The sequence below is a fragment of the Euphorbia lathyris genome, chromosome 2, assembly GCF_963576675.1.
Source record: "Euphorbia lathyris chromosome 2, ddEupLath1.1, whole genome shotgun sequence".
NCBI classification, from domain to species: Eukaryota; Viridiplantae; Streptophyta; class Magnoliopsida; order Malpighiales; family Euphorbiaceae; genus Euphorbia; species Euphorbia lathyris.
The window spans coordinates 3,970,677-4,042,128 of NC_088911.1; the positions used below are offsets into that span (position 1 = coordinate 3,970,677).

Consider the following 71,452-nt stretch of genomic DNA (forward strand, 5'->3'; position numbering starts at 1 on the left):
TTTGGTCAAAGTTTGATACCTTCTTTAGCCTGGATACTCTTCTTAGAATTAGGGGAGTGAAGATTAGTAATCAAGAGGAAGACAAGGATAGGCATTGATGGGCCCTGACTAACAATAGAGCTTATTCCTGCAAATCGGCCTTTGATGCTTTTACCCTCAACAGGTCTGATCCTCTCTCTGATACTTGGAAAGCCATTTGGGCCCTTAGAATTCCTTACCGAATTAGGAGTTTCCTATGGCTGGGAGTTAAGGATAGGTTGCTTACTATTTCGGATAGGTATAGACGACTTGGTGGATTCTAAAGCTTGCAGTAGATGCAGAGGCCATGAGGAAACTTTGTGCCATGCTCTTAGAGACTGCTCTAAGAGTAAAGAGGTGTGGAAGAAAATTCTCCCAGACCACATCCTCTCTTCCTTCCTTGCCCACTCTGAGTATGACTGGTTCTCTGATGGTGTGAGTGGGAATTTACTGGCTTACATGGAGCATGGTGACATTTTCTTTGCTATCATCTGTCACCAAATTTGGAAGTGGAGAAATGAAGAGATTTTTGGGGATAAAACTGTTTTTATTTCTAACTTAGTTGAGTTCTTCTCGAAAAAACTCTCTATTATTACTGAGAGTTTCAAAGGGGATTCCCTTGCCAGATCTACCCAGAAAATAAATGTCCACCTCGTTGGATGGAGCAGGCCGAGAGATGGGGTGGTGAAGCTGAATACGGATGGTTCCTGCCTTAAAAATGGGAAGATTGCCGCCGGAGGTGTTCTTAGAGATGCGGGGGGCGCCTGGCTGTCTGGGTTCACCCAGAATCTAGGGTTGGGCTCTTCCTTTTCTGCGGAGCTTTGGGGTATTCTCTCTAGTATCAAGCTTGCCAAGAGTCTGGGTGTTAAGAGGTTATCTGTGGAGTCTGATAATATGGAGGCCATCAAAATGATTTCTGATGATCATGCTTGTCACGTCCGTGACTGAATTTCTAGAATTTATATTTTAATATTAGTATATATTATAATGATTGAGTGTGTGAAGTTAATTTGGTGCTATGGGAAAAGTTTGGAGTTAATTTGATGGTTTTATGTATAAATTAAAAGTTAGGATAATTTTTAAAAGATTATAGAAAGATGGAGGACCAAACTGGATATTTTATATATTTAAGATAAATGATCTCAAATGTTCCAGCGGATCACCATCATCCTTTATTTTCTTTCTTTATCTTTTTCTTCTGCTTTCATCTTTATCAGTTTTTCATCGTTCTTCGATCGTTTCTCCATCGTTTTTTTTATTTACGGAGATTTGACCGTCCGAATCACTCGAAATTTCAAACATAGCATCCTTATGTATAGATCTAAGTCCTAATCGAAGAGTTTTTGAGTTTCGACGGTGTTTGGAGGGAAACGTCTTAGACAGAATTTAGCGGTGAATCGATCGGGTGTATTTTGTTCAATTAGTGACCAAGGTAAGTAACTATCAACTATATTTTGCGTTATATATATATAGATATATATATAATCAAAGAATTTTCAGAAATTGATATTTTAGGGTTATGCAGGAATTTTGTAAAATTGGGGTTTTTTTATGATTTTGCTTTTTATTGTGAAATTATGGTTCAAATGAAGCTATTGACTATGCTTTTATGTGAATTTCAGATTTTACTTGATTATGTTGATTTAAGGCTTAATTTGATTGATTTACTTTGGAATTATTATTGATTAAGGATTGATATTTTGAATAACTGTTTTACAAAAGGGCTAATTGAAGCCAAATGATTTATGGTTATGAAATAGTTTGGAAGTGTGAAAGGAAATTTGAGCACGTTATGATTTTATGATTTTATATCCATGGAGAGTTATCCGGATCGGTGGTTTTATATTTGAAGACCATGTTCAGTGAGGAACATGGCCTGTGTACACAGTCTGAAGACCTATTGGGTATGGCAGCGAAGTGTTGGGTAAGACCATATGTGATAGGCAATGTTAAGAGACGTCTCGACTATATATGTGGTTATAGATTGATACTTAAGGGGAGAAACTCGAGGATGGATACAATGTTTTAAGTTCATTTGGATTATGTTTTCGGTTATGATTGATTTTGATATAAGGTTTTACGTTTGATTGATTACGAGTTGGTTTGATAAAACATTTATTTGATTACAAGTTGGTTTGATAAAAGATTTATTTGATTATGAAATGGTTTGATGAAACGTTAAGTTTTGAGTATATTTGAGAAGGTTTTGATTAAATCCTTTTATAAAGGTATATATGTAGCTATGTTAAGTAAAGTTGGTTTTTATAGCTAATAGTTTCTTACTGAGATTTTTGTCTCACGTTTTTAAATGTTTTAATGTTTTTAGGTGGGAAAGTACATGATATAGAGAAGGTTACCGACCGTTTAGGCGGGGTTTGGAAGTTGGCTGCTTATTGTGAGAATTATGGTTAGAACTTTCAAGTATTGATTGGAGACTCCTAAGTATTGATTATGATCTTTCAATTTCACGTCCGATGCCGATTGAGGTCGTTTAGGGTCTGGTGTGACAATGCTATTTGTCTTAATAGTCGCAACCTTATCAAAGCTATTAAAAGGCTTTGCTCTTCCATTGAGTTCTTGAAGTTCAACCACATTTTTAGAGAGCAAAACCGGGTTGCAGATCGCTTGGCGGCGGCTGGACATGAGGGGATGTTAGGCGTTACTACCCTTTCTGACCCTCCTATCTTTCTTTCTTCTCTTCTTTTAGAGGATAGGATTGGGGTTAGCTTTCCTAGGCTGATCCCAGGTTAGGTGTTCTTTGTTTGTTTGTTTTTTCCTTTCCTGTTTCTACCAAAAAAAAGATTCCTAACATATTTTAAAAATTAATTGGGATTTTAACTTTCTAAAATCATCAATTAGATACTTAATTTATACCTTAAAAGTCAGTTAGATTTTTAACATTCTAAAATTGTCAATTAGGTCCTAAATTTATATTGAACTGTCATTGAATTGAAATAAAAATTTAATTTGTATTTTTTTTGTTATATATTATTGGGTAGGCCGTTCCTATTGGAGTCCCGAGCTATCATCTCCCTCATATTTTTGATCCTATATATCTTCATTCAAGGACGAATAGCAGTGACTTTAGGCAATCAGATAATCGTCCAAAAAATATATGACTTTTTGAGATTTGATGCAATGAAGGTTGAAAAAGAAGATTCGGAAGAAGAGTTGAAAGAATGGTATGGAGAGGATGCAGACGCCCATGAAGAGGATGCTTCCAAGGAAGAATCATAAAAAACATTATTCGTAGTTTTTATCATTAACTTTAAACAAATAATCAAAGAAACACACAAAATTGGACCATGTCTTTATCTTTAAATTTCTCATCAATTAAATAGCTTGTACCGTTTTCTTTATATATGAATTGTTGGGCTTTTCTGACCCATGAGGAGCCCAATTAGGGTTAGGCCCATGCTTTAACCCTAGGAGTATATAGGGTAAGTTTAAGATAGTTTTTTAAACCTAATTTTCGGCCACCACAAAGAAAGGAGAAAGAGAAAACCTATTCTTCTTCCATTCCGCCCAGCCACACAAAATTGCCCATAGCCGGAGATTGAACCGTTGGATCGCCGTGAAATTTGGACAGGAGCTTCCTAACACCTGTGCGCTTGTTTTCACCGGAGAGATCGTCATTCGGAGGCTTGTAAGACCAGTTCGTACCAGGGGCAGATTGAGACAGATTTGTGACATCTTTGAGGTTCTTCTTTTCTTTTTGTGTTGTGATTGATTCCATACTTCTTGAGGGAAAATTCCAAGATCGTATGTTGATTGTGTATGCCTCTAGTGTTATCTAGGGATGAACTTGTGTATTGCCCATTATTAATTGATATAGTGGAAGGTTTAAGCGGACTACGGTCCCCTTGGTTTTTACTCCTTGCATTGAGGGGGTTTTCCACGTAAAAATCGTGCTTGTTCATTGTGTATGTGTGGCTGCCATTTTGCTTCGTTGTGTTTAGTTGTTGCTCTACTAATTAGTTTCCTCATAGATTCATTCAAGTCGGGAAAGGATTAATAACGAAGGTTAATTCTGCATTATTGTTGTTACCGTTGTTGGTCCGTTTTTCCCATCAGATTGGTATCAGAGCTTGGCTATTGTTGTTGTTGGATTTGTTTGAATGATGGAGGCTAATACAAGTAGAATGGTGAATTTAAATGGTTCAAATTACCATGTCTGGAAAGGGAAAATGGAGGACCTTCTTTATGTGAAGGATTATTATCTGCCAGTGTTCAGTAAAGATAGGCCTGAGGGTAAGTCAGAGTCTGAGTGGACTATTTTGCATCGTCAGGTCTGTGGTTATATCAGACAATGGGTGGATGATAATGTTTTGAATCATATTAGTGGAGAAGCAAATGCACAAGAGTTGTGGAACAAGCTTGAGCAGTTGTATGCTCGAAAGACAGGGAATAACAAGTTGTTCTTGATAAAGCAGATGATGAATTTGAAGTACCGAGATGGGGCTCCTTTGTCAGATCACTTGAATGCCTTTCAGGGAATCATAAATCAGCTTTCTGGAATAGGGATCAAGTTTGAAGAGGAGGTACAGGCTTTATGGCTCCTTGGTACATTACCGGACTCTTGGGAGACGTTTAGAACGTCATTGTCTAACTCTGCACCAGATGGGATTATTTCCATGGAATTGGCTAAGGGAAACATGTTGAACGAAGAGATTAGAAGAAAGTCACAAGGTTCCTCTTCACAATCAGATGTCTTAGTCACAGAGAGGCAGGGGAGAAGTCAGAGCAGAGGTCCGAGTAACAGAGGGAAACATCGCAGCAGTTCCAGGCGTAAGTTTGCCAATGTTGAGTGCTACCATTGTGGCAAGAAAGGGCATACCAAAAGGTACTGCAGACAGCTGAAGAAAGACAACAAGAAGGGTGCTGAAAACAATCAGAAGAAAGATGACAGTGGTAAAGAGAAAGCCGAGGTAAATGCTACTACTGATAATTTCCTGATTTATGGTGATTGTGATGTTATTAATGTTGCCTATGATGATTCGAGTTGGGTTGTTAATAGTGGTGTTGCATGTCATGTTACATCACGTAAAGAGTTTTACTCATCCTACACACCAGGTGATCATGGTGATGTTCATATGGGTAATAATGGAAAATCAAAGGTTGTTGGTATTGGAGAAGTCTGTTTGAAGTTTGACACTGGAATGGAGGTGGTTTTACACAATGTGAAACATGTTCCAGATATGAGAATGAATTTGATTTCTACAGGCTTGCTTGATGATGATGGTTACCACAACAGCTTTGGTAATGGTCAATGGAAGCTCACTCGAGGTTCTTTAGTTGTGGCAAGAGGAAGTAAGCACTCTAAATTGTACATGGCACTTCCAAAGATCTCCAAGAGCATTGTTAATTCGGTGGAGAATTATGATGTCGTTGACTTGTGGCATAAAAGACTTGTCCATATGAGTGAAAAGGGCATGTCTATTTCTTCAAAGAAGAAGAAGCTATCTGGGTTGGAGAATATACAATTGAAGAAATGTTCTGACTGCTTGGCTGGTAAACAGACCCGAGTTTCATTTAAGAGTCATCCTCCTCACAGGAAGGAGAAGATACTTGATCTGGTTCATTCCGATGTGTGTGGTCCTATGTCAACTAGGACAATTGGTGGTTCCCTCTATTTTGTTACATTCATCGATGATTATTCAAGGAAGATGTGGGTGTACACCTTGAAGACAAAAGATCAAGTGTTAGATGCTTTCAAGCAGTTTCAAGCATTAGTTGAGAGACAGACTGGGAAGAAGCTCAAGTGTATCCGTTCAGATAATGGAGGTGAGTATATAGGCCCCTTTGATGCTTATTGTAGAGAGCAGGGTATTCGGCACCAAAAGACTCCTCCAAAGACTCCACAGTTGAATGGCTTAGCAGAACGGACCAATAGGACTCTAGTTGAGAGAGTCAGATGCATTTTGTCTCATGCAGGGTTGCCTAGATCATTTTGGGGTGAAGCTTTGAGCACTGTGGTACATGTACTAAATCTTACACCTAGTGTTCCTTTGCAATTTGATGTTCCTGACAGGGTATGGAGCGGCAAAGATGTTTCTTATGATCATTTACGTGTCTTTGGATGCAAGGCTTTTGTGCATATTCCCAAAGATGAGAGATCTAAGCTTGATGTGAAGACTAGGCAGTGTGTGTTCATTGGCTATGGACAAGATGAGTTGGGTTACAAGTTGTATGATCTAATTCAGAAGAAAATTGTGAGAAGCCGAGATGTTATCTTTGTGGAAGATCAGACTTTGAAAGATGTTGAGAAGGCAGAGTCAGTTCCTCAGCATATTGATGATCTTCTTGATAGGGTTGAGACAGCTCCCCAGCAGACAGATGGCCTTATTGACTTGGATCCAGTTCCTCCTCGACATGTTGATGTAGGAGATGGTGTTCAGAATGATGACCAACAAGGTATTGATGATGTTGATGCTCCACAACAAGAAGAGATGGATGAGATTATCCATGAGGAGTTACCAGTACCAGATGTTCCACCATTTGTTCCACTTAGGCGGTCTATCAGAGATCGTCATCCTTCCACCAAGTATCCTGTAGATGAGTATGTGTTGTTGACTGATGGGGGAGAACCTGAGAGTTATGCAGAAGCTATGGAAGATGAGCACAAGAAAGAGTGGGTTGATGCCATGCAAGATGAGATGAAGTCCTTGTATGAGAATAATACTTTTGAGTTGGTGAAGTTGCCTAAGGGCAAGAAAGCTTTGAAGAACGGGTGGGTGTTCAGAAAGAAACAAGAAGAGAACTCTTCACAGCCACGGTACAAAGCTAGATTGGTGGTCAAGGGATTCAGTCAAAAGAAAGGTATTGACTTTGATAAGATATTTTCTCCAGTTGTGAAAATGGCATCTATCAGAGTTGTTCTCGGTTTAGCAGCTAGTCTTGATTTGGAGGTTGAGCAGATGGATGCCAAGACTGCATTTCTCCATGGTGACTTAGATAAGGAGATTTACATAGAGCAGCCTGAAGGGTTTCAGGTGAAAGGAAAAGAGGGGTATGTGTGTAGACTTTAGAAAAGTCTATATGGTTTGAAGCAAGCACCAAGGCAGTGGTACAGGAAGTTTGAGTCAGTTATGGGGGAGCAAGGCTACCAAAAGACTGCTTCAGATCACTGTGTTTTTGTTCAGAGGTTTGGCCCTGATGACTTTGTTATTTTGTTGTTTTATGTTGATGACATGTTAATTGTTGGCAAGAATGCTGGAAGAATTGCCCAGTTGAAGAAAGAGTTGAGCAAGTATTTTGCTATGAAAGACTTGGGGCCAGCAAAACAGATTCTTGGCATTAAGATTACCCGAGATAGAGCTGCCAAGAAATTGCACATGTCACATGAGAAGTACATTGAAAAGGTGCTTTGCAGATTCAATATGGATAAAGCTAAAGTGGTTAGTTCTCCTCTTACTACCAACTTTAAGCTCACTGGAAAAGATTGCCCTTCTACGGAGAAAGAGAAGGAAGAGATGGATAGAGTTCCATATGCCTCAGCAGTAGGAAGTTTGATGTATGCTATGGTGTGTACACGGCCTGATATAGCTCATGCAGTAGGTGTTGTTAGCCGTTATATGTCAAATCCGGGTAGGATGCATTAGGAAGCAGTTAAGTGGATATTCAGATATCTACGGGGTACTTCCAAATTGGGTCTTACATTTGGAAATGGGAAGCCATTGCTTGTTGGGTACACGGATTCTGATATGGCAAGAGATAAGGATAACCTGAGACCTACTTCTGGTTATTTGATGACTTTTGCAGGGGGAGCTGTGTCATGGCAATCAAGATTGCAGAAATGTGTTGCACTTTCTACAACAGAGGCAGAGTATATAGCAGCAACGGAAGCAGGTAAGGAGATTTTGTGGTTGAAAAGGTTTGTGCAAGAGCTTAGCTTTAAACAACAGCGGTATGTGATTCTTTGTGATAGTCAAAGCGCGATTCATCTTGCTAGAAACTCTACTTACCATGCTCAAACAAAACATATTGATGTGAGGTATCATTGGATTAGAGATGCTCTTGAAGAAGGGATGTTTGAACTCGATAAAGTTCATACCGATGATAATGGTTCCGATATGTTGACAAAGGCTTTAGCAAGGGAGAAGCTAAAGGTGTGTTGCTCTATCGCCGGGATGGCGGATTCCTCCTCATAGTCAGAAAGGGGGAGATTTGTTGGGATTTTCTGACCCATGAGGAGCCCAATTAGGGTTAGGCCCATGCTTTAACCCTAGGAGTATATAGGGTAAGTTTAAGATAGTTTTTTAAACCTAATTTTCGGCCACCACAAAGAAAGGAGAAAGAGAAAACCTATTCTTCTTCCATTCCGCCCAGCCACACGAAATTGCCCATAGCCGGAGATTGAACCGTTGGATCGCCGTGAAATTTGGACAGGAGCTTCCTAACACCTGTGCGCTTGTTTTCACCGGAGAGATCGTCATTCGGAGGCTTGTAAGACCAGTTCGTACCAGAGGCAGATTGAGACAGATTTGTGACTTCTTTGAGGTTCTTCTTTTCTTTTTGTGTTGTGATTGATTCCATACTTCTTGAGGGAAAATTCCAAGATCGTATGTTGATTGTGTATGCCTCTAGTGTTATCTAGGGATGAACTTGTGTATTGCCCATTATTAATTGATATAGTGGAAGGTTTAAGCGGACTACGGTCCCCTTGGTTTTTATTCCTTGCATTGAGGGGGTTTTCCACGTAAAAATCGTGCTTGTTCATTGTGTATGTGTGGCTGCCATTTTGCTTCGTTGTGTTTGGTTGTTGCTCTACTAATTAGTTTCCTCATAGATTCATTCAAGTCAGGAAAGGATTAATAACGAAGGTTAATTCCGCATTATTGTTGTTACCGTTGTTGGTCCGTTTTTCCCATCAGATTGGTATCAGAGCTTGGCTATTGTTGTTGTTGGATTTGTTTGAATGATGGAGGCTAATACAAGTAGAATGGTGAATTTAAATGGTTCAAATTACCATGTCTGGAAAGGGAAAATGGAGGACCTTCTTTATGTGAAGGATTATTATCTGCCAGTGTTCAGTAAAGATAAGCCTGAGGGTAAGTCAGAGTCTGAGTGGACTATTTTGCATCGTCGGGTCTGTGGTTATATCAGACAATGGGTGGATGATAATGTTTTGAATCATATTAGTGGAGAAGCAAATGCACAAGAGTTGTGGAACAAGCTTGAGCAGTTGTATGCTCGAAAGACATGGAATAACAAGTTGTTCTTGATAAAGCAGATGATGAATTTGAAGTACCGAGATGGGGCTCCTTTTTCAGATCACTTGAATGCCTTTCAGGGAATCATAAATCAACTTTCTGGAATGGGGATCAAGTTTGAAGAGGAGGTACAGGCTTTATGGCTCCTTGGTACATTACCGGACTCTTGGGAGACGTTTAGAACGTCATTGTCTAACTCTGCACCAGATGGGATTATTTCCATGGAATTGGCTAAGGGAAACATGTTGAACGAAGAGATTAGAAGAAAGTCACAAGGTTCCTCTTCACAATCAGATGTCTTAGTCACAGAGAGGCAAGGGAGAAGTCAGAGCAGAGTTCCGAGTAACAGAGGGAAACATCGCAGCAGTTCCAGGCGTAAGTTTGCCAATGTTGAGTGCTACCATTGTGGCAAGAAAGGGCATACCAAAAGGTACTGCAGACAGCTGAAGAAAGACAACAAGAAGGGTGCTGAAAACAATCAGAAGAAAGATGACAGTGGTAAAGAGAAAGCTGAGGTAAATGCTACTACTGATAATTTCCTGATTTATGGTGATTGTGATGTTATTAATGTTGCCTATGATGATTCGAGTTGGGTTGTTGATAGTGGTGTTGCATGTCATGTTACATCACGTAAAGATTTTTACTCATCCTACACACCAGGTGATCATGGTGATGTTCATATGGGTAATAATGGAAAATCAAAGGTTGTTGGTATTGGAGAGGTCTGTTTGAAGTTTGACACTAGAATGGAGGTGGTTTTACACAATGTGAAACATGTTCCAGATATGAGAATGAATTTGATTTCTACAGGCTTGCTTGATGATGATGGTTACCACAACAGCTTTGGTAATGGTCAATGGAAGCTCACTCGAGGTTCTTTAGTTGTGGCAAGAGGAAGTAAGCACTCTAAATTGTACATGGCACTTCCAAAGATCTCTAAGAGCATTGTTAATTCGGTGGAGAATTATGATGTGGTTGACTTGTGGCATAAAAGACTTGTCCATATGAGTGAAAAGGGCATGTCTATTTTGTCAAAGAAGAAGAAGCTATCTTGGTTGGAGAATATACCATTGATATCTAGGGATGAACTTGTGTATTGCCCATTATTAATTGATATAGTGGAAGGTTTAAGCGGACTACGGTCCCCTTGGTTTTTACTCCTTGCATTGAGGGGGTTTTCCACGTAAAAATCGTGCTTGTTCATTGTGTATGTGTGGCTGCCATTTTGCTTCGTTGTGTTTGGTTGTTGCTCTACTAATTAGTTTCCTCATAGATTCATTCAAGTCGGGAGGATTAATAACGAAGGTTAATTCCGCATTATTGTTGTTACCGTTGTTGGTCCATTTTTCCCATCATGAATCTCGTGAATGCTATATTTTTTAAAAACGAATAAGACTAACTATTAGAAAATGCATAAGCAAATCCATGATTTAGAATATTTTCTCAGGAGGCGATTATGTTTTTAATTACAATTATATGTTATATCTTAAAAAAAAGTACAATTATATGTTTTGTCCCTTTTTATCATAATTTCTTTAAATTGTGGAGTTTGTAAACAACGGGGAATACATGATCGGTCGGTTAGGTGGCCGATTTTACACGTAAGTTAACACTAACCATTGAAAAGTTCGTTAATATCATGTTAGAGGGTCATATAATATGTTTATAACAATTTAGGAGCTTCGGATTAATATTTGCAAGTAAAAATTATAATTTTATCATCTTTATTAATAAAGTGACTTAAAAACACGAGAGAATATAACAATAATTTTCAATATTCGTGTCATTTCGTGTCGTTTTCGGGTTCACATGTCAACTCTAACCCAACTCAAAAATTTACGTGTCAGTTTCGTGTCAACCCAAAAATGACACATTACCTACTAACCTAAACCCAAACACTAAAACTGAGTGTCGATTTCGTGTCTTATAATAGGGTCGTGTGTACTTTTGTCACATCTAATTTAGAGTGAGAGTGAAAGAGAGAGAAAGAACATGGAGATGTGAGAAATGTGAGAAAGAAGAGAGACGTGAGAGGAGAAAATGGTGAGTTTGAATTTTGATTTGTTTTGGGGTTTGTTAATGATAATTAGATAATAATGAGTTAGTTTATAAAATAAATAAATATAAAAATCAAAATAACTTTTTGCTCTTTGACTTTAGCTGTCATTTGATTTTTTTTTTTTAACACCATTGCTAATAGAATAAACCACAAGGTACCTGTTTATTAACTTTTAAACGACATAGTTTATGTTTAAAAATGGCTTAAACCATATGGTTTGTTTTTGTACTTTTTTCTAAAATTAATTAGTAATAGAAGGGTAAACTTGTCATTTTATATGAAATTTATGGGGATAGTTATTTTTGTCAAAACTTAGAGAGTTTAAAGTATGCTACGAAAAAATAGAGGGACTCACCAGTATAATATACATTCTTAATAAAAAATATTGTTATATAAATTGAATTAAAATATAGAGATATTTTATTTCTTATTCTGCATCAATTGTATATCCATTGGTTATAAAAAAAATCATATTTTTAAATTCGGTGAAATAATTGATTTTTTTTGTCAAACTCATACAAAATACAATATATTTTTTTCAATTTTTTTCCATGTGTAATCATATATTTGTGATCTGTTACTAATTAGTGATAAAATGATATACATATGAAGTGTATATGACAAAAGATTCATAATCAAGAAGACAGTTTGATAAATTATTTCTCAAATTGACCCAACTTGTCAATATTAGAAGTAAAACTGCTATTCACTGCCAACATTAAGAATAAAATTACATAATTTTAAACGTTAAGGATAAAATTTCTCCTAACTACAAACGTGAACCCTTCTAAACTTGCTTAGAATTACATTATTTAACTCCTTAAATCTATGTAGCGGAACATTATCACTTTAAGCTAAGCTAATTTAGGCGCCCAATTTACAAACATTTAAACTTTTAAATTTCACAAACCTCGACTCTGTTAGCAGATCTACCAAATCAAGAAAATTAAAGTCCGAAAAATTAGGAAATTAGAGCTTATTTACATGAATGCAATTATGGAAATTTCATATGCTTTCCTTTATAATCAGAGTCCATAAAGCTTTGATTTACACTATAAGCAAGAACAAAACTCCATTGAAGACATACACCTAAGGTATGATAATTTCAAAACTCTTCTTCTGTTCATAATCAATTAATCCATATCTATTTCGAAATTATACAGCAGATCATGTATTTTTCTATAATTTTGAAACTCTTCTTCTATTTATAATCAATTAATCGATATTTATTTTGACTTTTTGTAGATGGTTCACAGTAACAAAATGAAATTGATAGAGAAAGAGAGTTTTCGAATCCTCTCTTATCAGACAAGAAAGAAAAACTTGGTCAAGAAAGTTTCAGAGTTGTCTATTCTATGTGATGTTGAAGCTTTGTTGATAACATATGGACCGAAATTCATAAATCAACCAATCATGTTAGATTCAATGTGGCCGGAAAATCCAAATCATGTCAGATTTCTCATCAACAAGTGCAAGATGAGTAGATCTGTGAAGTTAAGACCTCAATATACCGTTTGTGATTATTTCTCGGAGAAGAACAAAAAGCTTGGGAAGGAAGTTTCAAATTTGAGGAAGAAGATTTGTGATGTTAAGTACCCTTCTTAGGATGGTTGTCTGAATAATTTTTCAGTGGATCAATTAAAATTAGTTGCTTCTCGTTTGGATTATAAAATTGAAGATGCGGATAAAAAGATGAAAATCTTGAAACAAAATCAAATTATGAACAATTTGATGCTAAATATGTTTGAGAATAGCTTGTCTTACTGTTTGGATTCGATTGCAACGAATTGGGATAATTTTGTGGTTCCTGATCGGATGACTTCCAATTTGGTGTTTCCTAATCAGGTGAGTTCCAATTTGGTATTTCAATATTTAAACGTCTTTATTTATTTTCAATAATTAGTTTCGATTTAATTTTCTATTAGGAAAAACCAACTGTTTCATAATATAAAATACTGAAAATTAATAAGTGTTATAAAAATAAAATTTAAAGGATTAAAATATAATTAGATCCCTAACATATTTTAAAAATGAATTAGGATTTTAACTAAAATCATTACTTCAAAAAAAAAAAAAAACTTTCTAAAATCATCAATTAGATACTTCATTTATACCTTAAAAGTCAATTAGATTTTTAACCTTCTAAAATAGTCAATTAGGTCCTAAATTTATATTGCACTCTCAATTGGATCCCTCATTGAATTAAAATAAAAATTTAATTTGTGTATTTTTTGTTATATATTATTGGGTAGACCGTTCCTATTAGAGTCTCGAGCTATCATCTCCCTCATATTTTTGATCCTGCATATCTTCATTCAATGATGAATAGTATTGGCTCTAGGCAATCAGATAATCACTTAAACACACATGGTTTTCTCATATCTGATTCAACGGAGTTTGAAAAGGAAGACTCACAAGAATGTCTTGGAGAGGATGCGGACACTGAGGCAGAGGATATTTCGGAGGGAGAAGCATAAGGATTTATTTATTTTTATTCAATTTAACTTAAATTTATTGCTATCCATTGATGAATTAATTATTTTCGACAAATATTTTTTATATGTTAATTTAAAACTGATTTGAATTCATAGATTATGATTAAAAATAACTTAATTTACATTTCATAGATTATGATTATGATTTATTATTATTTTTTTGAAAGAATAATTATGATTTATTATTGCACTTATTTAACTTTTTATTCCATTATTGATTCTTACTTAGTTTTGCATTGCTGATTTTTATAATATATAGTTATAATTAACTTTGAGACTTTAGTTTATGAACCAAATGGACCATTATGCCTTTATTATATTAGATCCTACCATGAATATTTAAATCTTTTTTTTTTTTTTTTGTAACAATTACAGCATTTTTATCAAAGAAATTAGGATAAATAATTTATTAGTCCCACATTTTTACGTAATATATAAGGTCTCTATTTTTTATCAATGTTAATCATTTGGTCCTTTTGTTTCATTTTTTTAGATTTTTAATCGCAAATATCTTAGTTTGCAGGATAGCCATAGTACTATACAAAATGACCATGTTATTCTGTTATTTTCTGTTTGTCTGTTTGTGTCAAATATATCGGTTAAAAATCTAAAAATAAATAGATAGGAGACACATATAAATTATATTTTTATATATGGATTAAAAAATAAAAATAAAAAATAAAATACATGTCATTAAAGTCAATCCAATCAAATTTATTCTAACATTTTCAATTTCTCCCGCTAACAAAACTTAAGTAAGGCCAAGTGTAACCCTCTTTGAAGCACTAATTTTTCTTATTCAATTAAAGAATGTCATGCCAATGGACTATTGTTTATCAATTATTATATAACATTTTTTCATTACCAATTATGGATATATCAATAATAAATCGCCTAAACAACATAATTAACTTGGTTTTTGTCCAGAGAGTTTTATGTTTGGATTTTAGAGTTTAAAGAAAAAAATTATCTCCTTCTGGAGTGTTCCTAGTCTGTTTCTTTTGAACAGTTACCGATCATCTTCTTGATTTACCGTCGGTCCGCCGATCATTACTCTATCCCATCCAATTTGCTTTTTTCTTGGCTTTCTAGGGGAAGGATATGTCGTCGGGGTGCCGGTGAACGTTACCCCTGATCCTTTAGCCCGTCTTTACTTTTATCTCTTCCTTCGGTCCTTCTCCGTTTTCGATCGCTCCCACATCTTGGCGAATGAATAACAAGGGTAAGGGATTGGCGGCAGCCTACGCAAAGCTCTGCCTCTCCGGGGATGATTCCGACGGATTGGTCTTGGGGGATTCTTCGTTACAATCGACCGAGCAACAACACCTATTCATTATTGGGCAATTTCTCACTGCTAAACCTACACACTTCGAATCAATGAAGAATACACTCGCGGCCATATGGAGACCTATCAAGGGGGTTACGGTAACTAATACGGAAGCTGAAGGAAGGTATCTCTTCCAATTTTACCATCTGATGGATATGGCTAGGGTTTTGAATGATGGACCCTGGACATTCAACCAAAATCTTTTGATTGTGCGACAATTACATGCCTCGGAACAGGTAAATTTGATTGATATCTTTGATCTTATAATTTGGGTGCAAGTGTCGGATCTCCCTATTGGTTTCCAAACTGAAGCCGTATGTCATGCCATTGGGGACTGTATTGGCCATTATATTGAATCAGATATCAGGAATTTTACGGGAGAAAGACGTAGCTTCTTGCGGATTAAGGTTACGATGGATGTTAGAAAGCCGCTTCGTAAGGGTCAGAAACTCAAACGCAACGGAGGGGAATGGTTTTGGGTGGCTTTTAGGTATGAAAGACTACCTCAGTTTTGTTTCTTTTGTGGGATAATTGGACATGCTGATAAATACTGTATTCATCTCTTTGATAATCCTAAGGCAACTGAGGTGAGACAATATGATAGAAGTTTAAGGGCTGTTAATAGACGTGCTGATATACAGATTGGAAGGGAATGGTTGCGGGATTTGTCAGGAGAAGGCAATCAGATTGAGAACATGGTAACTATGCAAGGAGGTTGTGATGGGCAGGAGTTAGATGCTATGCAACAGGAAGATGAAGATACTCTGGTTGTGGTACCTAAAAGACAACGTACAGGAACAGGCTTTACAATGGCTGAAACACAGTTGGAAAAGGGAGATGCAGCGGGACCTGGGAACCAGGCCCACGAGGGGTCATGAGTATCTTAAGCTGGAACTGCCGGGGGCTGGCCAACCCTCGGACAGTTAGGGCCCTTCGGGACTTGGTTAGGGTCCATAGGCTGGTGTTTCTTTTTCTCATTGAAACTATGGCACTTGAAGATAAAGTGGTGGCTATTGGTAAGAGTTTGGGGTTTGATGGTAATATTGTAGTGGATAGACAGGGACATGGTGGTGGATTAGCTTTGCTGTGGAGGAATTTTGCTTCCGTTTCGTTACTGACTGTGTCAAATAACTTCATTGATGTCAAGGTTACAATTAATCACCTTGAACCTTGGCGATTGACTGGATTCTATGGCTTCCCAGAAAGGAGTCGGAGACGGGAATCTTGGGATATGCTTCGGTCCTTATGCAGGAGGTCAAACTTAGCTTGGTGTTGCATTGGTGATTTCAATGATTTGTTGAGCCAAGTGGAGAAGAGGGGAGGTAGCTATCACCCCAATTGGCTAATCCAGGGTTTCCAAGCGACCCTTAACGATTGCAACTTGACTAGCCTGCATATGCGAGGACACAGATTTACTTGGGAGGTCAGTCGGGGCTCTCAACTCTGGATTGAAGAGTGTTTAGACCGGGCAGTGGTTAACACCAGGTGGAAAGAACTCTTTCACAATGCGGTTCTTAGTAATTTGACTACTGCTCATTCGGATCATTCCGCATTGCTTCTCGAGTTTAAAGCTTGGATTAAGTGCGCTAATGTCAAACGATTCCGGTTTGAAAATTACTGGTTGCTGGAGGAGGGTTGTAGTGAAGTGGTTCGGAACGCTTGGTCTGGTAATGAGGCAGATTGTTTATCTGCTAAAATATCTAGATGCACGGGTGCATTGAAACAATGGAGTGGGAAATTGGAATCCAATTTCACTAGGATCTTAGCTGGATTACGTGGAGAAATGAACCGACTGAGGAGCTTAACTGATGGGTATAGCGTTGATTTGTTCAAAACAGTCACGACTAAATACAACAGTATTCTTTAGAAGCAGGCTGAGTTTTGGAGCCAACGTGCAAAATTGTTCTGGATGAGGGATGGTGACTCAAACAGTAAGTACTTTCATGTCCATGCATCTACGAGGAAACGCAATAATTCAATTATGGCCTTAAAGGATTCTGATGGACAGTGGAAGGGTTGGGGAGATGGACTGGAAGAATTATTGGAAGGGTATTTTAAGGATATATTCACGAGCTCCGGTAGTGTGGCGGATTCAGTATTGGCTCAGGTTAAAAATCGAATTTCTGAGGAATGTCTAGAGGTTCTATCGGTACCATTTGACAAGGCTGATGTTAAAGAGGTTTGCTTTGCTATGCACCCTGACAAGAGCCCGGGCCGGATGGTCTTAACCCAGCATTTTATCAGCACTTCTGGAGCATTGTGGGTTCAGACGTCACTATATCTTGTCTTAATATTCTGAATTCATCTGTTATCCCGACCAATTTAAATGATACCCATATTGTTCTAATCCTGAAGAAAAAAGACGTTGAGGCTGTTACTGATCTAAGGCCGATTTCGCTTTGTAACGTGCTGTTCAAAATTGTGTCGAAGATGCTAGCGCATCGCCTAAAACGGGTCCTTCCAACGATAATCTCGGAATCCCAAAGTGCTTTTCTACCAGGGCGACTAATCGCCGACAACATTATTATTGCGTACGAAGCGATCCACAAGTTGAAAGGTCTGCGTAAAGGGAAACACGGTTTAGCGGCTCTTAAGTTGGATATGAGTAAAGCATATGACAGGATCGAATTGGGTTTTCTTCGCTCCATGCTTCAGGTCTTGGGTTTCCCTGGGAAGTGGGTGGAATGGATTATGATGGGTGTAACTACTGTCAAATATACTATTACTCATGGTAATAGGGAGATTGGCCTGATTACTCCAACCCGTGGACTCAGACAGGGCGATCCTTTATCTCCTTTTCTCTTCCTTATTGTGGCTGAAGGCCTATTGGCTTTACTTGATGTTGAAGAGAATGTCGGTCGCTTGCACGGGTGTATGATTGCACGATCAGCTCCCCGGGTCTCCCACTTATTTTTTGCCGACGACTGTATGATGTTTTTTAGAGCTAATATTGCTGAAGCGGAAACTGTGCAAGAGTGTCTTAAGACCTATGAATTGGCTTCGGGTCAACAAGTGAATTTTCAGAAGTCAGCCATTATGTTTAGCCGGAACACGAGCTCTGTTTCGAGGAACCAAGTGATTGAGGTCCTTGGAGTTAAGGAAGTTAACGATCATGGCATCTATTTAGGTGCTCCGATCGAGATGGGTAGAAGCAAAACTCAAACGTTCGGTTATCTTAAAGATCGGATCAGAAGCAGAATTGAAAATTGGAAAGAGAAGTTTTTGTCTAGAGCCGGGAAAGAGGTTTTGATAAAGGCGGTTATTCAATCCATTCCTACCTTTATTATGAGTGTATTTTACTTACTAGATCAGTTCTGTTCGGATATTAATAGCATGTCGAGCAGGTTTTGGTGGAAAAGCTCAAACAGTTCGAGTCGGGGAATCTACTGGATCAGCTGGCAGCAGTTATGTAAACCAAAAGGGGTAGGGGGAATGGGATTCAGAGATTTAAGATGCTTTAATTTAGCTCTTTTGGCTAAACAAGGATGGAGGATCCTTCTATACCCATCTTCCTTGGTGGCTCGCATTCTTAAAGCAAGATACTTTTCGTCAAGGAATTTTTTGGAGGCTGAGGTTGGTCACAAGCCGTCATATATTTGGCGAAGTATTCTTCATGGGAGGGAACTGCTGGTTAAGGGTTTGCAGAAAAAAATTAGCGACGATGCTGATACATCAATTTGGTTGGATCCATGGCTTCCGGACCCGGAGAATCCTTTACCGGTAAGCATTCCTGATCTGGCGGTGGGGGATGGAAAGGTTCAATCTTTACTTGACAACGAGGGACGATGGAAGAAAGATTTATTGGAGGGCGTGTTCGTTCATCGTGATCGACAATTAATTGGATCCATTCCAAGAAGGAACTTGTCGGTTAAAGATAAATGGTTTTGGTATTGGGAGAAAAATGGCATCTACTCGGTTCGTAGTGGATATAGAATTGCTATCTTACCCATTGAGGTTTCTAATCGGTTGGCCTCAGTTAATTGGAATATGGTTTGGAACCTGAACGTTGCGCCTAAAGTGAAGAATTTCGTGTGGAGATTCTTATCTAGATGCCTTCCTACTATGTCGAATCTAGAATGGAGGCACAGTAATTTGGCAAATTTCTGCCCGGTCTGTAAATTTCCCAACGAGGATGAATCTTATGCTTTTCTTAGGTGTGGATATGTGTCAGCTGTGTGGGAATTTTTCTTCGGGGACCGACGGATGAATCTGATACAGTCCGTTATTGAGTGGTTTGTTTCATTTTTAATTGCTAAATCTGATCCCAGGTTGGAAGAAATTTCCTATATGTTGTGGGCTTTATGGAAAAATAGAAATTTGGATGTATGGCAAGGGGATTTCGAACAGGCTGATGTTCTGGTAAGAGAGACAAAAATTGATTTTGAATTGTGGAAGTCGTCGAGCAGATCCAGGAAGGTGGGGCTGGTTAACTGCTTGGCAGTTCAGTGGCAAAAACCGTCGGGGAATTCACTGGCGTGTAATGTGGACGCCAGTATCTTCAAGGAGAGCGGGTACTGTTCTTATGGTTTCTTATTGCGCAACTCGGATGGTCGGTGTATTTTTGCGGCTCATGATAAACTTGACGGTATGTTTGAACCTGTTATGGCAGAGGCGGTGGCTATTCGGGAAGTATTATCTTGGTTAAAGGTCGGGAACTACCAAGACGTGGACGTCCGATCAGACTATTTATCGGTCGTCCAATCTATTAACGAGCCTGTGTTACAACTTTCTTACTTAGGGGATGTGATTGCTGATTGTATTTCCTTATTACGAGACCTTGTTGGACGTGCAACGAATTCTGTAGCTCATCGTCTTGCTCGAGCTGTAGGATCCGAGTCTGTCCGTGGAGAGTGGGATGGTCCTCCTCCGTTCTTATTCGATGTAATTTCTGTTGATAATTCTTAATATAGCATTCTTTGTTTCAAAAAAAAAAAAAAAGTAAGGCCAAGTGTAACAAATTAGTTAATATCATGTACCGTTTTAATCCAAGTCCAATATCTTGGGGCTCACGGCTTTAAAACGGATCTAAATGTATTGAACACACACTTTACTAATAAATCCTAATCACACTCTATATTTTCGATGTGAGATTTAGTTTATTTCTACTCCCATTATCATCCTTTAGGGCCTTGCTGAGGCATTCTACCCCTACCACACCCACTTCAGACCGGGTCATTACATGCCCACCAACTTCCATCTGGTTCGTCCCGAACTGTACATCAAACATGGAGAGTCGGATGTGATAGCAATTTTAAACAGTCTAGCTGAATATGATGTAGATATTGTGCGACTTGGCCTAAATCCAACACTTTGAACCTCATAGTTTTTTAATACGTTGATATGTATTGAATACACACCTTACTAATAAGCACAATCACTCTGTCTCTATTTCCGATGTGTCATTCAGTTTATTTCTGCCCTCATCGCCATCTCAGACTTTCTATCCCGACGCTACCTACTCGTACGAGTTGTTACACCAAACTACGCATTTGTTATTTTTTTTTTAATTCACATGAAAAAATCTGACCTGATATCCACGTGTCCTTTTAGGTAAAGGGACAAAATTTGATGATTTTGATGTTAAAAAACTAAGTTTTGTGATGTTAGTATTCTATTCCGGACACTTGGAGAATCAGGAATGTAATTAACCCAAATAGGATAATATAGGTGCACAAAGAAATTTGACTTAATGCATTAAGAGCCCTTGAATTTTTGTCTAAAAAAACCGATTGATCTCCTCAACTTATAAAGTGTCTTGTTAAAATGATATGATTAACTTTCTAAGTTTATATGGTAGAACATTATTAAATTTAGATAAATTGAAATTTATATCATTTCAAGCCAATTTAGGCACTCAATGGACTATTATAAGTAAATTCAAAGACCCAATAGGTCACTTAAAACATATTAAAGCGGCCAACATCATTTTAAGAAAATTCATGAAGCTAATGACATATTTTAGGGATTATGTGCAAAATATTTTAGGGAAAATTCATGAAGCGGCCAACATCACTTCAAGCTAACGTTTATAGCCAATAGCAATTTTACTCATAGCGTTAGCAAATTTGGTCAATTTCAGATATTATTATAAAACATAGATATTTTGTTTCTTATTTGGCACCAATTGTATATTAGTTCGTTTTAAAAAAAAATATTTTCTATGATTTAATAATAGAATTAGAGATTAGCATTTATAAATTCGGTGAAAGTTTTTGAATTTTTTTTTTGTCCAACTTGTTATATAAGACAAGATATTTTTTTCACGTCTAATCATATGTTTATGATCTGTTACTAATGGTTGATAAAATGACTCATATGATGTGAAGTGTAGATAATAAGATTCATGATTAAAAAGATAATTTGATGATTTATTTCTCAAATTGACCCAACTTGACAACGTTAGGAGTGAAATTGCTCTTATCTGTCAACGTTAGGTGTAAATTGTATCATTTTAAATGTTAGGAGTAAAATTGCTCATGAATATAAACGTTAGGGGTATTTTTACACTTTATTCCAATATTTAATAAATTTAAAAGACTAATTAAGCCAAGAAATTTCAGAATCTTGTTCACAAAGGATTTGCATGAATATTCTTTCCTTTTCTCCTTGTTTTACATTGAGAATCTTTAATATATTTAGAAAATAAATTATGATTAAAAATAACATAATTTACAGTTCTGAAAATTAATTAGATTCCATTATCTCCTTATTTAACTCTGTGGTGTTATTTTATCAAATTAAGGTAGATATTTTTTTGGTAAATCCCATCAATATCAAATTAATTTTTGGGAGAAATTAAGGTATTTTTTTTTTTACTGAAAGAAATTAAGGTAGTTTCTATACCTACTACTCTTAATATATTTTATTTTTTTATAAACGAATTATTATTATTATTATTATTATTTTATTATTATTATTATTATACCAGTAACCATAGCGAACACCGTTAAGTAACCCTAATAAATATAAGGAATAAAACACCAATCTCATAAAATTTAATTTCCAACGTGTAAATTATTGAACTTTACATTTAATTTCTAGTATATTTTCTGAGATTCCGACAATAACAATAATTGAAAAAAATAATACTTGTTATAATAGACACACGTAAGTCATATTTTTATACATATATTAAAAAAATACATGTCAATAAATTCAATCCAATCAATTTTATTTTATCATTTTCAATTTCTCACATTAACAGGCCAAATGTAACAGTCTCGTTTAATACCATGTAGATATTGTATGCTTTGTTTCAAATCTAACATCTTCGGCCTCACGACTTTAAAGTGTTTTTTCGTGTATTTAATACACACTTTACCAATAAGTCTTAGTCAATCTCTATCTCCATTTTCAATGTGAGATTCAGTTCATTCTTGCATCAATCGTCATCTCTTATGACCGCTCCTTGCCCATGCCTTCTACCCCAGCCCCACTCACTCTAGACCGAGTTGTTACATGCCGATAGCTTCCGCTTGGTTCGTCTCGAACCATGCATTGTACATGGAGAGTTAACTTTGATACAAATTGTAATAGTCTGACTCAATACCATGTAGATGTTGTCCGTTTTGGTCGACACCTAGGACCTCTCGGTTTTAAAACGTGTTTACATGTATTAAATACACACCTTACTAATAAGATCAGTCACTTTGTCTCCATTTCTGATGTGAGTTTCAGTTCATTCATGCTCCTATCACCATCCCTTAGAACCGCTCTGTGCTCAAACCTACTACTCCAGCGCCACCTACTCGACCGGGTCGTTACACCAAATTACGCATTTGTTATTATTATTTTAATCCACATGAAAAAATCTGACCTGATATCGTCTTGTCCTTTAGGTCAGTACTATTGCCAAAATTTAGGTAAAATGACTATAAGAGAAATCGAATGTGAAATTGGATGATTGTAATGTTAAAAGTTTAAGTTTTATGACGTTAGTATTATATTCCTGATACTTGAAGGACCAAGAATACAATTAGCACAAACACAATAATATAATAGCACAAAAAAATTTGATTTAATGCATAAAGAGTTCAGTCTAAAATGCCGATTGACCCCGAGTTTATGAAGTGTCTTCTTAATCCTTTCAAACTTGTTTAAAATAACAATATTAACTACTTAAGTCTATGAAGCATAATATTATCACTTTAAGCTAATTTGGGCCAAGCTGGACCGGACCTAACACGCTTTTAAGTAAAAATGCTCATCCCAAGTACAGTCTAGTCTGTTATTAATTTAGACGGACCTAGACCAGGCTGGGCTCGGGCCTAAAAATGAAATTCCAAGCCCAGTACATATAAGTCAATCTAAAAAATTATACATAATTTTTAATTATAAAAAATAAAATTATACTTAAAAATAAATATTTAATTATAAATATATAGATTTATTAATTAATTTTAATAAGACGGACCGGGTTGGGCTGACCCGTGTTATTTTTATCAATCTCAAACTCGCCTAAAAAATAGACGGGCTTTAACGGATCTGGAACTAAGATCAATTTTCATTGTCCAATCCCGACCCAAAAAATACGAGTCCGGACAGATACCCGAGCCTGTGGACAGGTCTACACTCTATAGACTAATTACGTAAATTTCACAAAACACAAGAGCCCTATTTACAAACTTTTAAACTTTAAATTTCAATAACCTCAATGTGTTAGGAGATCTATAAATCAGGAAAATTAGAGTAGAAAAATTAGGAAATTAGAGTAGAAAAAGTAGAAAAATTAGGAAATTAGAGTAGAAAAAGTAGGAAATTAGAGCTTACTTCCATGAATACAATTATGGAAATTTAATCGGTTTTCCTATATAAACAAAGCCCAAAAAGCTTTGATTTACACCATAACCAAGAAGAGAACTCCATTCTAAGGTATTTTGAAACTCTTTCTTCTGTTTATAATCAAATAATCGATTTCTATTTTGAAATTATACAGCAGATTAGGTATTTTTCTATCATTTTGAAACTCTTCTTTTGTTCATAATTGATTAATCGATTTTTATTTTGAATTTTTTGTAGATGGTTCACAATACCAAATTGAAATTGATAGAGAAAGAGAGTTCTCGAATCCAAACTTACCAGAAGAGAAAGAAAAACTTGGTCAAGAAAGTTACTGAGTTATCTATTCTATGTGATGTTGAAGCTTTGTTGATAGTGTACGGATCCAAATTCAAAGATCAACCGATCATGTTAGATTTACTATGGTCAGAAAATCCAAATTATGTCAGATTTCTCATCAACAAGTACATTAGTAGATCTGTGAAATTAAAACCCTCTTATATTGTTTGTGATTATTTCTAGGAGAAGAACAAAAAGCTTGGAAAGGAAAATTCAAATCTGAGGAAGAAGATCTGTGAAGTTAAGTATCCGTCCTCGGATGGTCGTCTGAATAATTTGAACGCCCTTGGTCTGAAGACATTGTTTATATTTGTATCATTGACTGACGGAGGAGGCCGCAGAATAGGCTTTCCCCATCAAAATAATGATTTGTTCTGATCTTGGAAGTGGATAAGCCTGCCCTTAACCGAACATTTCGTAAATAATAATAATAGTAATAATAATGAGTAGGCCTTGATTGAGACCAAGGGCAGTAGACATAAACAGGAAACTCCCATTCTAAACTCAGTGAAGGATTTTGAAGATGATGAAACTCCTACTTGTACCTGCAAATCTCAGCAGTATATTCCTAGCAAGAGGAAAGTAGCTTCTGAAATACCCACACCACAGTTTGTTGATGTTGGTACTTATGAAAGAGATTATCCCCGCACTTTCACTCAACCTAAATCCTATTTACGAGCCAGGGGAGGTCGAGCTAGAGCTGGAGCTGGAGGAGAGTATGTTGAGTATGATATAGACGATGAAGATGGAGATTGACTTAAAGAATTCAACAAAAAAGAAAGAAACTTTTGTCGTAATGTCTTGAATCAGTATAACACACTACGAGACCTCGTTACGTGTTATGAAAATGATCTAGACCCCATTGCTTCCTGTCGTAGTGTGTGATACTGATTCAAGGCGTTACGACAGAAAATTCTTTCTTCCTTTGTTGAATTCTTTAAGCCAATCTTCATTTTCATTGTCTAGATCATACTCAACATACTCTCCTCCAGCTCCAACTCCAGCTCAGGCTCCCCTGGCTCGTAAATAGGATTCAGGTTGAGTGAAAGTGCGGGGACAATAATCTCTTTCATACTGTGGTGTGGGTATTTCATAAGCTACTTTCCTCTTGCTAGGAACATGCTGCTGAGATTTGCAGGTACAAGTAGGAGTTTCATCATCTTCAAAATCCTTCACTGACTTTAGAATTGGGAGTTTCCTGTTTATGTCTACTGCCCTTGGTCTCAATCACATCCTACTCAATATTATTATTATTATTATTATTATTTACAAAATGTTCGATTAAGGGCAGGCTTATCCACTTCCAAGATCAGAACAAACCATTATTTAGAAAGGCATAACAGGTCGAAAAAATTAGAAATTTGGATTTAGAGAGCCCTAACATGGTAAAAAAAAAAAAAATTGGATTTAGAAAGGCATAACAGGCCGAAAAAATTAGAAATTTGGATTTAGGGAGTACCTAATAGGTCCAAAATATTGAAATTTTGAATTTTGGATAAGCCTAACACGTAATGAGATATATTTAAATTTTTTTATTAGTTTAATGCTAGTTTCTAAAAAAATTATAATATTTTTACATTTTTTTATTTTTAGTTTTAAAATTTTAAAATTTAATTTAGAAATTAAGTTGTTTGAGTCTAAAAAATAAGATATTAATTTTTTTAATGAAAAAAACATAATAAAAATGAGTTAAAAAGTGTTATGAACATAAACTAATTAATTAATAATAGTAACATAGTTTTATAATTATTGAAAAATAAAATTTAAATAAATAAACACTTTTTAAAATAAATTGAAGTCGGAGGGAATTGAACCAAAAAATTGGTGTAGAGTTCCACCACCTGATTCCAGCAGTAGTTACCCCAAACCTTGCGAGAGCATCAGCTGATTTCCTCCTTTGTAGATGTGCGTTATAATGATCTCCATCCCCGAGCATTGGTGCATGCATTTCATCCATGATTGACGGAGAGTCTAATGGACGTCAAAGGTTGAATATGATTCTAGCCATAGGTTGACCCATCCCCGTTCCCATGCGGTATCTACTGCATAGATAACGGCTTTGATTTCAGCAATATGTGCAGGCGCGAAGGTGATGGGAAAAGCGAAACATCCTCTAGCGAAACAATGGGACGTTCTAAAAATTCCGCCAGCCCCTACGGCTCCCGGGATCCCAATGCAGATCCGTCGGTGTTAACCTTATTAGACTGGTTTTAGAAATCATATTTTTTTATTTTCTCTCCAAATTAATTAGAGTCAAAAAAATAATTAGGAAATTATTTCCATGAATGCAATGAAGGGAATTAGAGCTTATTTCCTATATAAACAAACCCCATAAAGCTTATTTTTCTCTAATTTTGATACTCTTCTTCTATGTGCGTTGTCTATTCCATGTGATGTTGAAGCTTTGTTGATAATGTACGGATTAACCCATCATGGTAGATTCAGTGTGGCCAGAAAATCCAAATCATGTCAGATTTCTCATCAACAAATACAAGAAGATGAGTAGATCTATGAATTTAAGACCTTCGTATATTGTTTGTGATTATTTCTCGGAGAAGAACAAAACGCTTGGAAAGGAAATTTCAAACATGAGGAAGAAGATCTGTGAAGTTAAGTATCCTTCTTGAGATAGTTGTCCGAATAATTTTTCAATAGATCAATTAAAATTAGTTGATGCTCGATTGGATTATAAAATTAAAGATGCAAATAAGAAGATGAAAATCTGGAAACAAGATCAAATTATGAACAATTTAATGTTAAATATGTCTGAGAATTCGTTGTCTTATTGTTTAGATTCGATTGCAACGAATTGGGAGAATTTTATGGTTCCTGATAAGGTGACTTCCAATTTTGTGTTTCCTAATCAGGTGAGTTTCAATTTGGTATTTCAGTGTTTAAATATCTTTATTTATTCTCAACTATTAGAGCTCCATGATTAAATTAGTTTCGGTTCGATTTTCTATTAGGGAAAACCAGTTGTTTCGTAAAAAATACTGAAAAATTAATAAGTGTTGTAAAAATTAATTAGGATTTTAAATTTCTAAAATCATCAATTAGACCCGCAATTTATATCTTAAAAGTCAATTAAAATTTTAATCTTCTAAAATCGTCAATTACGTTCATAAATTTATATTGAAATAAAATTTTAATTTGTGTTTTTTTATTGTACATTATTGGCTAGGTCATCCCTATAGAGTCCCAAGCTATCATCGTGTTCTTGATCCTACATATCTTCATTCAATGACAAATAGCAGTGACTCGAGGCAATAAGATAATCGCCCAAGAGACACATGACTTTTTGAGATCTAATGTAACAGAGGTTGAAAAGGAAGGCTTGAAAGAAGAGTTGAAAGAATGGTCTGGAGAGGATGCAGACACCCATGAATGGAGAAGATACATTATTCATAACTTTAAGTTTTTATCATTTGCTTTAGATAAATGGTTGATTGTATATTTAAGACAATTCGATGCTCGTATTTATTTATATGTCTTTTGATCTAGCTACGAATCACTTTTCACCTCAACCGCTTTTCCCTTAAGTTAAAAACATTATAATATCTTCAAAATTCACTTCTAAATCTGTAATTGACCAAAATAAGATCAAAAGGAGCCATATCCGGCCAACCCACATTGATGTCTAGGTCACTTTGAAGTAAGACTTGAAGATATACAACAGTAAATCAAAATTGTAATGTAAGTGATATTAGACAAACATAACTTTGCCACGTGGAACCACATAAGCCCGAACCTACTCTCTAAAAGATAGAATGTGTAGCTTCCCATCTAAAATACACCCAAATGACGAGAAAGGGTAAGTAGTCCGATCAAGATCAACTTTCGACCTCGTTTTTTTGAAAAAAGGTCTGTGAGCAATCTAGATTAATAACTGCCAAACAATGTTCTAAAATCTTGAATTTTAGATGAAAAAATTGCTAAAAGCTCTGAAGGCTTTCCAACTTGCTTCAATTAGGGAATAGCGCAGATGGATCAATCACGATGCAGAACCGCGTGCCTCCAGCTTGCTGTCCAGCAAGATTGACTCAGCTCCAACGGTCGAATCGCGAAGTTTAGGAAGCTTTCCCCAGACTAACATTTGAAAGCTTGATTCGGATAGTCTCGCTAGACCCAGTTAAGAATCAGATTGTTGTCATAATCACTCATGATTCGAGAATCATGGGCTAAATGGCCTTGAGGGATATCAGTCTCAAATACCTAAGTTCACTCCCTCATTTCATAGACCAAATGGCCTTGAGGGTTATTATTATTGCCAAAACCTAAGTAAAATGACTATATGAGAAATCGAATGCAAAGTTGGATGATTTTGATGTTAAAAAATTAAGTTTTGTGGGATTAGCATTTCTTTCTCGACACTTGAAGGACCATGAATGCAATTAACCCAAACACAATAATATAGTAGCACACACAAATTTGGCTTAATGTATTAAGACCCTAATCTTCGCTTAAAAAGCCGATTGACCTCCTAATTACACGAATATAAATTTATTAGTTAATATTAATAGACGGGGCGAGCTGGAGCGGGATGGGCTATTTCATAAAACCCAAGCCCGTTCAAAAATTAAGTGGGATTTAATAAGACTGGGTCTAAAGAAAAAAATTCATGTCTAAATCCGGTTTAAGAGACACGAACCTGGACAGACCAGGTGGATATTTAGGCCCGTGAACAAGCGATGATTATGTATTAAGCCAATAAATTTTAGTATCTTAGTATAAAAAGGATTTGCATAAATGGTATCTTTCCTTTCTCAAACAATATATAGAATCTTTAAGATTTTGTTGGCACACAAAAATTCACCACAAAATTACAAAAACAAATTATGTGCTCCTCAAGATTTATAAAATAGTCCTTTTGGTTTTTTCTTAAAATAAAACACTTCTTAGTTATTAGAATTGGAAGAAAGAATAATATTGAGATAGAGTAATGGACGTGTCCACACACCACCAACAGACTGAGAATTAACCGCCTTAGCTAAGAGATGAACGACCGAATTCACTGAACGTTTTACATAAGAGACTGAGCCTAGCTCTTTTAAGATACTAACAGACAAAATGACCTCAAAACCAAGCTGTTTACATATTTCTAATATGTGTTATGAGTTAACCATTGTCTTTATAAGAAACACTAACATGGGCCTGTGGATCTACACCAGATCCTTTAGAACACTAACTGTTTGTGGGTTCCTCCAGCCCGCGGCAGTTCTACCTTATAAGACGCATAACCCCAGGCAGGTCTGGACTCCAGAACCCACCCAATAACTGTTTTTCGATCGGATATCAGATTCTACTTCCATACTAATATTCTCCATGTGTGGCTGTTTTGGATCGTGAATAAGTCAGTCCTCAATAGAGAGATATTCTAACTCTCCTTATTGTACAAGGGAAATTAACTTTTTTTTTTTTTTGTTAGACTAGTTTTAGAAATTAGAGTCGAAAATTTTGGGCAATCATTATTATTATTATTATTATTATTATGATGTCAATATAAGGAGTAAAACACTAGGATAAAGACTAAATTTAGCCCTAACATTTTAAGAGAAGTGTAAATTTAGCTTTAAATTTAACTCTAACATTTTCAAGCAAAATTAATTTTAGTCATACGTTTTCGAAAATTAAAAAAACTGGTTTGACTGATATTTAATTATTACTTCAGACTTTCCAAATGTCAATTATCTATAAGATATTTAGTTTATTACTAACAAAATTACAAAAATTCTGTTAAAATGTTAATGATAAAATCTGCTACATATAAGTTAATTATAATTTTTTTGTTGTCTAAAATATTTACTGTGTTATTAATATACTTAACAAAAATCAATAAAAAAAATATATGAAACTACTTCAATTTATTGACAAACTTATTTAAAACGTATGATGTGATAATTATATAATAGTCAAACTAGTATTTTCAAATTTTCGATAGCACATAGCTAAAATTGATCTTCTTCGAAAACGTTAAAGTTAAATTTACATCATTTCATATATGGTAAAGACTATGCTTACTTTGTTTTTTCCACCATTGGATGTGTTTACTTTGTCAAATTCCACCACCATCCAATGGTGAAAAATACAAAGTAAGATTTACTTTGTTAAAAATAAAGTAAGCATAGAAGGCACATTCATATATTAAGGCTAAATAAACGTTACGATTAAATTTGATACCTATCCCAAACTATTAAAATCACAAAATTTAATTTTTTAACATGCAAATTAGGGTTAAAAATGACATTCAAAAGAGACGGAGCAATAAGCTAATTAAAAAAGCTTTAGGGTAAAATAACAAATAATGATATAATAAAGTCTTTATTTGAGGTTAAAATGTAGTAATTAGGGTTAAAAATGACATTCAAAAGAGACGGAGCAATAAGCTAATTAAAAAAGCTTCTAAAACAAGCTTTTTCAAAATTAGCTTTTTGTACCTAATAAATTCTTTCAAACATATTTTCACACTACTATTAGAGGTTTGACTAGTCAAAACCTCTAAAATGACTCAAACCTCTAATTTTACTCCTAAAAACTGTTTACCAAACAATGTCTTAAGCCATGTTTGGCAAATAGCTATTAACTGTTAGCTGATCACCTTTTTTGTTAGCTTATTTGACTAGCCGATTTTAGTAAAATTTAACTGATTACTAATAATTATTTATATAAAATGATAAATAAAGACATGGTAAAGCCTTTATTTAAGGTTAAAAGGTAGTAATTAGAGATGAAAATGTTATTCAAAAATAATGATTTTGCAAAAACTCATAAGACCAGACAAAATTAGTTTAATCACCAAACACTATTATTTACCAACCAGGGCCTTAGTAAATAGAGCTTATTTCCTTAAATGCAATGAAGGAAATTACATATGTTTTCCTATATAAACAAAGGGCATAAAGCTTTGATTTACACCATAAAGCTTTCGTTTCCATTGAAATCATGCAGCAGCTAAGGTATGATACTTTTTTTATAATTTCGAATCTCTTCTTTCTTCTGTTCATAATCAATTAATTGATCAGCAGCTACGGAATGTATTTTTCTATAATTTTAAAACTCTTCTTCTGTTCATAATTGATGAATCGATCTCTATTTTGAATATTTCTAGATGGTTCACAGTACGAATTGAAATTGATAGAGAAGAGCGATTCCATGTGATGTTGAAGCTTTATTCATTATGTGCGGGCCCAATTTCAAAGATCAACCAGTCATATTCGATACAGTGTGGCTAGAAAATCCGAATCATGTCAGATTTCTCATCAATAGGTACAAGAGGAGTAGTCGGTCAGAATGCCCATATACTGTTTGTGATTATGTCTCAGAGAAAAAACAAAAAGTTTGGACAGTAAAATTCAATTTTGAGGAAGAAGATCTGTTCGTCTGGATAATTTATCAGAAAATGGATTAAAATCACTTGCTGCTCGATTAAGATCAAAATCTGGAAATTTGTAAGTTGCAGGTGAGTTCTCCTTAATGATAAATTTTTTATTCGGTTGTCATGTCATAATCTCGTTATGATAAAAGTTATCTATCCGATTTTAGTATCATATTCTTGTTATGATGCGATAGTTGTACTCAAATTAACTCTTTTAAATTGTATGGTGGTGTTAAAAGTTTCCGTATCCAGTGTCATCAGACACCGGTCGGATCGAGAACCGGTTAGGTCTCTGGTTTGGATCATCTTGAATTTGTTAATCTTCCGGAACCCGAAGGTCTAACTAAGCCCTGATTTTTTTTTTTTTAAATTTAATTAAGAAAAGGTAATACAGTCATTGTACTCAAATTATAGCTTTTAAATTATACTGTGGTGTTAAAAGTTTTCATATCCAGTGTCGTCAGGCACCGGCCGGATTGGTAACTGGTTAGGTTTCTGGTTTCGATCATCTTGCTTTTATTAATCTTCAATAACTCAGGACACTGAGTGACTCCGATTTTTTATTTTTTTTATTTTTACATTTAATTTAAAACAAAAAAGTAAAAAATAATAATTAAGCCATTACTTTTAAAGAACTTTGAATCTTAAGTCAGATTTGATTCATAATTCACTGTTTTTTTTTCTTTTCGGCTAGATTTTGTCAGAGATTAATATAAGATGTCTAATTGAGTCTTAACTATCAGCTTAACCTTTTATTTCATTGGTTCATATTGAGTTTGTTAATTTTTAATAACCTGGAAAGAACCGGAGTCGACCCGGAACTCGAAGGTCCAACTAAGCCCCGGATTTTTATTTTTAAATTTAAATAAAAAAAGGTAATACAATCACTGTAGTCAGATTATCTTTTTGAATTGCATCATGGTGTTAGAAGTTGTCATGTCCATTGTTGTCAGACACCGGCCGGATTGGGAACTGGTTAGGTTTCCGGTTTGGATCATCTTGAGTTTATTAATCTTCAATAATCCGGGACACGGGGTGACTCCAGTTTTTTATTTTTTATTTTTACATTTAATTAAAGAAAATTAAACCATTACTTTTGAAGAACTTTGAATCTTAAATCTAATTAGTTTCATAATTTACTGCCCCTTTTTTTTCTATCTAAATAATGAAAAGCTTAACTTTGAAATACTAATAGCTTGATATAAAAAGTGTTGTAATCACACTGAAACATAGTGGTGTCCGATTAAAATTGAAAAAAACAATTCCGATTTTCAAGTGATCTAGAGTTTATTTATAATTTTAAATTAACTATGTATATTATTTATTTATAATGTCATCCTATCTAATCAGTCTGAATCATTTGGTTGAACTAAATGACCCGTGATATAACTATAAATTTGATTTAATGTCCAGTGTGATTCATTGGCCATATCTTTTTCTAACATTGGTTCATGTTTTTACTTTTTTTTTTTGTTTTTCACGTGACATGTTCAAGAATATTTGAATTGGAATCTTAATACAATTGTTTGCACCAGAAATAACGTTTTCTTGATGCATACTATCGTGTACACTTTTTATGATAGAAACTTTTTCTCTTAGGAAATTAAAAGGAACTTTTTAGGAAAAAAATTCTTAAAATAACTGTTTAGGAAACTTTTCATTAAAAGATATTTTTTAGGAAAAAAATTACGCTTTCCAGGTGCACCGTCTTTCATTCTTCATGCACTTCACTTCCAGTGGTTTATCTTCCTTAGTGCACCGTTCACTTAGAATTTCCTGCAACGAATCGCAGTTTCCTCAGAGGAAACATCTCATGGGAAGCTTCCTAGAGTGAACCTTAGGAAAACCTACTTCATAGAGCGAACCTCAGGGGAGACCTATTTTCCTAGAGTGAACCTCAGGGAAAACTTACTTCCTAAAGTGAACCTCGGGAAGACCAATTTTCCTAGAGTGAACCTCAAGAGAAACTTACTTCCTAGAGTGAACCTAAAGGGAGACTTGAGGTAAATTTAAGAGAAGTCATAAGACTATTTAATACTTTAATATGTGTTTTGTGAGCCAATTTAAAAAGCAGCAAAGTTAGAAAATGTCAAAGTCAATCCATCATGGGAACCAGATGTTATGTAGTTACTCAAGATGTGATCTGAAGTTGGAGATCGTGGCGTAGTGAATGGAAGCAGAAAGTTAACTCCAACATCTATAAAAAAATCAGAAATCACGATGAAAATGGCCTAAACTCAACACACACCCAAACATAACTCTAGCAAATACTCTCTAGACTTCAACATTGTTAGATCTCATAGTTATTTCCTTAGTTTTAATTTTCAAAATTGAAGTTCATTCAAGTTTCCAATATAAATTTATTTTGTTTGTTCTTCAATCATTTCTGTAAGGTCAATATCGTTTCGATAATCGAATCTTTTGGAATTTTACGGTCTCTTTATTCCTCATAGTCATTTGATATAGTATTCTTGAAAGAATTTATTCCATAGTTCGAGAATAACTGTGATTGAATAAAGAGATCGTAAAATTTCAAAGGATTCGATTATCAAAACAATATCGACCTTACATAAGTGATTGAAGAACAAAAAAAATAAAATTATACTGAAAGCTTGAATAAAATTGAACTTTAAAAATTGAAACTAAGGAAATAACTGAGAAATTTAAATTATTGAAGTCTAGAAAGAATTTGCTTGAGGTTTGCTTGAGTGTGTGTTCAGTTTGGGCTATTTTCATCATGATTTCTGACCTTTATAGTTGTTGGAGTTAACTTCCTGCTTCCTTCCACTAAGTCACGTTCCCCAACTTCAGATTACGTTTTGAGTAACTGCCCCACCATCCGGTATCTTTATAATGGATTGACTCTAGCATTTTCTAACTTTCCTGCTTTTTAAATTGGCTTAAGGAACATATTTTAAATTATTAAATGGCCTCATGATGCCTCTTAGGTTTACCTCAAGTCTCCCCTGAGGTTCACTTTACGAAGTAAGTTTCCCTGAGGTTCCTTCTTGGAAAGTATGTCTCCCATAAGTTTCACTCTGAGAAGTATGTTTCCTCTAATATTCAATCTAGGAAAATAAATCTCATTTGAGGCCCCTTAGGTTCACTCTAGCAAGTAGGCTTTCCCTTGAGGTTCACTCTATGAAGTTTATCATGGTTTCCATAAACATGTTTCCTTTGGAATCTTTCAAAATGTTTTCCTTAGTTTCTTTTAAGATGTTTCTCCTGGAGGAAATTGAGGCACTCCATGAAATTATACAGCAGCTAAGGTACGATACTTTTCTACTTTTGTTCATAATCAATTAATTGATCTGTATTTTGAAATTATACAGCAGCTAAGTTATGTATTCTTTTATAATTTTAAAACTCTTCTTCTGTTCATAATTGATTAATCGATCTCTATTTTCAATTTTTCTGGATGTTCATAATTGATTAATCGATCTTTATCAGTCGAATCCAAACTTACGAGATTCAGTGTGGCCAGACAATCCAGATTATGTAATTTATCATCAACAAGTACAAGAAGATGAGTATTCGGTTAACACGCTCGTATACTGTTTGTGATTATGTCTCTGAGAAAAACAAAAAGATTAAAAAGGAAATTTCAATTTTGAGAAAGAAGATTTGTTGGTCTGGATAATTTCAATTTGGGAGAATTTTGTGATAAACAATCCTGCTACTTCTGTTAACAATTTGAGTTTCAATATGGTGTTTCTTATGTCAAGGCTTCTTGATCAGGTGAGTTCTTCTTAATGATAAATTTTCTATTTGGTTTTCGTGTTATAATCGTGTTATGACAGGAGTTGTCTATTCGGTTTTCGTATCATATTCGTGTTATGATGCGATAGTTGTACTCAAATTAACTCTTTTTAATTGTATAGTGGTGTTAAAAGTTGTCACACCGGTCGAATTGGGAACCGGTTAGATCTCTAGTTTATATAATCTTGAGTTGATTAATCTTCAATAACTCGGGATATGGAGTGAGTCCGGTTTTTTATTTTTTGTTTTTACATTTAATTAAAAACAAAAAAGTAATAAAAAAAATTAAACCATTACTTTTGAAGAACTTTGAATTGAAAGTCAAATTAGTTTCATAATTCACTTCCTTTTTGTTTCCGGTTAGATTTTTGGTCTGGATTATATCGAGTTTGCTAATTTTTAATAACCCGATAAGAATCGGAGTCAACCTGGAACCTGAAGGTCCAACAAAGCCCCGGTTTTTGTTTTTGTTTTTATTTTTAAATTTAAGTAAAAAAGATAATACAGTCATCGTAGTTAGGTAGGTTATTGCTTTTAAATTGTACGGTGGTGTTAAAAGTTGGCATATCTAGTGTCATCAGGCACTGTGCACTGGCCGGATTGGGAACCAGTTAGGTCTTCAGTTTGGATCATCTTGGGTTTATTAATCTTAATAACTCAGGACATAGAGTGACTTTGATTTTTTATTTTTTATTTTTAAATTTAATTTAAAACAAAAAAGTAAAAAAAAAAATCATTACTTTTGAAGAACTTTGAATCTTAAGTCAAATTAGTTTCATAATCCACTGTCTTTTTTCCAACTAAATTTTTTCAAAGATTAATATAAAATTTATGATTGGGTATTAACTATCAGTTTAAGCTTTTAGTTTAACTGGTTCCATAACATTTAAATTTAATTAAAAAAAGTTAAACCACTACTTTTGAAGAACTTTGAATCGTAAATCTAATTAGTTTCATAATTTGCTGCATTTTTTCTTTCCATCTAAATAATAAGAAGCTTAATTTTGAAATACTAATAATTTGATATAAAAATTCTTAAAAAGAACAGTAGGATATAACGTGACATTGGTTCATTGGTCATATCTTTTTTCGTCTTTCGTTCTTAATGCACTTCATTTTTAGTGGTTTATCTTCCCTAGTGCACCGTTCACTTAGAATTTCCTGGAGTGAATCTCAGTTTCCCCAGAGGAAACATCTTATAGGAAACTAGGGGAAACATATTGAAGAAAACTAGGGGAAACATTTTCAGAGACCCCAAAGGAAACATCTTTAGGGAAACCATGTGAAGCTTCCTAGAGTGAACCTCAGGAGAAACCTACTTCATAGAGCGAACCTCATGGGAGACCTATTTTTTAGGAAAACCATGTGAAGCTTCCTAGAGTGAACCTCAAGAGAAACCTACTTCATAGAGCGAACCTCATGGGAGACCTATTTTCCTAGAGTGAACCTTAGGGAAAACTTACTTCCTACAGTGAACCTCAGGTGAAACATACTTCCTAGAGTTACTCTCAATGGAAGCTTACTTCCTAGAGTGTGTTGGTCCCGTGTAATTAGTTCCAAGGGGGGGTTAGGAACTAATGTAACTTTTTCGCTTAAATATGCTGACTTAATTTAACTCTTTAAATTACTTTACTCAGTTTTGGTCAGCAAGGTCAAGCAAGATGTAAGACAGCTTTAATCAGAGGCTGACTAGAATCGTTTTACCTCTGAGTTGGGAATTAACACTTAAGGTCAGCTTCCAACTCAGCACTCTGATTACTCAGTGCCAGCTTATACAGTTTTATATCCTGAGTAATTTAAGCATGCAACACATACATATATATATTGAGAGAAGGAGTTAGAAATTACTCAGCAGACTTATCCTGGTTCGGCCTCACCGCCTACGTCCAGTCCCCAGAATCCTTCCGGGCTTTTTCAATCCAATACTGAGCTCTTTAAAGGTAGAGCACAAACCGTTTACAAGCAATTGAGTATGCAAGAGTACCTTCCTCTATTCGTCTACTCAACCCCTACTGAGCGCTATAACCAAACACTCAGATTTTCTCTACCGCTGAGTACTACAACCGAGTACTCAGCACCACTCACTCAATTTTTACAATTGATACAAATCTGTTCTTTCTAGATGAAGAACACTTTAGATGAATACAAATTCAATATAGACTTTTACACAGAAATATGATTTGGGTGTAAGTATTTGCTTTTTCTTGTTTGTGTGTGCTTGTATGTATGCTTTTTTCTTTTTGTATTTCGACAAAAGATCCAAGTGAAGAGCTTGTCCTTTTATAGTGAATTCTGAGTCTTCAATCATTTGAATTCGGATGTATCCGTTGGATTCAAACGGTCTTCTTGCGTCATTCACTGGTCAGCATACAGTTTTGCAGGCCAATCTTGTCGTCTGAATTTAGCAGGCATCAGGCTTGTCTTCTTCCGCCAGTTTCGTCTTTTAGCCAGATGCCAGTTGACCCATGCGTCTCGAAACTGTCTCCTTGCGTAATTCCAAAACTTCTGTATTGGCGCAGACTCATGTCGGATCTTGTCTCTTAGTAAACGGATCATTCGCGCTGTCCTGACGAACACTCAGCTTGAACTTATAGACGTTGCCTTTGATCTTTTATCTTCGGCGAGGCTGTGTCATGTTTTACTCAGCTTCTTCGGTCAGCTTCGTCTTCAAGCGTTTTGTTCTGAAGAAGACTTTTCTTCTATTATGCTGAGTCACACTTCTACTCAGCTTGTGCTATGACTCATGCTGACTTCGTCCTGTCTTACTTTTTATTTCTTTTCTTATTTATGATTATACTCAACATTGAACAAACACATTAGTACAATTAAATCAAAGCACTTAAATTTAATTGTCTTAATCATGGATTAACTTAAATAATTTTGTTAAATCAAAATCCTGTGGAAAGGTGTTTCAACAAACTCCCCCATTTTGATGTTGGCAAAAATATTTAATTATGGAACTCAGCATTTCAGTTCCCTATGATTGATTTATCTTTCATACTTCTGAAGTTACTCCCCCGTAAGGGTTGCATCTATTGACTCAATTTAACTCTAAACCTTCTAAGATTTAACCGAGTGAAATTAAGACATGCCTTTACTGACTTAGTTCAATTTTAGACTTTTCAAGATCTAATTCAGATGAGCCTAGGTCAGCTTTCAGAAGATGGTCAATACTTGGAACATATGGTTATTACTCAGTGTTGCTCATAGGTATCAGAGTTGTCATATAGGTATTAGAGTTATGTGTGCTGAGTATATTTTACTTGTATTTTCCTTACGTTCACAAGCTTTAATTTGTTGTTCAATGGATAACTAAGTATGACAGATCAGCATATAAGCATAATAAGTAAGCATCGCATATAGATAAGTCAGTTTGGATAAAAAGATGCTTATATGAATAGTCAGCACAACAAAATAGAACATGTCAAATATCAAGTTACAAGTCTAAAACTATTTCTAATCTATCTCTTTATGTTGACTTGAACTTGGTGGGATTTGCCTTTGCCCTTGACAGTTCTTTGTTGCTGACTGGGATTACTTGGGTCAGCAGAAATTGAACCATGCTTGTGCTGAGTTCCGGCGGCAGGCTGAGTGATCTCCCCCATTTTCTGCTGAGTTCCAGCAGCGCGTTCTTTCTCCCCCGTTTTGCCAGCATCGGGATTGGGAGGAGGAGGATAGAAAGTTCTCTGTTGAACAGCACGAGACAGTTTGGATGAGTACATTTGGAGCTGACTCGTACTTTCCCGAAGACCGTTGAAGACTTCCATGCCATCGGACATAGTGGAAGCGGGGATCTTAATGTTGGCACTGAGCATACTTAAGAGATACTCTTGAGATTTCCCGATCCAAGTTATAGATTCTGTCATTTTGGCATATGATTGATGATACATCCTGAGCAGGGCAGTGTCATATTGCTGACGTTGAATATTGGTGTGCCGAACCTGCTTAAGGGTAGATTGAGTGCATTGCAGAATCTCATTTGTCTTCACTAGGTCAATGTCCATTTCCTGTTTATTCAGGTTGAGTAGGTGAATGGCTTCACCAATCTGTTCGATGGAACACTGGGAGGAGGAGGAGATAAGCTCACGAGCTCCGGTCAGCTCAGACATCAGCTGGGAGAAATGTTGATTAACCTCAGTAGAGGTGGCATATGTTGAGTTCACAGCTGATAAGGCATTGAGTTGACCTTGGATGGCGTTCATATGATTCACCATCATCAGCTGGAGTTCGGCCAGCTTTATTATTGACTCTTGCTTGGGCTGTTGAGAAGCAAAAGAGGTAATGACACTCATCAAGTCTTTGAGACCTTTGATTTCTGTTAGAAGCTGAGTGACAGACGAAATTTGTGTTGGCTCAACATGAACAGACCCAGCAGCATCAGCCTGAGTTTGATGAATGTCCTGAAGTAGAGCTTGAGCTGAGTCGATAATCTTTCTTCCAGACTCAGAAGCATTTAAGTACGCATAGGATTCATCAGTGTGTGGTTCAGAGGCCGGAATATGAGTTGCACCGGATGGAGGAGGTGTTTGGTGTTGTCCAGAAATAGAGGTGCCAGCATGGTCAGCAGCTGGACTTTTATTCAGGTCAGCAGCAGGAGCTGACTGGTTATCATTCTGCGTTGAAGGATTAGGAAGAGGTGGATCTGCAGAATTGTTGACCTGCTCAGCATCAGCCTGAAGTTGAGGAGATTTTGGATGTTGAGGCAATTCAGAGCTGACTTGAGCAGGGTGTTCCTTTGCCAACTTGTTGACTTGAGCGACAGGGACTTCGAGCACTTGCTCGGCAGAAATAGGACCTTGAGGAGCTTTGGGATCGGCTTGTTTTTCCTTTAGTTGGTCCGGAGTGGGCTCAGTGACAGTTGAGAAGAATTGAAACTGGAGTTTGGTGAGGTCGGTGATTGGATCCCTTAGTGGTGACTCATCCATGAGGTCGATGAATCTGGGTTTCAGAGCCTTACGTTTGAGCTGCTTGCCTGAGCTGTCCTTATTTGTTTGAGATGAGGGATCAGCAGCAATGGAGTCAAAGGACTCAGAGGCAGAGTTAGGACCAAGGTCGGCATCAAGGCCTTCCACAACCTTTTCCTTTAATGGTTGCTCAGCTTGGTTCTCAGTTTGCTCAGCAGCAACATTCACACTTGGCTCAGCAGATCATGTCTTATCAGCTTGAGGCTGACCTCCGATATCACCCAGTTCTTCCTCCTGGTCAGTAGGGGCCTTCTCAAGGTCAATTTCTTGACTCCGCACAAAGTGTGATTCAGGAGTAACCACGAAGTCAAGCGGGTTAGCTTCTATCGGCGTCAACCCAGAGTTTTTCTTCCTCTTCAGAGGCATTTCAGGGGTTTCCTCACTTTCTTGCTCAGACTCAACTTGCCTTTTCATAGATTCCCCTTGAGCTTGCTCAGCGGATTTCTTGGCACTAGAAACAATCCGAATCTTTTTCGGCGCTGTGTTAATATCTCTTACGGATTGGTCAGGTTTCCGCTTCTTATCTTGCCTTGTACGGTCAGCAGGCTCTTTTTCTTCAACTACTTTCTTCCCTTTCTTGGTCAGCGCATCCTGTGCTGCTTCAACCATATTATCCCCTTCTTCATTTTCTTCTGCCTCTTTTCCTTTCTTGGCCTTAATGGGTTAATTATATGCTAAGCCGAATAGCAGTGCCGCTGTGATTTCTGTCCCCAAATCTCAATTTCTTCGACCATGTTCACTTGATAGTCCTGAAGAATTTTTGTGATGAGGGAGCCCATCCTGAGTTTCCCAGTACTCCGTTGGAATGCGTCGATAAGAAAGACGAGCATGTTGAGCGGTTGGTAGGTCAGCATGTGCCAGATGAAGCACTGCTCGAAATTTAAGGCCGATGAGGAGGAGTTGACCTTGGGGAATATGAAGTTGGTCAGGATGTAATGAGCCATTTTCTGAGGCTGACCCATGCAAGTGCTGGCTATTTTCCCTTTGTGATTCTTTGGTTTGCAGAACTCAACAGGGTAGTCAACTTTCATGTAATCATTTGTGGTCCTGAGTTCTGAACCTTTGGTCTTTAGTTTTAGCAGAGTTGCGAGATAGGATGGAGTGATAATGATGTCCTTCCCTTTGACCTTTGTCACTAAGTGGTCAACATTATCCTCGTCAACCCTGAGATTCGCGTAAAATTCTCTTACCAACTGCGGGTAAGTGATACCGGGGAGAGAGAATAGCTCGGTCCAGCCATTTTTGGATATCCATTCGCAAAAGGGTTTTTCAGCCGTTATAAAACTTGGGGAGAACCAACGGCAACGGAGTACCTCACAGTTCTTTATGCTGTTGTATACAAGAATGAATACCTTCTCCTTAGGTTGCTTGTTCTTTTTCTCCTTCTTCCTTTTCGAGGGTGTTGCTTGGTCAGTTTTAGGGTTTTTGCTAGGAGTGGTAGCCTTAGATTGGTCATGCTAACCATGTCCTTGAGAGTCAGTTGAAGTCTCTTCATAGTCCTGCTGAGCAGAGGAAGGAGGATTTTCATCGCAGCGATTGTCGTCGTAAACGGCACCGGAGATGTTCTGAGAATCGTCAGACATGATTCTTTGAGAGATTTTGAGAGGATTTGGGATTTGAGGAAAAGAGAGAGATCGAATGCCAAAGATCTCAACTGTAAAGAGAGTTTAGTGGGAATTCGTCCACTATTTATAGAGGTGCCGAGTTGATCTGATAGGTTGGAATGGCGGTTTGACATCGAGATGATCAATCGACAGTTATCCCTGGCATTTATGACACATTCGGCGCATGTGTTTTCTAATTATTGCGCTTACGTCATCCTAGGTGGCTACTTAATGCGCATGCTAGCATTTATTGTGTTACTGGCTTTACTCAGTATCTAGAATACTAAGCGTTTTTTACTTTCTGAGTGCTCAGTTTTACGTAGAAGGAATATCCGTATGCTTAGTAACTCAGCTTATGATAATCACACAGTATGTATGTCTACTCAGCATAAGGTGATTTTATGTAATTCATATTAGCTCAGCATGCAATAGTTACTAATTTAGCACAAATCACTCAGCATGGTAATCACTCAACATTCAATTTAAATATAGAATTTTATTGAAGATGATTAGACATACCGATAGCTTCCCTTAGTATGTTAAATTGCTCACGAGCCAGAGGCTTCGTAAAGATATATGCAAGTTGTTCATCGGTTGGTACATAGGTCGCTTGATCTCTCCTTTGAGTACATGGTCTCTAATGAAGTGATGCCGAATGCTGACATGCTTCATCCTGCTGTGTTGGATTGAATTTTTGGATAAGTCAATGGCACTCTTATTGTCGCATTTGACTTCGATTGTATCCGTTTGTACTCCATAATCCTCCAGTTGTTGCTTAATCCATAAGACCTGGGCACACAGCTTCCAACAGCAATGTACTCAGCTTCAGTTGTTGACAAGGCCACTGACGATTGCTTCTTACTGAACCAAGACACTAGACAGCTCCCAAGGAATTGACATCCTCCTGAAGTACTCTTACGCTCTAGCTTATCTCGTCCATAGTCAGCGTCAGTGTATCCAATGAGTGTGGAGTCATTTGTATTTGGATACCATAAACCTGCATTAACTGAGCTCTGCAAATATCTAAAAATTCTTTTTACAATTATAAGGTGAGATTCCCTGGGGCCAGCTTGATATCTTGCACAATAACATACTGAGTACTGAATGTCAGGCCTACTAGCAGTAAGATAAAGTAGAGAGCCAATCATACCTCGATATAACTTGCTGTCTACTAACTTACCTTTCTCGTCAGTACAAAGGACAATGTCAGTACCCATTGGGGTAGATATGGGCTTGCATTCTTCCATGTCGAATTTCTTTAACATTTCTTTGGCATACTTAGACTGACTAATGAAGATGCTGTTCTTCCCTTGCTTAATTTGAAGTCCAAGGAAGAAGTTGAGTTCACCCATCATTGACATTTCGAACTCAGTTTGCATCTATTTACTAAATTCCTTGCACATAGTTTCATTAGTAGCACCAAAGATAATATCATCTACGTAAATTTGTGCTAGCAGGGTATCTTTACCCTTTTTCTTAATGAATAAGGTTGTGTCAGCTTTACCTCTGACATAGTTCCTGGTCAGCAAGAAACTGGTCAACCTTTCGTACCAAGCACGTGGTGCTTGTTTCAGGCCGTACATGGCCTTCTTGAGTTTATAAACGTGGTTTGGAAATTTTGAATCTTCAAATCTCGGAGGCTGACTAACATATACCTCTTCGTTTATAAATCCATTAAGAAATGCACTTTGACATCCATTTGATATAGTTTGAAGTTCATAAAACTAGCATATGCACATAATATTCGTATAGCCTCTAACCTAGCAACTGGAGCAAAGGTCTCACGGTAGTCAATGCCTTCTTGCTGACTATAGCCTTGAGCTACAAGTCGGGCTTTGTTCCTGACCACATTGCCTTGCTCGTCTAGCTTATTTCTAAAGACCCACTTAGTTCCTATGGTCTTTTGATTCCTAGGTTTTGGTACTAAATCTCATATCTCATTTCTCTTGAATTGATCAAGCTCTTCTTGCATCGCATTGATCCAGAATTCGTCGTGCTCAGCTTCGGTGAAATTCTTTGGTTCATGGACTGAGACGAACGCAACATTGCTAAGATATCTCCTGAGTTGATTTCTTGTCATCAGGTTATTCTCAACAGCATCAAGAATGGACTTCTCTGAATGTCCTCTTGGGATTTTGATTTCTTTGGGTAATGTTGAGTTGTCAGGAGCAGGTGTTTCAACAATCTCTACAGTTTTAGATTGGTCAGCAAGGGTAATTCCAGGTTCGTTTTTACCTTTGGTCAGCCCGTGTGGTAATGACTCAGCGGCTCCATTTTGGTCAGCGGAAGCTGAGCCTGAGTCATCTTCGGCAGACTGACTTGACTTTCCTGCAGGGTTAGTTTCATCGAACTCGATATGGACAGACTCTTCAACGATTTGAGTTCGTTTATTGAACACCCTATATGCTTTACTGTTAGTTGAGTACCCTAGAAAGATTGCTTCGTCAGCTTTAGAATCAAATTTGGCAAGGTTGTCTTTCGTATTGAGTATGAAACATTTACAACCAAAGCACGAAAGTATCCAATGTTAGGCTTTCGTCCTTTCCAAAGTTCATAGGGGGTTTTCTTAAGAATAGGTCTAACTAAAGCCCTATTGAGTATATAGCATGCTGTGTTGACAACTTCACCCCAGAAATACTTTGGAAGCCTATTCTCACTCAGCATTGTCCTAGCTATTTCAACTAGTGTTCTGTTCTTTCTCTCAACTACCCCATTTTGTTGAGGAGTTCTAGGAGCAGAAAAATTATGGTCAATGTCGCTGACTTCACAGAATTCATCAAACTGTTGGTTTTTGAATTCTCCGCCATTATCACTACAGATGTGAGCTAATTTTAAATCTTTGTCATTTTCAAGTTTTCTGATCAGTGTTGAGAACGTCTCAAAAGCTTCATCCTTGCTACTCAGTAAGATGACCCAAGTGTACCGAGAGAAATCATCCACAATGACCAAGGAAAATCTCTTACCGCCCAAGCTGAGTGGATGGACAGGTCCGAAAAGATCCAAGTGTAGTAATTCCAATGGACGCTTGGTTGAGACAATATTTTTACTTTGAAAAGACTTTTTGGTTTGTTTACCTTACTGACAGGCATTACATAATTGATCTTTCTCAAATCTAAGTTTGGGCAAACCCTCAACTAAGTGTTTTCTTGCTAATTTGGCAAGGAGGTACATGCTTACATGACCAAGTCTCATATGCCATAGCCAGGAGTTATCCTCCTTTGACACTAAGCATATGTTTTTCGAAAAATTCTTTTCTAAACTCAACATGTAAACATTGTCAACACGAGGGGCAGTTAAAATCAAATCGTTTGTTTTTCCCTCGAGTATCCGACACTCAGTGGCATCAAATACAACCTTTCTACCGCTGTCACACAGCTGAGCCACGCTCAATAGGTTATATTTGAGACCCCTGACTAAGGAGACTGACTCAATAGTAGGGTTACCTCCGATAGTACCTGAACCTACTATCTTACCCTTTTTGTTGTCTCCGAAACTTACACTTCCACCTCGTTTACGCTCAAGTGTGATGAATTGAGTTTCATCACCAGTCATATGCCTCGAGCATGCGCTGTCAATATACCAAAGCTTTGACTTCTGCACGCACCTCAGGCTCACCTGCATTTTAAACTATTCATCTTTAGGTACTCAATTCTTTTTGGGTCCTCGTTGGTTAGCATGAACAGGTGTATCATCATATTTTATTTTGTGACGACATACATTTATGGTGTGGCCATTTTTACCACAAAAGTCACAAAAAATTGCCCTTTGAGGGTATTTCCTCTTTTGGTCAGCACGATGGTGCTGAGCATACCAACACACCTTTACAGTGTGTCCTCTTTTTCCACAACAGTCACATTGACTGTTCTGCTGAGTGTACTGTCGATGCTGACCAGTACCTTGATACTCAGCATTGGGATAGAACCTTTTCTTAGTCGATGTACTCAGCTGGTTCTGTATGTTTGTGATGTCCTTTCTCAGCTTCTTGGAGTCTGGTTGGACTTCAGAGACAAATCTATGCATTATCTTTAAATTTTCATCTTGCCTAGTGTTGTCCTGAAGGAGATGTCGGATGTCACTCAATTTGACCTCCTCAATCTCATCACATCGCCTGCTGAGTGCCTTTATTTTCTTGTTACACTTTTTGGTCAGTGTATACAGATCACTCTGGGCGTTAACCATTTCATTTCTAAGCAAGAGAAGAGATGTTACCTCATTGGAGTGTTCCTCTTGGTCAGATTCATCTGAGAGGTCAGCTTGCTCAGATCGGCATTGGTCAGCAGCTTCATCAGCCATAAAGCATATGTTTGCTGACTCCGTGGCATCAGCTTTTGATGAGGTTGACTCATCACTGTCACTCCATGTTGCCACCATTGCTTTTCTGCTGCCTTTCTTTTCTTTCTTCAAAGTGGGATAGCTTGATTTAATATGCCCAGTTTGATGACATTCAAAGCATGTGACAGGCTTCGAGCTGCCCTTTTTGTATCTGCTGTCGCTGGGCTCAGCTTTGTATTTATCGCTTCTTCTGAATGACCTTTTGGTGTTCTTGTCGTTCTTTCTGAACAGCTTCTTCATCTTTCTTGTGAACATGGCCATCTCCTCATCATCTGATGAGTCAGCTTTCATGACAAGATATTTTTGCTTCTTGTCCTCTGACTTTTCTTTAGCTTCAAAGTTCTTCATTGATATTTCGTGGGTCAGCAGAGATCCGATCAGCTCATCGTATTTGTATGTGGTCAAGTCCTGAGCCTCTTCCACAGCTGTCTTCTTAGCTTGCCAGCTCTTGGGTAGACTTCTCAAGATTTTCTTCACCTGCTCTTCTTCTGTGAAGTTCTTGCCGAGTCTTTTCAGCTCATTTATGATGTTGGTAAATCTTGCGTTCATTTCAGAGATGTCTTCATTGTCATTCATCTCGAACAGCTCGTATAGTCTCATGTGTTGATTCACCGTTGACTCTTTGACCTTGCTGGTACCTTTATAGGTCACTTCCAGCTTCTTCCATATTTCCTGTGCTGACTCACAACCTGAAATTTTGTTGTACTCTGCAGCATCTAACGCACAGTGAAGCATATTGATAGCCGAAGCATTATTTTGCAGTTTTCTAAGGTCATCCTCTGACCACTCAGTTTCACTCTTAACAACTTTCTCGTTGTCAACCGTTTTGTAAGGCACATATGGGCCTTGAACTATTGCAAGCCACGCACTCATGTTTGTAGCCTGAATAAAGTTTTTCATCATGTTCTTCCAAAATGTATAATTTGATCCGAAGAACAAGGGAGGCCGACTAATAGATAATCTCTCAGGGAGTATCTGTGTTGTTTGATTTCCAGGAAGGAAACGAGTGCTGTTCTCAGCCATTTATAGGGATCAGCTCAAGATAGTTTTATCTTTGAGTAGTGAGCTACTGAGCTCTGATACCACTTGTTGGTCCCGTGTAATTAGTTCCAAGGGGGGGTTATGAACTAATGTAACTTTTTCGCTTAAATATGCTGACTTAATTTAACTCTTTAAATTACTTTACTCAGTTTTGGTCAGCAAGGCCGAGCAAGATGTAAGACAGCTTTAGTCAGAGGCTGACTAGAACCGTTTTACCTCTGAGTTGGGAATTAACACTTAAGGTCAGCTTCCAACTCAGCACTCTGATTACTCATTGTCATCTTATACAGTTTTATATCCTGAGTAATTTAAGCATGCAACACATACATATATATATTGAGAGAAGGAGTTAGAAATTACTCAGCAGACTTATCCTGGTTCGGCCTCACCGCCTACGTCCAGTCCCCAGAATCCTTCCGGGTTTTTTCAATCCAATACTAAGCTCTTTAAAGGTAGAGCACAAACCGTTTACAAGCAATTGAGTATGCAAGAGTACCTTCCTCTATTCGTCTACTCAACCCCTACTGAGCGCTATAACCAAACACTCAGATTTTCTCTACCGCTGAGTACTACAACCGAGTACTCAGCACCACTCACTCAATTTTTACAATTGATACAAATCTGTTCTTTCTAGATGAAGAACACTTTAGATTAATACAAATTCAATCTAGACTTTTACACAGAAATATGATTTGGGTGTAAGTATTTGCTTTTTCTTGTTTGTGTGTGCTTGTATGTATGCTTTTTTCTTTTTGTATTTCGGCAAAAGATCCAAGTGAAGAGCTTGTCCTTTTATAGTGAATTCTGAGTCTTCAATCATTTGAATTCAGATGTATCTGTTGGATTCAAACGGTCTTCTTACGTCATTCACTAGTCAGCATACAGTTTTGCAGGGCAATCTTGTCGTCTGAATTTAGCAGGCGTCAGGCTTGTCTTCTTCAGCCAGTTTCATCTTTTAGCCAGACGCCAGTTGACCCATGCGTCTCGAAACTGTCTCCTTGCATAATTCCAAAGCTTCTGTATTGGCGCAGACTCATGTCGGATCTTGTCTCTTAGTAAACGGATCATTCGCGCTGTCCTGATGAACACTCAACTTGAACTTATAGACGTTGCCTTTGATCTTTTATCTTCGGCGAGGTTGTGTCATGTTTTACTCAGCTTCTTCGGCCAGCTTCGTCTTCAAGCGTTTTGTTCTGAAGAAGACTTTTTCTTCTATTATGCTGAGTCACACTTCTACTCAGCTTGTGCTGTGACTCATGCTGACTTCGTCCTGTCTTACTTTTTATTTCTTTTCTTATTTATGATTATACTCAACATTGAACAAACACATTAGTACAATTAAATCAAAGCACTTAAATTTAATTGTCTTAATCATGGATTAACTTAAATAATTTTGTCAAATCAAAATCATGTGGAAAAGTGTTTCAACAGAGTGAACCTAAGGGGAGACTTGAGGTACACCTAAGGGGGAGTCAGGAGGCTATTTAATACTTTAATATGTGTTTTGTGAGCCAATTTAAAAAACAGCAAAGTTGGAAAATGTCAAAGCCAATCCACCATGGGAACTAGATGTTATGTAGTTACTCAAGATGTGATCTGAAGTTGGAGACCGTGGCGTAGTGGAAGGAAGCAGAAAGTTAACTCCAACATCTATAAAAGTCAGACATCATGATGAAAATGGCCCAAACTCAACAAACACTCAAACATAACTCTAGCAAATACTCTTTAGACTTCAACATTTTTAGATCTCGTAGTTATTGTCTTAGTTTTAATTTTCAAAATTGAAGTTCATTCAAGTTTCCAGTATAAATTTATTTTGTTTGTTCTTCAATCATTTCTGTAAGGTCAATATCGTTTTGATAATCGAATCTTTTGGAATTTTACGGTCTCTTTATTCTTCACATCCATTTGATATAGTATTCTTGAAAGAATTTATTCCATAGTTCGAGAATACTATATCAAATAAATGTGAGGAATAAAGAGATCGTAAAATTTCAAAGGATTCAATTATCAAAACAATATCAACCTTACATAAGTGATTGAAGAACAAAAGAAATAAAATTATACTGGAAGCTTGAATAAACTTGAACTTTAAAAATTGAAACTAAGGAAATAACTGAGAAATTTAAATTATTGAAGTCTAGAAAGAATTTGCTTGAGGTTTGCTTGAGTGTGTGTATAGTTTGAGCCATTTTCATCATGATTTTTGACCTTTATAGTTGTTGGTGTTAACTTCCTGCTTCCTTCCACTAAGTCACGTTCCCCAATTTCAGATTACATTTTGATTAACTACCCACCATTCGGTATCTTTATAATGGATTGACTCTAGCATTTTCTAACTTTCCTGCTTTTTAAATTGCCTCAAAGAACATATTTTAAATTATTAAATGGCCTCGTGATGCCTCTTAGATTTACCTCAAGTCTCCCCTGAGGTTCACTCTACGAAGTAAGTTTCCCTAAGGTTCGTTCTAGGAAAGTATGTCTCCCATAAGTTTCACTCTAAGAAGTATGTTTCCTCTAATATTCAATCTAGGAAAATAAATCTCATTTGAGGAACTCTAGAAAAATAGGTCTCCCATGAGGTTCACTCTAGCAAGTAGGCTTCCCCTGAGGTTCACTCTATGAAGTTTATCATGGTTTCCCTAAAAATGTTTCCTTTGGAGTCTTTCAAAATGTTTCCCTTAGTTTCTCTTAAGATGTTTCCCCTAGGGGAAATTGAGGCACTCCATGAAATTTTAAGTGAACAGTGCACTAAGGAAGATAACCCACTGGAAGTGAAATGTATCAAGAACGGAAGATGATGCACCAGGAAAACATAAAAAATGTTTCCTAAAAAGTTCTTTTAAGGAGATGTTTCCTAAAAGAAAACGTTTCTCCCATGAAAAGTGTACACTGGGATATGCATCAATAAAACTTTATTTCTAGTATAAACAACAGTAATTAACTTTTTGTTATATTGTTAAAAAACGTTTGAGTTAATGTAAATTTTAATGTTTAAATGTCTTTATTTATTTAAAATTATTACAGGATTAATTAGTTTAGACAAATTCATTGTTTTCAATTTTCTGTTAGGAAGAACCGCTTGTATAATATAACACTGAAAATTAATAAGTGTTGTAAAAATAAATTTAAAAGTCTTAAAAAATACAATTAAATCCCTAACATATTGAAAGTTATGTGATTTTAACTTTCTAAAATTATCAATTAGATCCTCAATTTACATTTTAAAAGTCATTTTAGGTTTCTAACTTTCTAAAATCGTCAATTAGGTCTTAAATTTATTTGAACTGTCAATTAGATCCATCCTTGAATTGAAATAAAATTTTGATGTGTGTTTTTTTTTTTTTGTTATATATATTATTGGATAGGTCTTTCCTATTGGAGTCCGAAGCTATCATCTCTTTAATATTCTTGATCCTACATATCTCCAATCAAGGAGGAATAGTAGTGGCTCGAAGCAATCAGAAAATCATCCAAAAACATACATTGCTTTTTTAGATATGATGTAACAAGGGATGAAAAGGAAGACTCGAAAGAAGGGCTGAAGGAAAGCATTATTCATAGGCTTCCAAGTTTTTTATCATTTGCTTTATTTAAATTAACGTCACAGAAACACAAAATTTGACTATATCATTATCTTTCTTTTTCATCAATGAAATAGCTTTACATCAATAAGATGTGCAACAATACAGAAGATATGTAGCGATACAGAAGATTGCAGCTGATATGCTTTGCAGGAAATTAGTTAGAAGAAATCACAATTGTTACCTAGCTGGTAGAGTAGGATTATGAGCTATAATTGTAGCTATGAATCGTATAAATACATTACTTATAATTATAATCACAATGTAGAGTTTTATGAATAAACTTCTAATTCATTTTACCAGGAGAACCTGAGTTCACGTATATTACTAACTACCTAAAATACATCGTCAACTGAGATTTTAACACGCGGTTTACCTTTGAGTTTCCTATAAATAGAACACGACTTTACAAGTCAAGGTACGTACACATTGAGTTATTGCAATTATTCTCAGTTGCTTTGTGCTCTGAATCAGATACTCTACTAACTTAGGCATAAGAATGAAGTCGTCTAGAGTCTTTTCTTGATCCTTTTTATATCTTACCTCAGGCACTATAGAAGTCCTCTGAAACGTCGGAGCACTACAGTGCAATATCAATCGTATCAATTGATTTCTACATTAATATTTCATATTTTCAACTTATTATGCTCTTAGTTTAATACATCAAACCCTCATGGACTTCATTAAAAAATCATATAAAGTGTTCGTTAGCTCGTCAGCTTGTTTAAAGTAACTTATTAACTACATGAGTTTGTTTAAAATGATCTATTGGCTCTCTAAACTTCTTTGGGGTAATATACTTTTTTAATTTGCACAACTCCTCTCTTAATCTGCTACATGGACATATGAATGGTCATTTTAAGTAAATACATGTGGCTAACGAGACATTATAAAAGAGATAATGAGATGAAGAAATATTCTGAACTTCCATAGAGATTTCTTATTTCTCTTCTTCAAGCTTTGTTCCATGTTCTAGGTGGATGAACAGTACCTAGGTAGAGGAACTGTATCTGAGTTCACCCTAAAATCTCACAATGACTACTAACTTGAAGATTTCGGGGACATTTGATAATATCATATGGTTAAAATCATGTTAGCATCACACTAACTTCAAAGTACTTATGTTCCTCCTTCAAGTTTCCTATTAATGTTGAAAATATTCCATATTTTCACCTTATTATTTTCTTAACTTAATACATCAAGACTTCCTGAAGTTTAACTTATTGAACTTATGAAGTGCTCATTTGTCTATAAACTTGTTTAAAATAAATTATTAACCACATGAATTTGTTTGAAATGATCTATTATTAGCTTCATAAACTTGTTTACAGTGATATACATTTCAATTTGATCAGCCACATGAACTTAAAGAATTAACCATGTCACTTTAAGTAAACTCAAATGGCTAACGAGACATTCTGTAAATTCAGATTCAAACAATAGCTCATCAACGAGAAGATCCACCATCTCATTTTGAACTTCCATAGAGATTTCTTCTTTCTCTTCTTCAAGCTTTGTTCCATATTCTTTCTCTATTTCTCTAACATAAACCTCCTTTTTATCCCATCCAATCCATAGTTTATCTTCCCCATTTATCTATTCCTTTACTCTTCTTACCATCTCTTCTTCCATCAATATCTCTACTTGTTGTTACTTCTTCTATAAACAAATCCATGACCAATCTCTTCTCACTTTCTTCTTTAACATAAGTAGTTGCAAACGGACCCATGACCTTAAAAACAGCTTTTCCAACTAAAAGTAAACAACAAATGCAAAACTTATTTTCTTAAAAGTTGGGAATGCCAAGAAATTTGGTTTCAGGAAAAACTGCAATTTATAGTTTTTGGGGAAAGTAGTTATCACAACTTATCAACAAAACTGATACTAAATTTTTATTGATAAAAAATAGTCATAACTTTCAATATAACCTACTATTATATATTATTATTATTATTTCTTTACTTTTAGAACTTTTATTTTACCAAACACTTATTAGCTTTTTTCCACAAAACTTTTTCTCACACCACCAAACATTCATGAGGAATTACGCTATCTTCGGTCTGCAATTCGTAGCTCTGATAGAATCAGAAACGGATCGGTATGAAATTCTGTTGTGGAGTTATCTATTCTCCATAATCTCGGGTTAAACGCTCGTCATCATAGGGCCCCTCGAATCATTGACGTTAGATGGCAGCCCCCTCCGTCTGATTGGATTAAAGCTAACACTGATGCCTCCGTGATCTCGGGTAGAGCTGGTTGCGGTGTGGTTTTTCGAAATAGTCAGTGACATCCTCTTGGGTCATTTGCCTTCCCCCTTGATTGTGCTTTGGTACACATGGCAGAATTGCAAGCTGCTATTTTTGCAGTTTCGATTGCGAGGTCACGTGGATGGACTCGTCTCTGGATTGAAAGTGACTCGACTTACGTTATTCGAATTTTTCGTGCCCCTGCGCAGATCATTCCCTGGACAATGCGTGTGGATTGGTTAAATTGTTTAGATTCAATGACGCATATTCAGGTGGTTGTCTCCCATGTGTTCCGTGAGGAAAATCAAGTGGCAGACGCTCTTGCTAATTACGGACGTTTGGCCTCAGATTTACAAATGTGGAATACCCTTCCAGACTTCTGCTCCCTTCTTGCTAGAGATAATGCCCTTGGTAGGGATATGTTTAGATTTTCTTAAAACATTCTTTGTACTGGTTTCATACTTTTTTCATCTCTTCATTTATATATTTGGTTCTTTGCCTTTTCGGGGGTGCCAACCTGGTTGGGATTCCCATTGGGCTAGGCCCGTATTTCAATAAAAAAATCATTTCGGAGCTTTTCAGTTTAAAAAAATGTTGGTTCGGTTGGTCACAATAATGCAAAACTGGTCCACAATCTCACAACGTTTTGGATACAAACTTGAAGGTTTTGGAGACATAATATCATATGATTAAAATCATGTTAGCATCAGACTAACTTCAAAGTACTTATATTCCTCCTTCAAGTCTCCTATTAATTAGTTTCTACATTAATATTCCATATTTTCAACTTATTATTTTCTAAACTTAATACATCAAGACTTCCTGAACTTAACTTCTTGAACTTATGAAGTGTTTATTCGTCCATAAACTTGTTTAAAATAACTTATTAACCACATGATTTTGTTTGAAATGATCTATTATTAGCTTTGTGGACTTGTTTATAGTGATATACATTTCCAATTGATCAGCCACATGAACTTAAAGAGATAATCATATCACTTTAAGTAAATTCAAATTGCCAAGGAGACATTTTGTAAATTCCGGTTCGTCGAAAATGATGAGGTGACTTAATAGCTCATCAACAAGAAGATTTCTTCTTTCTCTTCTTCAAGCTTTGTTCCATAGAGATTTCTTCTTTCTCTTCTTCAAGCTTTGTTCCATATTCTCTCTCTATTTCTCTAACATAAGCATCTTTTTTTATCCCATCCAATCCATAGTTTATCTTCCTCATTTATCCATTCTTTTATTCTCCTTACCATCTCTGCTTTAACTTCATTAACTTCCTGAACTTATGAAGTTCTCATTCGTCCATGAACTTGTTTAAGATAACTTATTAACCACATGATTTTGTTTGAAATGATCTATTATTAGCTCTATGAACTTGTTTGCAGTGATATACACTTCAAATTGATCAATCACATGAACTTAAAGAGTTAATCATGTTACTTTCAGTAAACTCAAATGGCTAACCAGACATTCTGTAAATTCAGATTCAAACCATAGCTCATCAACAAGAAGATCCACCATCTCATTCTGAACTTCCATAGAGATTTCTTCTTTCTCTTCTTCAAGCTTTGTTCCATATTCTTTCTCTATTTCTCTAATATAAGCATCTTTTTTATCCCATCCAATCCATAGTTTATCTTTCCCTATTTATCCATTCTTTTACTCTTCTACCATCTCTACTTCATTTCTAATTCTTCCATCAAATATCTCTACTTGTTGTTACTTCTTCTCTAAACATGAGTAGTTCCAAACGGATCCATGACCTTAAAAGTAGATTTTCCAGCTAAAAATGCAAAATGATTTCCTTAAAAGTTAGGAAAGCTAGAAAATTTTGCTTTGAGGAAAAGCTACAATTTATAGTTTTGGGAGAAAGTAGTTGTCACAATTTATCAACAAAGCTGATATTTTTTTTTTATTAAAAATAGTCGTAACTTTCAATATAACTTAATATTTTATATATATTATTTATTATTATTATTATTATTATTTATTTCTTAACTTTTAGAACTTTTATTGTGTATTTACCAAACACTTGTTAGTTTTTTTCCACAATACTTTTTTTTCACACCACTTTCCCCTATAACATGTTGGTTCGATTGGTCACAATAATGTAAAATTGGTCCACAATCTCACAATATTTTGGATACAAACTTGAAGGTTTCGGAGACATTCGATAATATCATATGATTAAAATCATGTTAGCATCGGACTAACTTCAAAGTACTTATGTTCCTCCTTCAAGTATCCTATTAATTGGTTTCTACATTAATACTCCATGTTTTCAACTTATTATTTTCTTAACTTAATACATCAAGACTTCCTCAACTTTAACATTATTTTCTTAACTTAATACATCAAGACTTCCTCAACTTTAACTTTGTTAATTTCCTGAACTTATGAGTGCTCATTCGTCCATGAACTTGTTTAAAATAACTTATTAACAACATGATTTTGTTTGAAATGATCTATTATTAGCTCCATGAACTTGTTTAAAATAACTTATTAACAACATGATTTTGTTTGAAATGACCTATTATTAGCTCTGTGAACTTGTTTACAGTGATATACATTTCAATTTTATCAGTCACATGAACTTAAAGAGTTAATCATGTTACTTTAAGTAAACTCAAATGATTAACGAGACATTCTGTAAATTCAGATTCAACAGAAATGATGAGATGACTTAATAGTTCATCAACAAGAAGATCCACCGTCTCATTTTGAACTTCCACAGAGATTTCTTCTTTCTCTTCTTCAAGCTTTGTTTCATATTCTCTCTCTATCTCTCTAACATAAGCATCTTTTTTATCCCATCCAATCCATAGTTTATCTTCCCCATTTATCCATTCTTTTACTTTTCTTACCGTCTCTTCTTCCTTTCTCAGTCTTCCATCAATATCTCTATTTGTTGTTACTTCTCTAAACAAATCCATGACCAATCTCTTCTCACTTTCTTCTTTAACATGATTGAGTAGTTGCATTGCCTTTTCTTCTATTTCTTCTTCTTCTACTTCTTGGTAGATTTCTTCGGTAAAGTCAGTATTTCCGTCGGTGATAGCGAATTTTCTTATAGTAGACATTCGTTTTTCGAGGTTGATTCTTTCCACAGTCTGGTCAAAAGATGAGCTCCACCAGTCTTCTTCAAATGTAATCTCCATTACTGAAATTGGATCCTTCTGCTGCATACATATATAGTTTATTTATTAGTTGAAAATAAATATTAATTTCATAATCTTATACAAACTCTAGAAAAACTTAAACTGAAAGTTTATCGCCTTAAAGTATCCCACATCGGCTAACTATAATAATAATAACAACGAGTCTTTCAAAGTATAGGGCAAGTATCTTTTTAATGTATACAACAACAACAACAACAAAGCCTTAGTCCCAAAATGGTTCGAGATCGGCTAACATGAACCATCATATAAAACCGTGAAATAAAGATGGTATTAAGGCATTGCAATTCTCAATCCAATATTGAAACGCTCATTGTTGGACTACTTGTAGACAAGGATGAGCATTAGTTCGATTACTAACTGAATCGAAGTGTCGGCCAGTATCAATTTAACTCTAACTAACACCATCTTAATCTTAATCTCAACATTCGTAAAATTAGGGTTAATACATATGTATGCCTTTGTATTTGTCCGTATTTTCATATATGCCCCTATATCAAATTAAACAACCAAATATATCTTTATATTTTTCTCAAATGACACAAAAAAATGACTTCATATCACCTCCACCTCATCTCTCACCCCACCTATATCAAATAAATAATCAAATATGCCTCATAATTATTAGCGACAGACAAACCTTAGTAGTGTGATAACTGAACTAACAGAAGTATGACAAATAAGCTTATCATTCAAATAAGGGTATATTTATCTATCGTTAACAATTAGGATGACATATTTTGCTGTTTATTTGGCATATGTGCATATGTGACAAAACAGATAAATACAAGGGCATATATATTTTAACTCGTAAAATTATATCAATTTAATTCTGAATAATAGAATTTGACACTTCAACGTTTGTGAAATGGTACCAATTTAGCTTCAAATTTTGTCACCCGAGATTAAATTGGCACCATTCACAAACATTAAGACTGAAATTATAACCAATTAAGGTTGGCTCGAGTAGCTAAATGTCTTAAGTCGCTTAAGTTAGATCTTAAGTTCGAGTCTTATCGTAAAAGCCGAATCTTATCGTACACAGAAAGCTTTAATTGAGAGAAAATACACCTAAAGAATGTCTAGCGAACCTCAAACCGAAAAATCGAATAAACTATTAAAAAAAACTAAAATTATACTACCTCTGTCCCATAATATAAATCATTCTAGAGATTTTCACACAAATTAAGAAATACAATTAATGTTGAGTCAAGTTAATAAATTTGCATTGGTTAACTTAAAAAAAAAATCTCTCTCGTGTTACTATTGGGTAATAAATATTGAAATGTTTAAAAACACATGGCAATAAACATTGAAATGTTTAAAAACATATAGATCAAGACAAAAGATTTAATATTTGGACCAAAAAAACTAAACTAAAAGTTCTTGAAAAACCAAAAAGACTTATATTTTGGGAAAAAAAAAATCACTTTCTAAAACGACTAATATAATGAGACGGATGGAGTATTATTTTATATGTTCGGACTAAAGTAGTAAGTAATAGACCTAAAAAAAACCGTAAGGTCGTTTTACTATTTTTATCCCTAGATACAATGCAATCTCCTTCTCGTGATATCTTTTTGGATCCATTAGGCCCAAAATGAAAGCCGTAAAACAAGGGACACGAAACAAGACGACACCTTCTCTTTTGTCGCATACAATAAATAAATATTAATACCTGAAGAAAACGACAAATTACGCTAAATTCCATGGTATTACCGTACACGACCGACAAGGTCAACCAAAAATCTCCCTAAACGACACACCATCACCGCTTTTTCACTTATGTACGCAAATCTACGGACCCTCACCACCCGACACAGCATATTTAACTATAGATATCATACACTAGAATATTGCCTTACCTTGGGTCCCACTTCCGCTTTTTCCTCGCACACACGTCGTCGTCGCAGCAAACATTTTTCACCTCCTTTCTCATTCTCCTCCGCCGATTTACCATCTCCTCCTCCCCAGCACGGTAAATTCTCCGCTGTAAAATCACTCCCGCACCAGCTTGACCCGCTGCTGCTATTGAACGGACTACTCGTGGCGGTGGTAGTCGTCGTAGTGGTGGTGGTGCAATGATATTCCGAAGATAACGGCGGAGATTTAACATCATCATCATGATCGGAGAAATCTCGAAACGATTTCCACCGTATGATGTCTTTGATAGTGATTTGAGGTTCGTTGATTTGACGGAGATCGCCGCCACATATTGTGTTCCTCCTTCTCCGCGAGGTGCGGGAAGAAGATTTTCCGAAATTGATGTTTTTAAGCGCGTTAAACATGGAATTAAACGCAGAGATTGTACCTGAAACTGATCGAGTTCTTGTGAGAAGGAGTTGTTTTCCTCCGGAATTGAGATGATCGTTGTGCGATCCGACGGTGGAGAATGATCGGGAGACATTGGAGGATGAATTAGAATGTAGAAATTCATCTGTGAGGAAATCTTTGAGCATTCGAGGTGAATTAGGGAATTGATTTGTTCTCTGGTTGAAGTTTGAAGGTTTGATGATCTTCATATTTGGTGAATTAATGGCGGAAGTGAAGAGAGTAGAGAGTGTAGAGTGATGGAGAGAGAAGGGTATTTATAGAGGGAAAGAGAAGAAAGAGGGAGGAAGGGTATGTTAATGGTAGAATCCACGATGCTTCTATTATTTATTTTTAGTTTTTATTTTATTTAAAAGCTAAAATGTTGGTGATATCGGTGAAATATAAACTCGTGATGTGGTATTTAGAAAAATCGGATTGTCACCCGGAATAGAGCACACGTGGTATCATTGTCGTAAAGTTGGTCAATACAATCCCGTTTTAAAGGCCTTAGCTGGAAAGTCGCCCTATCAAGGATCAACTTGTTACTGTAATTACGTCCGATCCTGTAAATTACGGATTTAGTAGGCTTAAAGATATCAGATCCCGATATTAGTGACATGTTCACCTATTAACAGATGACACGTAACACATCCCAACTGATAAGGTACTTGCGGGTAGTGTCAATTTTAAACTCTTACCCGTTTATTTTTTCATTACTCGTATCCGTTCCATTACCACTTCATGAATCTCATAACTTCCCATTTAAATTACGGGTGTCCGCGAATACCTTTACTAGGATCAAGATATAAAACAAAAATATTATAAATTTAACAAAAAGATAAATTTAATAAACCATTCATAACTAATTCATCTAGAAATTTAACAAATATTTTCAAATTCAAAAATTCTAAATCAACATTAATCAATAGAAATAAATTGGCTTAGTGGTAAAAATTAATGGATAAAAGTCAAATATATGGCGGGTATTGAGTAACGGGTACCCTGTGGATATTCTCATCCCTATGTATCGCTCCTGGGCTTGTAACTGTCTTCTACAACTTGATCACAGTATAAATAGAATAAGCACAACTCAAGGTACACTACTTCATTCATTAAACTTACATCTTAGTTTTGATTTAGTGTTGTGTTCATCCTAAGTGTACTACCAAAACTGACTTAGAGAGCAGATTAGCCGGCAACGACCCCTTTTAACATTGTCTTTGTCCAATTCCAGGTTTACAAGTGGACTTACAGAAGAAGAAGAAGATTCCTCCTAGGATTCAGAATCCTTGAGGGATAAGGAATCCTAAGTTTGTAAGGATTTTTAAGGAGTTGACAACCTTACAACCTAATTGTGCACTATAAATACACAGTGATATGGTAAATAATATCATTTGGATCTCAAGGGCCCATGACCTACTTTTGGGCCGGCCCATTTAGGGTCCTCAAAAGGTATTTAGAAAATGATCAAAGCTTCGACTTCAATACACGCTAAGGCCATTTGGAGAAGGAATGTAGATTCCGGACCAATACGATGATGACATGTGTATCTAGGTCTAAGCTCAAATCATTATAAATAGGAGCTTAATTCAAAGAGAAAGATACTCAATTCTATACACTCAAACTCACTGTCTATTCTTCAAGCTTGGTATTCTTATACTAACTTAGGCATCGGAGAGGGTTCGCCAGTCTTCGGCCCCCTGTCTAACTGTGTTTTGTTTTACAGGTCTTGAGGCGATATACTATGGTATTTCGATATCACACAGTATAGGCATAAGGTTCAGTACGTTAACTCCTATCACTAAACTAGTCTATATCCTTCCATTCCGTCCTAATCACAAGCTGATTTAGACATTGAAACAGGTTTACTGGACTCCAGTCTCATCTAATCTGAATATTGTCTTGTAGGAACTAACACGCGTCGGATAATTAACATCGTCTTAGCACATAACCGTAACAAGTTATCAAATTTAAACTTCAAAATTTTCTAAAATCGTGATAATATTAATGTTGATTTTATAATTAGAAGGTTGAAATAGGATCACATGACATGGTGAGGGGTGGGAGCTTAGAGTAATCTGAATGATACGGAGAATGTTGTTTGGGTTAATACATGATTTGCCTTCTGAACTTGTCCAAAAAATTTGATTGGTCTTGCATAAAATATTCAGTTAGCCTCCTGAATTTACATAAAATGTAATCAATTGATCACTCAGTCGTAAAAATGTACGTTAAATGCGGAAGATGTATTCCACGCATCTTAGAATGTTATTACATAATTAAAAAATAGATTAAAAAGGAAGTTATTGCTTGCTCAACTATACAACTTGTCTTCTCTAATATTAGAATCGTATATTCCGATTTTGGTCATTTTACTTTTTTTGAGACTCGTGGAATACATCTTCCGCATTTAACTTACTTTTTTACTACCGAGTGATCAATTGATTACATTTTATGCAAGTTCAAGGAGCTAACTGAATATTTTATACAAGTTCAAGGGGCTATCGGAACACTTTGAAAGTTCAGGGGGGCAATCAAGCTTTTTGGACAAGTTTAGAGGGGCAAATGATGTATTAAGCCTTTTTGTTTACATGTTATTCCCATTTAATTTTTTTTAAGAAAAAATTACAAAAATGAACCTTATGATTTTATCGATTTGTAAAGACAATATCTCGGTTAGGATTGTAATTGAGTCGAGTCAAGTCGAGTTTTGGCCTGTTTAGATTTCTTGTCAGAAAATTGACGAGCTCGAGCTCAATATTATGTTCGTGAATAGCTTACGGGTTATTCGCGAGTTTTACTCGTAAGCAGCTCATTAATTTAGTTCATGAACTTCACTCCCAAACAATTAATTAATTATGTTTAATTTAAGGTCTAATGCTCCCCCAACCCCTTACCTTGTCTAAATTGGTCATTTTACCTTCCCGACTCATCAAATGTCCTATTTATCGGTGATTTCCCATTTCTATCGGGACGGGTCACCGATGGGATGAGGAATCCCCGCCCCACTTGCATCCCTAATTGCAAGTTGAATGAGTAGTATTTAGATAGGGAATCAAAGAGATATTTGCATGCGGAAGTTAATTTAATTAATTAATACATTGTGTTTGAATTAATATATTTGTATTAGCCTACTTACACATGCAAAGATCTTGCTGTGACCAATAGGAATCCAATGTGATGTATATATATATATATATATATATATATATATATATATATATATATATATATATATATATATATATATATATATATATATATATATATATATATAATAACATTGAAATATTATCCCGAGGACCAAAAGGGATATTCACCTAAAGAACGCCGCGTATTGATCCTCCAAAGAGATCCGACTGGCGGATCACCAAGGTCCCATCAAAAGAGACCCGCCAGCGAACCTATGAGGCGAATCTCCTTGAACACTCATTCGCCATTAGAACGGCTGGGCCGACCCGACCATAAAGACCATTAATGAGCTATCAATTGGCTAACCGCCGGCTTAAAGGTAACTTGTAACCGCCATTAATGGAACATTGATGGAGACTTTCTAGTTACTGAAAGTTACAAGTTTCTAGCTATATATATAGCCTACGTCTCAGGCTATCAAGGTACACATTCACTTACCCTTTGTCAATTCAGTTTATTCTCTCGTTCAACCTTACTGATTTTGGCATCGGAGCTTCCCCCCGTCGAACCCAACGACGCCCTCACAGGGACGGAAGCTGATCAGAATTTCCCCACCTGTCATCAATATATATATAGGTGCAATTATACATGTAATTTTAGACTAATATTGAAAATTTAATATTTAATTATTTGTAAGAGATAAAAGCCAAATTTGATCATTAAGTTAATGAGGAAATTCAATTTTGTGCTCATAAAAGAAAGGCTTAACATTGCGCACAATGCACTTACATTAAAGAAGAAAGAAAAATCACCACCAGATCCGGATGTGATTCGAACCCATAACCTCCCTAGTCATAGGTAAGCTCTCAACCGCTAGGCTAAGAGCTTCACCACAACAGAGCAGCTAATTGATTGGATGACCAACTTTACAAGAATTCTTCTCTTGGATTATCACGAGTATGTTGTGTCACATGTAGATAGACCTCCGAAATCTTATGATAACAGACATTTGTTAGCGCTACTCACACTATTTCGCATGTAGCCAAAAATAATTTTACTCTTAGCATTGACAAATTTAGTCAATTTCAGAATTTATTAAAAAAGCACAGATATTTTGCTCTCGTATAATCTGCATTAGTTGTATATTAGTTTTATAATTTCATAATAGAATTAGAGATTAATATATTTTAAATCTGATGAAATATTTGATTTTTTTCAACTCGTACAGGACACAGTATAATTTTTTATTTTTTATTTTAATTTTTTTCCATTTGTATACATATGTTTGTAATTTATTACAGAATGAGCATTAAAATGATGCGCATGTGCAATGTAGATTACAAAATTCATGATTGAAAATACAGTTTGATAAATTATTTCTCAAATTGAATCAATCTATTAACATTAGGGATAGAATTGTTCTTAACTGCTAATATAAGAGGTAGAATTGCATCATTTCAGATGTTAGGGATAAAATTACTCCTAACTATCGACATTAGAATATTTGTACACACAGTAATTTTCACCTGGTCAGTGATTGACCAAATGAATTTGATCAGTTACTGTTAAATCTAGGCTTATTACAATCATATGGTTCAGATTTACACCTCTTAAATTTAACGGTGATTGACTAAATTCACTTGGTTAGTTACTGACCAGGCCCGTCCCTGAGCATGGGCAGGAGGGGCGCCTGCCCAGGGCCCAGAGATGAGAGATAGCCCAATTATAATAATATATTAGTATTATTATATGCTTTTAAATTATACTTGATTAAATTTAAAAAAAAAAATATACTTGATTGGCATTAGATTCTTTCCAAATTAAAAACGTTGGCATCAAATTAAATTAAAAGAAAATTATACTTGATTAAAAACAGGACATCAGTTACTAAATAGTCTTTCCAAATCTCCTAATTTATCTTAGATTCTTCCAGATTTCCTAATAAAAATGTTAGACATCAAATCCCTAATTTATCTAAGAGTCATTTTATAATTATCTCTCTCACCCATCAATCCTAACAAAAATTTATAATTTATCTCTTATTTCTTTTATCACACTCCAATCCCAAAGAATATTAAACGGTATTATTATTTCATCTTCAATTCATCAGCTATATAATCAATTTTGTTCTCTAATCACCTCACTGTGAAACTTGCAATTGCTAATATTTTTTTTTTTTTTTGTTACTTGAGAAACTATTAGATTCTAATTTATTTGGTCTTCAGAGGCAATTTGGGAGAAGCGTATCAAAATTTTACAATTTTAAGAACTTAGCTACTAAAGCCCATTAAGAGATGTGATTTTCAGATTTGGTTTTTCATTTTTCTGTTATAATGATTTGTGTCATAAATAACATAAAATCTATTAGAACTATTTCATAATTTATTAAATTTGAGAAATTTGCATTTAAAAATGCTCGTACACATCATTTTGTATAAGAAAATTGGTACTTAAAGCAATATAAAATGTTTTTATAAGATCGTTTCGTTAAATGAAACAAAAAAAAATGTCATTTTTAAGTAATCTTCTTTATACAATTAACTTTTCTACTTTATTTTTTATTTGCACTTATTTATTTAGGCCCCATTTAGTAATTCGCCATGGGTCTCTAAAATCCCAAGATCGGCCCTGTTACTGACCAAGTGAAAACCACACATTATCCTAATTAACAACTAATAATAACAAATGAATGAAACTTAGGGTCTGCTTTGATGGGGGTTAGAGGAGGTTCATTAAAGGGAGGTTATTTTCCTAACCCTGCTTGGGAAGGAGTTTAAATGGAGGTTATTTTTCTAATCTTGTCTAACCTTGTTTGTCTAGGAGTTTAAGTTTAAATGAGGGTTAAATGGAGGTTCAAAAACCTTGAAATAACCTCAATTTCAGTCCCACCAAATTGGTGGGATCTGGAGGTTCTATAAATAATCTCCTCTCCCCTTCCCCCTCCCTCCCCTTCCATCCCCTCCCTTTAATGAACCTTGTGAAGTCGCCGTGCAACAGTCGATGTTCATCTCTATGCAGCTAAAGCCTCTTATTCTTCTTCTCAAGTTCAATATCTACTAAGCCTCAAACTTTCTTCTTTTACGTATCTACTTGTCTTTCTTCTTTCTCATCCCACTAATTTAGTTTCCGTGTTTTTTTGTTTGTTTGTTTAACTTCATTTTAGTTGGAGTTAATATATTTTACCGGATCTCTTTATCCTTCTGGATTGCATATCTTCTCTATAATCATTTTATTTCTATCTTTTTCCGGATTTAGCAAGAGCGTGAACGGTTGATCTTGTCCGTAGATTAATAGATTTGTGTGGTTGTAAAAGAAATGACTCAGATCCAAATGTTCTGAATGGCCTAAAATGACGAAGATTGGATTATAGCTGTTTTTCTACGGATTTGGATTTACGAGAAGTATATGACTTATCGTTCTTTTCTGTTAATTGTACAATGTATGTTTTTTTTACTCGTTGTAATTTTTTTCTTCCCTTCATGGATCTTATATTGGCTTAAGCTTGTACTTATACAAGGCTTTATCATTTATATTTTTTCAGGATAATAGAATATACAAACATTTCCATAAATAAATGAAACAAATGAACCAAAATACTCAGACCCCATTTGGTACGTTGCAATGGACATTATAATGGAATGTCTCATTACAATGAAGGCTCATTACCATATTTGGTTAGTCATATCATTTTTGTTGTAATGGAATCACAAATACATTACTCAATTTGTCTTTACAAATTTATGTAATAGGCATTACGAACAAAAGATGCATGAATTTCCATTACAATTAACCCTTGTATTTTTTATTACTAATGAAGAAATACAAAAGAAAAACATGAAAAAAGAAAAAGAAAAAAAAGTACGAAAAAGAAAAAAACATGAAAAAAACAAAAACAAGAAAAAAATTTAAAAAAAACGAAAAAACATGAAAACCACGAAAAAAGAGAGAGAAAACACGAAAAATTAGGGAAAAACGGAAAAGAGCAAAAACGAGGAAAAAACAGAAAAAGGGAAAAACGAAAAATGAAAAAAAGGGAAAAACATGAAAACACGAAAAAAAACAAAAAAATATGAAAAACAAAAAAAAAAATGAAAAAAAGCATGAAAAATGTATTTAACTAAATTAACATATATTTATTTACTGTAATGATAATTGGACTTTATCAATTTTATTAAAATTTGTCAATCAAATGTGGTAATGGAATCATTATTCTATTCCATTACATATTTGTTTTTTTTTTTTTTGAAGCAAAGGTAATATTCAATTAAATCGAAATAGAGTCATTTCAAATTGCAGAAACTAAAAACTCAAGAATAACAAAGTCACTGAACACATTAACATTGGAACGTGCGTGATGGGTATTGTATGAGCCACACCGTTCGCTAGTCTAGAGACAAAAGCCACTGAAAAATCATGGCGTTCAAGCTGGAGTGCACGAATGTCCTCGATCACCCCTCCTAACTCCGTGTAATCGACTCGCGTTGAATTAATCCTCTCCACTATCCTTTTTTCATCTGATTTGAAAATCACATTTTGAAGCGGAATCGATATTACCTACTTCATGGCCACCAGCAGAGCGAGAGCTTCGGCCAGTAGCACGATTGGCGATCCCAATTTGAATTTGCTTAGACACGCCATAACCTTCTGTTTCTAAATTACATTACAAATTTGATTATATTACAATTTTAATTATATTATAATACAACGTACTAAACGGAACGTCACAACATCTGAAATTATTTATGGAAATATCAATTATTATGGACATAAATAAAATAAGACAACAATATCCATTTTGTGCAACTTGAGTTGATTGTGATAATGGTCCATTGTATCTCATCACGTACCATATTTGTAATGGAGATTCCTTTGCAAATCTGAACGACATATAATCTTGTTCACATGCTCTTATATGAATATTTAGAGTTTTATTATTATTATTTTTTGTTTCTATTTTTTAATTCACATTTCTTAAAATAATAAAGAAAAGGTTAATGGTTAAAGGTGTTTCTATGCATATATTATGTATGGGTATCCGTTGGGTTTAAACTGCATATTAAACCCAGAGCTGATCTTGAGATTTTAGTGGTCCATGGACGAATTACCAAATGGGACCTAAATGCAAATAAAAAATAAAGTAGAAAAGTTAATTGTATAAAGAATATTACTTAAAAATGACATTTTTTTGTTTCATTTAACAAACGATCTAATAAAAACATTTTATATTACTTTAAGTACCAATTTTCTTATACAAAATGATGTGTACGAGCATTTTTAAATGCAATTTTCTCAAGTTTAATAAATTATGAAATAGTTCTAATAGATTTTATGTTATTTATGACACAAATCATTATAGCAGAAAAATGAAAAATCAAATCTGAAAATCACATCTCTTAACAGGCTTTAGTAGCTAAGTTCTTAAAATTGTAAAATTTTGATACGCTTCTCCCAAATTGCCTCTGAAGACCAAATAAATCAGAACCTAATAGTTTCTCAAGCAACAAAAAAAAACTATTAGCAATTGGAAGTTTCACAGTGAGGTGATTAGAGAACAAAATTGATTATATAGCTGATGAATAGAAGATGAAATAATAATACCGTTTAATATTCTTTGGGATTTGAGTGTGATAAAAGAAATGAGAGATAAATTATAAATTTTTGTTAGGATTCATGGGTGAGAGAGATAATTATAGAATAACTCTTAGATAAATTAGGAATTTGATGTCTAACATTTTTATTAGGAAATTTGGAAAGAATCTAAGATAAATTAGGAGATTTGGAAAGACTATTTAATAACTGATGCCCCGTTTTTAATCAATTATAATTTTCTTTTAATTTAATTTGATGCCAACGTTTTTAATTTGGAAAGAATCTAATGCCAAACAAGTATATTTTTTTTAAAATTTAATCAAGTATAATTTAAAAACATATAATAATACTAATATATTATTATAATTGGGCTCCCTCTCATCTCTGGGTCCTGGACAGGCGCCCCTTCTGCCCATGCTCAGGGACGGGCCTGATTAAACCGAACCAATTGAATTCGTTTTTTTGATACTTCGATTTGACGTCGGTTTTAGTTTTAGATGCATTTCAGTATTCGGTTCGGTTTGATAAAAAAAATATTAAAAAAAACAAACCGATTATTTTATATATTGGCAAAAAGCATCATTATGCCCCTGATCTTTCAAATTAAGCGTCTGATCTTTTATTTGGATACATTAAACCCCTAATCATTTGTTTTTTTGTCTCGTTAAGCCCTTGATGACTAAATTAGTAAATTGTGAACATCTAATTCTGTTAAAAATGTGTTATTAACTTCTCTTGTTCAAACACTCATTTTTCGTTTATTAATATATTGCGGGTTTGTCAGTTCTTGGGCCACGGGTGCTCACCCTGTCCAAGTTCTGTCTCGTCCCAATTTCTATAAAAAAAAATGTGTTATTAACTTCATCTGTATTTGAAATTATTAAAAAAAATTACAGTTTGAATTGAGGTTTTTACAGTTTTTCTATAGCTACATTACACATCCAAAACTGCCTTCAAACAGTGAAAAAATACAAATTTCGAATGCATGTGGAATGAATAACAGTATGTTAACCGAATTAGATATTCATAACTTATTAATTTGGTCATAAGGGCTTAATGAGACAAAAAAAAATGATCAAGGGCTTTATGTATTCAAATAAAAGATCAATGACTTAATGAACCAAAAAATGAAAGATCATAAGTCTAATGATACTTTTTGCCTTATATATACACATATATGAGATGTTACAAGTTGAGTGGCCAACAGTGCTAAAAATTGTAAAGTTAATGTTAAAATTAGTAAATTTTAGTAGTCATGGGTGTTATTTACCCTAAAATAAATTATAGGGAAAAGTACAAAAATAAACCTTGTGGTTACACTCATTTTCGAACAGCACCCACGTGGTTTAAAAGTTTGCAAATTAGTACCATGTGTTTAATTCCATTAGCAAACATAGGCATTTTTGTCTAACGAGTGTTAAAATAGCTGAGTTGGCAGTCAAAGTCAAAAGTTTAAAAGGGTATTTTGGTCCTTTTATTTATTCTATATTTTATAATTTATTATAATTTTAAAATTTTAAGTCTCACCCAATGGATAACTGACACCTAACATTTTCTATCTCTCTCGTCTCTCTCCCAACTCTTCATCTTCTACAAGCTTCTCCTGCAATTCTTCATATTCTACAAGCTTCAATGGCAGAAGAAAACATATCCAACAGAATATTCTTCCTCACCAGCAGATATTCATGTTTTGATAAATCATCATGTTCATATAAAACTCTTTCTCCATCTCGAACATTCTCCGTTCACTCTGATTCCGCCGCTGATCAAGTGCCGCCACCGATCTCCACCTTTTTCCTTCCGCCTGTTCATCGTTTTCGTCGGATCCAACTTAGTGTATCACAACAAAAATTTGGGAAATCTGGAGAATTTTTTTTATAGAAGAAATCTACAGAAATTAGTTCAAACACAAAATTAAGCAATTAATTCCAGAAATTAAACAAAATTAAGCAATTCGGGTAGAGTGTTATTATTGTTCAAATGGGTTCCTCCTTTTTCTTATTTCTTGCTAATTGTTCAAGTTCGAAGTTCCTATTCCGATCAGTCATTGAAATCCATTCTCTGTAGCAGTATGCTTAACGCCATCGAAATAAGAAGAGTTCTTTGCTTGGATGGAAAAATCAACTCCGGCGAGGGAGATAAGAAAATTAGAAAAGATTTTGATCCCTGTAATTTTTGCTATGTTGATCCATTGAAGAAAGAAATACAACAAAAATGGAGTTATGGAGTTCGGTTGAGGAGATGAAAGAATTAGAAAAGTTTGGTATTATTTGGGATGGACAGAATTGCAGGAGAAGCTTGTAAAAGATGAAGACTTGGAGAGAGACATGAGGGAGAGATGGAAAATATTAGGTGTCAGTGATATATTGGGTGAGATTTAAAATTTTAAAATTATAATAAATTATAAAATATAGAATAAATGAAAGGACAAAAATACCCTTCTAAACTTTTGAATTTGACTGCCAACTCAGCTATTTTAACACCGTTAGATAAAAATGCCTATGTTTGCAAACAGAATGAAGCACATGGTACCAATTTCAAACTTTTAAACCACGTGGGTGCTGTTCGAAAATGGATGTAACCATAAGGTTTATTTTTGTACTTTTCCCTAAATTATATTGCCAGTATTAAAAATCGTAAAATTTAACAGCCACAATATTAAAATGGGCATGGGTGCAATTTAACCTAAAATATGAGTAAACTGTAGTGGCCATGGGTGTAATTTACCCTAAAATAAATTAAACAATATGAGTAAATTGCAGTGGCCGTGGGTTTAATTTACCCTAAAATAAATTAAACAATATAAGCTCGTGTTAAAAAAAGAAATGCGTCATTTCTCAAAAGAAAAAAAAAAAAAGAGATGCGTCGACAGCAGGGTTCGAACCTGCGCGGGCGAAGCCCAACAGATTTCAAGTCTGTCTCCTTAACCACTCGGACATATCGACCTAAGTGTGAATACATTCTACATTTATTTATATATATGATCATATGTATATAGCATCTACTTATTGAAAAACAATGTTAGTTATTTTTATAAAAACAACAATTATTTTTATCTACTATAACCAATATGCTTAATTAATAATTTGACTTATCTTTCTTAAATAAATCAAATTTTCTGAGACTACAAAGTATGTTTATAAGGATGTAAACGGGGCGGGGAATGCATTTCTTATCCTCGTTCCCGGACTAGTTGGGGATTTCCTATCCCCCTTCCCATGAGAACAAAATATCCTCATCCCCGTCCCATGGGGATCTCTATTCCCTATTTATAGATATTCCAAAAATGTTATCCACATTCTCTATTTCCTATTCTCCGTGGGGAATCACCATTTATATTTAAAAAAAAACAGTAAATACAAAAACTTTTAAGAAGCAATTGCTAACAATGCCAAGTATTGACAATCATTTTCAAATTTTTCAAATCACAAAAAACTAAAAATTGAAAATAATCAACCACATAATTAAAATGTACTTAAATCATTCAAAAAAATCAATTATATATCACAGAGAATAATCGGAGATCACCGTCGGTGATTAACGGGGATCTCCACGGGACGGGAATATCTTTCCTCATCCCCATCCCCGTCACGGGCGATAAAATTATCTCCATCTCTGTCCCATGAGAATCCTCATCAGGGATTCTCCATTTCCATCGAGGCGGGTCACCGATAGGGACGGGAATCCCCGATCCATTTCCATCCCTATATGTTGATGACACGTTGTGAATTTAAATTTAGGCTTTGTAATTTATCAAACTGTTTATAATGCTCCAATATTACCTACAAAATAAACTAATCAAATAAACTAAACTAAACTAAGCCTCCTTTGTTTAAGAAAAAAATATTATGCAAGAAAATATTTTGTTGATTTTTTGGTATTTATTTGTTTAAAAAAATAAATCAATGAAATTTTTTAAGTTAATTAATAGAAAATTCCGTAAAGATAGTAAAGATTTCATTAAAAGAGTAAAACATTTTCCTAATTTTTTTTGAACCTTATTTCATTCTTTCTCACATTTTTAAAAATAGTAGTCATCAACCATTTCTTTCCGTTTTCTGGTATTGTAGCTAAACACAAAAAATATTTATTTTCTGACACAATAT

At 35.3% G+C, this 71,452-nt stretch overlaps 1 protein-coding gene, 1 long non-coding RNA gene and 1 other non-coding gene across 5 annotated transcripts; 1 reads left to right on the plus strand and 2 right to left on the minus strand.

Moving 5' to 3' along the window:
- The first annotated feature begins 31,044 nt into the window (after positions 1–31,044).
- Positions 31,045–51,025, plus strand: LOC136220839 (uncharacterized). 2 transcript variants are annotated; one of them, XR_010684745.1, is made up of 4 exons: positions 31,045–31,181; positions 31,334–34,869; positions 35,051–35,338; positions 50,669–51,025. It is a non-coding gene; the product is annotated as an uncharacterized lncRNA (long non-coding RNA). The 2 variants fall into 2 exon arrangements; XR_010684744.1 differs by having other exon boundaries at positions 31,334–35,338.
- A 4,625-nt stretch (positions 51,026–55,650) lies between these two features.
- On the minus strand, positions 55,651–58,951 carry LOC136220840 (uncharacterized). 2 transcript variants are annotated; one of them, XM_066008654.1, is made up of 2 exons: positions 58,178–58,951; positions 55,651–56,312 (listed from the first exon to the last, which is right to left on the minus strand). In XM_066008654.1, exons 1-2 carry the CDS (start codon positions 58,832–58,834, stop codon positions 55,743–55,745), a joined length of 1,227 nt encoding a protein of 408 aa, XP_065864726.1. In that variant the 5' UTR covers positions 58,835–58,951; the 3' UTR covers positions 55,651–55,742. The 2 variants fall into 2 exon arrangements, with proteins under 2 accessions (XP_065864726.1, XP_065864725.1); XM_066008653.1 differs by having other exon boundaries at positions 55,651–56,315; positions 58,178–58,949.
- An 11,258-nt stretch (positions 58,952–70,209) lies between these two features.
- On the minus strand, positions 70,210–70,291 carry TRNAS-UGA (transfer RNA serine (anticodon UGA)). The gene has a single exon. It is a non-coding gene; the product is annotated as a tRNA-Ser (tRNA).
- Between the last annotated feature and the right edge of the window lie 1,161 nt (positions 70,292–71,452).

Excerpts from the sequence above, each read along its gene's own strand:
- LOC136220840 (XM_066008653.1), bottom strand. The coding sequence starts at position 58,834 with ATGAAGATCATCAAACCTTCAAACTTCAACCAGAGAACAAATCAATTC. Across the intron at positions 56,316-58,177 it reads AAGCGGAAGTGGGACCCAAG|CAGAAGGATCCAATTTCAGT; the intron begins GTAAGGCAATAT and ends ATATGTATGCAG.